Genomic DNA, 72,089 nt, shown 5'->3' on the forward strand with positions numbered 1-72,089 from the left:
GCTATGGTGTTGAGATGTAAAAGCGTACCTCCCTCCTGTACATCTTTGTTTTCATGTGACAAAGCGGCCTAGCAGAGATATTGAAGTAGGAGGGGACCCACAGCTTTTGGATTTCTCCTACCAGCTCCACTACCAGCCACCTGGGAAAATCACTCTCATACTGCTCGTGCATTAATTTCAGTTAGCTGTCTTCTAAAATGATCCAAGGTAAATAGAGCCCCACTTTTTTTTCCCCCATGGACAATATATGCATGAAGGATGTGTATCAAAACTGTGAATATTGCAATACAATCTGGATTTGGATTAATATGTTATACAACAAACAATTCATCAGTAATTCGAGCACTCTAACAAAGTGCTGTAAATTTCTTTTCCCAAGAGAAGTTGACAGTTGACAGAATCTGGGATGGAAGAGTGGAAGAGAGGGGATCTCCACCATCAACATTGCAAGAGGAGGACCAGCACATTTTTTTCTTGGTTGCACACATTTTCACAACAGCAAATTTTCATTGGTTACTGGACTTCAGCTTTTCCAATTCAATTCTCAAACCACAATTTATTCACTGTGTGCTTGCAGGAACTCTTTTGGATTTACATAAACTTGTGCTTATTGTTATCCGAGTTTTAGAGTTTCTCTGCTATTCTGTTACTTGAGGGTAATTTTACCTACAGTTTTGTACTAAAATAATCTAGCCAACTTGAAACAGAGATTTTTAAACTAACATCTACAACTGCTCTCTACTTAGGTTCTCAAATCCATTGCACTGCATGAATCTTCTGTACCAACAGCTGCACTTAGTTATGCTTTTCTCATCAGTGAGCTATGGACATACAAATTTGCCATTTCCCTGTTCTCCTTACAAGTCTAATTTATAAACATGAAATATTCCCATAATCTGTAACTGTTTCCAAAAGGTACCTGTTCACATACAGCTAATACCACAGATTGCAAGCAGCTATCAGAATACGAAAACAAAGCAAAAAACCATTTAGCATATACTTTGCATCTCTAGCCCATCACTCCCTCTCCACCTTCTTGCTACCCATCCAACTACTCAAATAGGGAAATTCAATATATGACTTCACAGATTTTAAATTGAAAATATTTTTCCTGAGGAAGGGAACATTCTGTATTTCATAGCATAAGCAAAGTGCAAAAATATTTGGACTGGAATATTTGATGAAATCTCTCTATAAACATTCCTGTAAAAGTTTTATTGCTTAAGGACAACAACTTTTAATGTCCTTTCTCTGAATATTTCTCTTTAGTTGTAGGTGTAATTTTTTTTTAAGGAGATATTCCACATAATTTCAAATTTGCTTCGTATATTTCCTTCAAAGTGATTTTACATAAAAACTGTATTATACAATCACAGAATCTCTGAATTGCAGAATGGTTGAGGTTGTAAGGTACCTCTGAAGATCATCTGGTCCAATCCCCCTGATCAAGCAGGATCACCCACAGTCAGTTTCCCAGGACTGGTCAGATGACTTTTGAGTATCTCCAAGGATGGAGACCCCACAACCTCCCTGGACAGGCAGGGTTTGGTCAGTGAAAAAGTGTTTCCTGCTGTGCAGACAGAGCCTCCTGTGTTTTAGTCTGTGTCCATTGCCTCTGGTCCTGCCTGAGGACACCACTGAAAAGAGCCTGGCTCCATCCTCTTTGTAGCCTCCCTCCAGGCACTTTACACATATTGATGAGATACCCCCTGAGCCTTCTGTGGGCTAAACTCAGCTCTCAGCCCTTTATTATAGGAGAAATGCACCAGTCCCTTCGTAATTTTGTGTCCCTTCACAAGATGTTCTCCAGTATGTCCATGTCTCTTTTGTACTGGGAAGCCCAGATCTGGACACAGCATTCCAGTGCTGAGCAGAGTGGAAGGATCACCTCCATCAACCTGCAGGGAACACTTTGCTTAACACAGCACAGATCATTGCTGTTGACCAGAATGCTACAAAGACATATTTAGTAGGTGGTGCTGACATCTCTTTGATACTTCATCAAATTTGATACCACAGTTTCCTAGTCATACGTTCTTTTCCCCTTGAGTGCTGTTGACTATAATTTTGCATACAGAAGTGAAGTGACACAGCAATCGCTTAGGAGTTTTGTGAGCAAAAATCACAAGTACATGTAAATGAGATGTAGAATTGAGCTGCCTTCATACAATACAGAATAAGGTGTGACAATCCATTCAAAGAAAAAAACTATACCAACTGCGGCTCAAATTTTAAGGAAACAGTCATTTTATAAAACTGTATTTGGCTTTAAGTCTCAAACATAGAGTAAGACTCTAACTGAAAAAAAAAATAAAGTCATATAAGATATTCTGCTGTACCCTTGGGATCCCAAATGGGAAATGACAGACAAGGTCCTGAATATACCAGGTGATCACCAATGATTATGATACACTGAGGTAACCCATCAACAAAGAGTGAGATTCGATCTCAGAGTCAAATACACATGGTATTTCCAGTAGAAACAGGAAAATAACAAGACTGTTCTAAAAGGTAGAGATCTCTCCTAAGAGGTCATACCGAATTCTGGCTAGCTGAGCCCAAGAAAAAGTTGCAGAGATCTAACACTGCAAGTATGTTCAGGAGTATGGAAAGTCAGGAGCATACAACAGAAAAACTTTATTTATGTCAGCAAAATGAAAGTGGAAAGGACATGTAACTGCTGTTTATAAATAAGTATGACAGAAGAGAGAGGGGGTCTGCAGGAATGAAAAAAAACCCACAAGCACACACAAAAAAAAATCAGGTTTGAGAGTAATTTTTGAGTATTGGCACAAGAACAAATTGCTGGAAATCAGAAATAGGATTCTAATGACAAAGGTATTGGAGCAATCTGCCAGCGATTGCAAAAGAACTGCTTCTGTTTCTGTATGTAACCTCTCGTGCATTAAAGGCTCTCCATAAGAGCAAATGATCCAGGAAGTCTCTTCCAGGTCTGTAACACCATGGCTACACCTCAATTCCAGAACTGCCCTGGATGAGTAACTGCACACAGGCTGAAATAGCTCATGAAGTGCTAGATGAGATATATCTGTAGCAATACAGTTTCTTCCTAAGTTGGTAGCAGTTCCATTCTTAGCATGAACAGATTTTTATTTCTAGGCTGCAAGTGTTTCAACTAGCTGGATAGCTGCTAACTATCTCTAAGTGCCAGCAGCAGCTCAGTTTAACCAGAGTGAGCAAATGGGCGTCAGTACTAGCAGCCAGTAATCCCAGCCAATTCCCACTGTCTTTCCTTGGAGACAAGCAGTTGCCAACAAAAAGGGGTGAACAGTCACGAGCCAAAAGCAGGTTACACTTCCAGAATGCTTGAGAAGTACCACTCTGGAAAGATGAATTGAAACAAGACGCTAATTAACTTATCCTCACCACTGGAATGCTCAGTGACATAAACCCCATACCTGACACCCCAAGCAAACTGCAGAGAGAAATCAGCTTTCCTCTCTCATCAGCTTGTACAGCAGAAGAATTACTTCAGAGGCTTTCAGCATATTTGTGTTTCAGCTTGCAGCACTGATAACAGCTTTGACCCTGACATTGCTTAAATCAAGATGAGCAAGAAATGAAGAACTTCTTCCTTTGCTCAGTTCCCTTATAAGTTATGGTTACATTTTCAAACACTCCACTCAAAGATACAGCAATAAATGGTGACCTATGTGACAGACATGCTATGCCAATACTTTTTCTCCTCTTATTTGGCAGCACTTTGTAAAGGCAGTCATTTTTTGACATTTTTTATGTTCTTCACATACTATACAATGGTTGATTTCACTGTCAAGCTACATCTAGACTGGCATATATCTGTGTATGGTTTAACCATAGGTTTATTGAAGCGATCATGGTCATTATCTCTTCTTTTCCTTGAATGTGTATCATCTCACACAGAGCTCTACTATTATCCCTGACATGAGCGTATCTGAGCAGGGTCATTTTAAAGACTAATTCAAAATATCACATAATATTTCATCTAATAGCACAAAACTGATTTGCAATTTTGTAGAAAAGTTATTTGCACTGTTATATAGCATGGTTAATAGCTGAGGTCCATAACGACTGCAATCAAGACATTCTATCATATTTTATATCTGGCTGCCTTTTAATGATAGGCTTCTTCTGTGCTACATATGCCCTTTTACATGAATTATCTCTTCATTTCTATTGAGTTAATTCACCCTATCTCTGTTGTTACAGCTACTAGTGGATCTTTCACGTGTTTCATATAGGGTGACATAATTTTTCCAAACACCAAATTTCCTTTATTTCCATAAATGTGAAATTCTTGATTATGTATTTTCTGTACATTAAACTAAAGTAAATAAATGAGATTTGACAAGATGGAGATGACAGTCTTAAGCCATGCCATCTGTGAACAGTGGGATTTGTTTACAGTTTCATTTCTCACTCCTAATCCTGCTGTGTCCCAGCATGTAAAGATCTGTTAAGGAACAGTGCCATCAGCTAAAACGTGTTGGATACCCTAGAGTGGCCAGCTGAACTGGACAGAGGGCTTTTGCAGTATTTAAAAAACTACAGTTAATTTACAAGCTCTCAGAGAGACCAGAATTGGAACTGCCACAGATTGCATTGATTCTGCATCCTTTAAATGTGACAGCAACATCAAATGAAGAGTGGCATAATTTTTGTTTCAAAATTCAAAACTTCAGAAGAACTCAAAACTGATGGCAGTCCTTTAATAAAAAGGGGCTCAGGTTTGACTTCAGCTTATATTCTTCCTCATAAAGGAAGAAGAGTTTGTGCATAAGAAGGAAGAGCACATGGTAGAAAAAAGAGACAATGACACATGAGGCAGAGGTGAAGCCTAGGCTCAAGAGTTGATTCCTGTTGCTGGACAAATGAGTTGATTTCTATGTGTATGACAGAGGTGATAATGTCTCCTAAAGTGGAGACAACTTTTTAAAGGAGGTGTTCTCCTTCTCTTCTTAAATACATGAAGCTTAGCAACAAAGGGTCATGGCTATCAGGCAACTATCAGCAAGACAAGAGGGTATGGTCTCCAAGTTGTGCCAGGGGAGGATTAGGTTAGATATTAGAAAGAATTTCTTTACAGAGAGGGTGGTCAGACATTGGAATGGGCTGCCCAGGGAAGCAGTGGATCCTCCGTCCCTGGAGATTTTTAAAAAGAGACTGGATGTGGCACTTAGTGCCATGGTCTGGTAACCGCAGTGGTAGTGGATCAAGGGTTGGACTTGATGATCTCTGAGGTCCCTTCCAACCCAACTGATTCTATGATTCTATTCTATGACTTTGGTGGAGGCACCTACACTCTCCTAGAAGGAGATAGCATTTGCATGGAATTTGCTTTGAAAAGAAGTCATATACTAATAGCTTTAATCCTGTCATTCTGCTCTTTTCTGAGCTATACTAACGCTCTGAATTTTCTTTGAGTCCTTGGAAAGCCTCTCATTTAGCTATTTAATTTATATAATGCATATGATCTTGGCAGTTGGATGCTTTGCAGGAAAGAAAAAATTTAACATTACATAAGCCACCCACAACAGGTAACAGAAGCTAAATTACTGCTGTTGATGCTGTTGAAAACCTTGACAGTCAAATTAACTAAACAAAAAACAAATCCATCAAAAGCTAAATACAGCACATCCAATTTGCTTTATACTCTCCAAGCCGCAAAACTTGGTTGGATCCAAGCGACAAACTGGAAAATCCTTCTGCTGGAAAAAGCCCTACCCTGGTTTTGCTTGCATATATGACCAGGCTGCCTGGTGGAGATGCCTCAGTGCCAGGCAGCAGGGATAAGAAATACAGACCTGCTTCACAGTTTTCTTGGCTATTTGTTTTTGAATAGTGTAAGCATTTTCCTTCTCTGGAATGTGAGAGTGATGTTAGTACCACTCATTTCAAGGAAGAAGTGGATAAGGTTCAATGCCCCCAGGAAAACGGACACAAGGGAGTCATGAGCCTGCACTATGTCAAGCTGCTGTTCCACTCATCCCAGGCAAGATGAGCACCCTCCCTTAATCTGTTTCACATGGACCACATGGCTCCACAGTTCCTGAATAATGGTTTTATGTGATTAGAAAAACCTCTGGGATGTAAGGGATATTCAGCTCTCGCCTATGTGCAGAGAACAGTATATTAACTGATTTAACCAGGCTTACGTTCAGAACTCTAGCAAAACAAAATCTTGCTTTGAGAGGCAATGTGATCCTATGAATTAGCGCTGAGACGAGAAGTAATTTGTTCAACAGACTGTTGCTGAAATGTCATATGTACTCGGACGACACTGGGAAAATCATGAGCTTCAGCAAGATGCAACTTGCCACCCCACCTCAAACACTTCCCCCTCCCAATTAGTCAGCCATGCAGCTGGCCTGATCCTCAGGGGTGTTGAGCACCTGCAATTCATTCTGACTTCCACATCTAAAAAACAAATTCCGTGGGAGGTGTGAATGACTATTATCTCTGAAAATCAAGCTATTTGGGTAAAAAGGTAGCAATTTCATGCTCTTTTTTTTTTTTTTTAAGGTTCTGGCTGCATTATGCTTTGGTTTTCTCATTTCAGAGATCATAACAGTTTTACCAGCTTCATAAAAGCATAGTGTTTGTTACTTAGGAAAACACTAAATAAATGTTGAAGGTTATTAAGTTCTCATTGCTTCTGAAAGGAACATGTTTCTGACAGCTGCTGGCTCCAGAAGGCACTGGACAAGTTTGGCTTCACAGGCTGTTCTGAGGACAAAGACTCCCAGCCTGCAACCAGTTACCAATTTCATCTGGCAGAACTGCACTGTGGCCCAAAGGCTGTACATCACTACCCCAGGCAAAGATCTGCCTCTGAAGCATTCAAGTTCCTATGTGCACTAAACCCAAATAACACAGGCAGTGATCACAGAATCTCACAAGTCCAGCAGTAATTCCATAAATAATTCAGTTTAGGAGTTAAGTCTCCATGACAGGCGTGCAGTTGAAATGTAAGAATATTATGAATACAGATATCTAACATTTTTTGTGTGTGTGAATATTGCAAAAGTAGTATAGTCATGATAGTCTAAGAGCAGAAGTAAATCAAAGTTTGTGGGGAAAAGCAAAATGTTTCATTAGACCAGTGTGCTAAAGCTGGAATCAACAAAGTTATTGGACACACAGCCCCTCTTGAGGTCTGAAATAGAAACAGCAGCTGTGAAAGCTGAAATTAACCCATCAGGCTGCCTGAAACAAACAAAAAAATAATAAGTACCCGTGGAGACAAAAAGCTTATTAAATATTCTGGACAAGAGTGAGAAATATATTTATCCCTCTTCAAGATTAGAGTGGTTAGCTTGGGGTGGAATGTGTCAAACAAGGACAGGTCTCAAAAGAGGCTTTAATCTCTTATTATTTGTAAGAGAGAGGATTTCTAGTACCTGTTAACCTGTTTCAGTGTTTCATTGTGTCACTGTGTGAATAACACCAAAAATTTCAGAGATCCTGTGTTTGCACTGAGAGAATTATCCCCCATTGGAAGATGGAAGTTTCTGTCCATCATAAAAGAGTTTTGAATAATCAAAGTGATCTCCATAAGTAATCTTTGCAGAGTAAATGAGGTGAGGTTTGAAAACCTGAACAGTGATTGATTTTCTTCAGGTAAGCATATTTATCTGTGAGTGTCTTACCACAACTGGTAAAACATAGTTTGATATTCATCACATTATCTAAGGTGATTTTCAAGAGAGTTTGATGGAGCGACAATTGTTATTGAATTTGATAAAAATTAGTGAGGAAATCCATGTTTTTCAGTGCAAATGATAAAGCTTTCACTTAAATATATAAAATAGAGTACAGCCTTAGTGAAAAAAAAAATTAATCTCTTTTATTTCCCTCTACATTTTCCCTATTCCTTTTTTGTTGGTTTTTTTTTTTGAGGTAGATCATAATAAATTCAAAATGTTATAGAATTATCTTCATGCTTATACTGTCCCAATTTTTGAAGACAATTGACTTAAATGAATCTGCATGGAGTAAGGATGAACTAGATGACTTTTGATTTGCATGGGTTGGAGCATAAAAGGTTGATATTCTTCTTGGAGTTATACTGAGGACAAAGCAGGATGCTTTTAGAGAGAGGAACATGGTAGACAGGCTAGGGACATTCCCAGTTGGTGTGACAGTACTGTAGTAGGGAGTTATGGTCATTAACTGCTTCATTGGGGAGAAAATATTTCATTTTCTGCACAGTCTTGCTTTACTTCATTAGCCGTAGTGGCATCTAGTTGCATGTTTGCACTAGTTGTGATTTAGGACAGACATTCTTTTTGAGAGAGGGAAAAATTGTGATGACTGGTTTGTTATTTCTCTTCTGGTTCTTTTCCTTAATAGAGCAGTCCAAGAGAGATTTTGTCTTGAGGCTTCAAACCCAACATGTTTCCTCATCTTCTTCCTGAAATTTGCTATAGGAGAAGGGGTACCAGACTCAACTTCTGGCTTGTTAGAGAAGTATGAAGGAAAGTCAGCAAAGTAACTCTAATTCCCCATACACAAGCATTTAATCTGGTTGTCCCTCTTAGGAAGACATTTTGGCTTTCAGAGCTAACAGCTCACCTTAGGTAAGCAGAGTCTTCATTGACTGAAAATGTTTGAATGGTTTTTTATCAGGTAGAGGCTGGGGCAGCTGCCGTTGTGTTAGTCATGGTTATTTTTATAGCATTTTGGAGTCTTGCAAAATGGTTAGGGAAACTTCAGAAGCATTTCATTTTAGCCTGCTTCATGTTCTAGTTCATCATTTTGGAGTGGTTAGATGAAGGAAATAATTTTCCAGGTTTTTCTAGCATTCTCATACATACTCCTACAGTGAATTTGGAAGGGTGAATCTTAGTCAAATTGTTACTGATGGTCATGTTCTCAAGGAGGCTACTATGCTCCTGGAATAACCTCATCAAGTAGAAGAAAATTTTTTGAACTAACAATTTATCACCCATCCCTCTGCTAAGACACTGTCTCTATTTCACAGATACCAGCTGCCTTTTCTGTTTGGTAATCTAACTTGTTAATATAAAGAAATTAAGCACAGAGTAGTTGCCCTATACATGCATTTATCTTTGAAGTTTGCAGCTTTCATTTCAGATGTGCACAAGGCTTTGCATTCCTGAAAGGTATCTATTTTCTCCATCCACAGTAATTGGGCCAATAAAAAAAAAATATTACCTCTGTCTACAAACCCTGCTTTGCCCTAAGCCACCACAGCTCCTGCTTGAAATGCAGTGGCACACTTCCAGGTTCACAGCTAAGGCAGAAGGTCAAAAGGATTATAAACAATTAAAAACATCATAATCCCCATTAAATAGTGGTGAATCACTGTGGAAGGTCCAGGGCAGATCAAAAGCTGTTGCAAGGAGACAAGCTGATAGAGGGAACCTCTGTGGGAACACCGAGAGGCTGCTGGTCTTTCCAAGGTCCCCATGTAAAGGGTAGACAGCACCTTAAAAACAGAGATGATAAATTTTGGGTTTAAAGAGGTATTTTCTTACCAGTAGTGATTTTTCTCTGAAAAAAAATACTTTAAAGGGACCACATACTCATTGCATTATTCACTACCCTTGCCCTTAGAGGGAATGGCACTTCAATATGAGGCCTGCTGTCAAGCAGAAGACCCACAGTTAACAGGTAAAACCCACAGGCCAGGAATGACAGCTTCCGGGTCATGCCTGCATGTGGGAAAGCACACAGCCAGAGTTTTAGTCAGAAAGTAGCTAAAACCTACAAGGAAGAGGAGTAGAAAACTATTTACAAGATTGGTCTGCTTAGGGATATTTTTCATATGTCAGCTATGATAACACCTATGAATTAGGCATCTAGAAGTGTCAAATAACTGATGTGTTTATGCATTATAGAAACATCCAGAACTCTCTTACTCAGGAGAAAACAAACGCTAGGGCTTTGGCAGTACTGTTGCCTTGATCTGCCATTCCACAAACTAGGCAAAAATCTTCTGAAACCCTCAAGGGTGGATTGTTTCTCCATTGCACAACCCCCTTTTTAAGTTTCCTTAGAGTACTTGATAACTAGCTACTGCCAGACAAAAGAAGTTAAGAGTATCTGACCTGTGGTTTCCTTAGGAAAACAAATTTTCCAGTCTCCAGAATCTATGATTGCCTGAGAGAAATGAGAATGTAATGCCTTTGAAATGGTTAGCAAATGAAGTGAGGAAAACCATTGTTTCAAATTGATCTTTAGCCTGTAATTCTGCCATGGGTAGGTATAAAAGAACATCTTTTATTCTGCCTATGGCTATCATAAAATCAAATTATTTTTGTGTTGTCCAAGCTTTGTTTCAAATAAAGTAATAAAGGAAGAATTGATGGAGCTGAGGAAAAATTTGTGCATCTTTTCTTTTCCAAACTCCTGGATGAATCATAATCACACATGTCTGAGTAATCAATTTCACTAGTACATTGCCCGAACTCCCCAGCTGTAACTACGACAACGCAGTTACAGATTGATGTCTTTAGAAAAAGAAAAGAACTTAATTCACCCATCTCCTTTACACCCTCTTAAGAGTAGTTAGGTGTCTTTCAAGCAAAGTACTAGTAGACAACTTTCTAGCACTGGAATGACCCCTAAAAAGTAAGCATGAGACCACAGGAGCAAGCTGCGTGTTCTCTCTCCACCTTATTGTTTTGTAATAATTCTATAATTAAGAAATTCCATCAAAAAGTATGTGTTACATTGTAATTAAAGACAGCACTGCAGCATAAATACAAACATACATATATTCACATATATGTGTGTAGATGAGTGAATAGTACATATACGTGCACATAAGATATTCAATTCTGCCGGCAAAGGATCCCTTAATTCTGGCATTACATCAGGTCTGGATGACCTGAGCAACAGGTGATGCGAGAGGACAGCATGGACATGACAGACAGAACATTTAACTCTGCTGCTGACTCCACTATCACTTTCTACTGTGATCTTGGGTCACGTCACCACTGTCCTGGCAGATGCACCTCTAAAATAGGGGTGACACATATTGGGTCTCTTTGAGCTCATATCAACCACCTGCGTCACTTTGACCATGGAGGGAGTCGCTCTTCTTCCAGAGTGTGCCCAGTGTCCATTGTTAATCTGGAGAGATGTTTAGGCATGACTGGTGAATAACGCAGACCAAAAACAGGAAACAGAAAATGAGGCAGTAAGATACTCAGTTTTGAATTAAAAAAGGGGAAAAACACTAGAGGACTTAGTTTGCTTCCGTATACAAATAAGTCTAGAAAATATGAGAAAGTTCTATAACAGACTGAACATTTGAAAGCATACTACTTGTGTTTATTGGTTTCTGTGATTTGCTGGAAGTGATCCGTAGCTGCTGAGGATAGTTAACGGCTGTTACTTAACATCTTCTGCCAGACAGAGAATTAGTCGTGGGACCCAAGCTAATACAGGCACTAAACAGACCTGATTCTTTGTGACTGGCATTTGTGCTCTCCTGAATTCATCATTAAGCAGTCACTTAACCATGTATCTCAAGTCAAACACTGAAATCACATTAAAGGTATCATGCAGAAAGCTGATTAATTGCTTACCAGTACCAAACTGACATTTTGCTACAGCAACAAATGATTTTACACATTGCTATCAGGAGAATTTCAAAGTGATACGATTAGTAACCAATTAATTTTTTCCTTTTCCTGTTTCTCTTGAGTATAAATTTATTACTGTGACAACTAACAGCCACCAATGTTTTCTATTACATGCTGAAAGAATTTTGGTATAACAATCGTTGCTTCCAACAAAGAAACCCTTCCCTAAAGAGTTTAGCTTCTTCCTTCTTCTGTAAATTACAGTTGAAATGAAAACTCTTCTGTAGGTCCAAACTTTTTTATTGTTATACTGACCAGTCACAATCTTTTCTGATGTCATATTTTGTCAGTCCAGAATGAATTTAATGGCTCCCAAGAATTCTTTTGGAGAACGTGAACTTGCCTTGGGGAAGGAAAAAACTTATTTTACTGGCAACCATTTAAGCCAAAAGACATAACTAGATAACCAATAGAATTTAACAATTTCTCTTTTAACTGCAGTTATATCTTCCTTTTAGTCCTGAAGAGGCATGGAGAGAGATCATCAACTTAGCATGGGAAGAGGAAGAGGAAGGAATGCAGTGCATGTTTGCATGTGAGAGTTTACAATCCCATCTTTGTATGTCTCCCTCTGTCAAAAGTGCCTGTACCAGAACAGAACAGGGCAAATTGAACTACATGATGGGCAGCAGAATTCATCTCTGGTATTGTCTTCTATGACTACATATGTCAGGTAATCATTTTCACAGTAAGAATACAGTTTTCAGAAATGAAAGAAAGTAACCTATTTTTTTCACTTAGGAAGTCCTCTTATTTACTGTACTTGCTTTTTCCTTCTTTTTTTTTTTTTTTAAATGGGGGGAAAACCTTTTTTTTAAAAAAAAACTCTATACAGCATGGTCCAAAGCCCACAAAAAACAGGTAACATTAGTAACTGCTTAGGATGATTTTGTGTCCAGATTATACTTTAAATGCTGAATTTTACTCTAAAATTTTGCCTTCCATACACCTTTTCTATAACAGATACACCACATAGATAAAGAGAAGATAAAAAAAATTAAAAAGCAGAATAACAACCTATTTCAGAAATAGAGATTTCATGTTAGATACACAATATATCATTCTCATTATCACCATTATTCATAAGATGACTCACACCAACAGCTGATGTCTGTTTATTTTAAATCTTTTTCCATTTATTGTTTTCTACAGAATCAGAGGTGATAAGGTGACAATATGTCTGCTTTTTTATATACATTGATTATAAAAGGAAAATAGAATTTCCCTCATTTCCATGAGCAAGTAAGCATAAAATGCTTGTCTATGTTTTTTTGTTTCTTGTGCACTAAAGCATCTGCATAGGGTCATGAGCATCACCATTTATTCAAGCACACTGATACATGGGTGTTTACAGAAGAACTCACATTAAGCTTATGGTAAATTATAGACATACATTTCTGGGTATGCTGACTAGAACATTAGGCACCTATTGTCAAAGAAGTATGAACAAAAATTTGACCAAACCATACCAGGCATAGCCTTTTATTGGTTGTACTTCAGAACTTACTTCTATACATTGGGAGGATTTGTGGTTGTTTGTTCCTCAGTTCATATTGCAACAGTTCAAGATTTATTCAGCTAATAGCATTGTGTCAGAAAGAGAAAAATTACTATGGTTTGTTCGTCTTTTATTCAGATGTGATCTGTGATTTTTTAAAATTAAATTATAAGCAGTCATTTTATGCATCTGACGCGTTGCCATAGATCAAAAATTTTCATATAGAACTGAAACCTTGCATGTGCACTCTCTCTGTTGAAGGAGGTCATAAGGGAGGTCATAAGGGAGGTCTGGCTCAGGTGGAAGAGATTATTTTCCTGTTACTTCCCACAGACAGAAACTCAAATGTTAAGTTCCAGCTTCTTACATACATTTTGAACATTTTGAACATTTTACCTAGAAGCCACATCTGTTCTCTGCATGTGATGGGTTTGATTACATTTCTGTGTTTGGTTTTTTATTTTGCTAATGCACTGTGAATCTGGCAATACAATCCATCTTGTAAGAAGCTGGTACTGTATTATGAGTTTTCCCTGAAAATGAGAAAGAAGTAAAGCATCCAGGATGCTTTTGTTTGGTAATTATCTGAATGACTAATTAATGTTACAAGGAAACAGAAGTCCTAGTCTAGCACAGACAGCTCCATCTTCAACGTGGCTGCTTTTCAGAAAGCCAGTTATTGATTTCCCTTGTGCACTGTAAAGCAAACAAAAACTTGAGGTTCTGGACACCACCCTGAGAGCTGGACACTAAAAAAACCCTCTGCTAGCATGCATTGGCTAAATACATTATGGGATCTACATCTTGGAATGTTCATTTACATTCAGATTTGAAAAGGAGCAGGTAGAAAGGAATGTGATGATGAAAGATGGTGAAATGAAGTTCGTAACATTTTTTTAATTCCTGTTGAAAGTGTATATATGGACACGTAACAGGGCTCTCGTGCTGCAGGGCAACCATACTAAACGATCTGAGCCCTAGCTAAGGATTAAAACAGACAGCTATCAAAGTCAGCAAGTTACTACCAAGTTAGTCATAGCTTAGTCCAGTCATCAGACAGACATGATAGAAGATGAATCTACACAAGTCCTAAAGTAAGATGGAAAACTGGTGGTTCACTATTTAATTAAAAGTATTTGGTGCTTATTTTCAGAACCAGTTTGAAAGCTCTATGTGGGACAGGGAAATTATCTATGTCATAAGAATATCTTACTTTTGAAATCAAATTGTTCCATACTTAAAAGCTACAGCCTGAAAGCTATTAACATCCCATTATTCAGACAGCTGTTTTCTGTGGTTGCCAGTCTCCCCTCTTCTTCTCCATCTCCCACCATGAGCACAGATGAGACCTCAGCACAAACATTCAAGTGAGGCACAACACTTGGGTGGTGGCTCAGCCTCTCAGGAGTCTTTCAGAAAACAGAGAACTAACTATTCAGTAGTTTTGCAGGACAGAGTTTAGGCTCAATCTAGCTTTTGGACTCTATTCTCGTACATTTTCATGCTTTTATATACTCATGCATACACACATTTTTTTCACACTGTACAATAATAAAAATATGTTACTTCTCTGTGGAAATGCAAAGGTAAAATGTGAAAGAGAAGATTGTTTGAAGGTTTTGAATTCCTTAATACATTTAGTTCTGGGTTTTGTAGGGGTTAAGAATGAACCTCTGCAATCAGATGAAAAATTCACAGCAAAACTCAGTGTTTCAAGACAGCAGGTATATATAAATGCAGGGAAACTGCAAATGCTGGTATGAACTGCATTTATATCGCAACTCTTGTTGTCAGAGGGATTCAATTGCTGTATCTTAGGTGCTTGCTCCTTATGAGATAGCTTGCTGAATTTAAAGGCAAGACCCATATCCTTCCTCTTTTCTCCAGTGCTGTAATTTGAGCCTACTCCACCTGTGAGCTCTCTCTTTCCAGTTTTTATTAACTACCCACTCGGTATATCAAGACTCCCTGCCAGTACCTTCAGGATAACATTAATTTAGGAAATCCATGCCTAAAGTTCTAGCATTTTCTAAAATACCAGCTATTATACGTCTTCTGAACACACAACACAACACTACAAGTCTGAAGTGATTGTGGACTTCTAGAGAATGGCATTCATGCATCCATCATCATCTTAAACCATGTTTCGCACCTCAGTGTAAAAAAAAAAAATTCACATGTTCATCTTTTCAAACTGAGTCGAACAGTTTGGTACAACCTAAGTAGAAGGTCAAAGGTTTATCCTTTCAGTAAAGCAAAGCACAAATGTACTTCCTAACTTTATTGTGAAATTGAAGTCTACCATAAGCCTCAAGTTTATGCTAGGCCTATATTTTCATGTAAACTTTTTCTTGCCGATAGTCAGCTTGAACTCACAAACTTTCACAGCATCAGTTTTACCAAAACCACTTCCCCCAATATGTGAAGATTTCGTTTATTCAGTGAGTGATTTCAGAAAGAACTGGAGCTAAACCACAAAGAGTTCATAACAATTTATAAGTAACTATGTAAGTGTTCATAATACGGCAGTTCAGAAAATTGGTGATGAAACAGCAAGAACTTAGTTCCATATAGGCATCTAGTTGTTATTTGATGACTGTAATGAGCTACAGCCACCTGGGACCACTACCTACAACAATATCATGACTAAATGTAGCTATTTTATGTATTTATCTGTCCTAGCTATAACATGAGAAATGGCTTCTCAGAAGTTTTCTGAGACAGATTTTCTGTAGTCTATAGTATTTTCTATAGTTGTGGTGTGGGTTTTGGGACAGGGAGAGTCCAGCATGAAAAAACAACAATAGAGTCAGAGGTTATATGTTTGAGAACTGATTTAGTTATATGTTCTCTCAAGTCAAAAGAGGATGGACGAGTAAGTCATTGCTAGATAGGATGGTAACTGTGGTTTATCAGCTACCTAGTTTACAGGCAATTTTGGCTGGGAAACACTGTTATTTTCTCTTCCATTGCTCCACTTCTATCCTCCTTGCTCTTGGCTAGATGCAACCTATAAAATGGATCTTCTTTCCCTATCTGGCACGGCATTACAAATATATGACTCCGTCGACAAATATGCAGATAAAAAGGAAAAGAATCTGTGCACTTTTGTGTAAAGCCTCTCCATGTAAACTGCTTCCTTTTCTTTGAGTTGCCACTGACTGCCTCCAGCACTGATTAATCTGATTACTCATAGCAGTTTGATGTTACATTTTCGATGGCACTCCTTTCTCATCATTGAGACCAAGACTTGCCCACGTTTAATGAGGAGACAATTTGAATTGCACAGCCTTGTGAGGATGTACTCAGCCCCAGTTTGATTCCCTGCTTGAATTCCCAGAGCTGGGAACTAGAACTTAAAAGAAAAAGAAGTAAATATAGGCGTCATTTATATATATATATATATATAAATCCTATTCTGTGTAAGTTCTTTTCCTGCTCTTATCAACATCAGAACAAAGCATATTCCAGTCTGATTAAAATTAAAAAATTATACCCATCACATGTGGTTCCATTTTCCTCCCAAGGTAGACAATATACTTTGAGTTCCACTCTATTAGTTTTTTAGTTACTTCCCAGGAAATTAACTTCAGCCATTTCTGAGAAAGAAATGAGGGGAGAATACACTGTGTTGCTGTGCCAGAATATTATGGTGATGGGGTTTTTCTGACTTTTGCCTGACATGCCTACATGCCTTTGGAAAAGGACTGCACCTGACAACAGCGGATCAGATGTTTCCGCAGCTGACATCCTCTCCTTCCTCCAAATCTCTGTTAGCAATTAGACCTCATCTCCTTAGATACTGGACTAGTTTGAATTTTACCTCTTAGCCACTTGCACATTCTATTGCTCACTGGCATCTGACATACAACTGCACTGTGAGCCATGCTCAAGCAGAACCCGGCTTACTGGCATGTTGAAACTGATGCCCATTTAGTATCAGCTGCACATATTTGAATTAAAACCATTATCTATAAAGTGCTGCTTTCCTGAGCAGCCTTTTCACGTTTGTTACAACTGTGTTAACACCAACTGCATTGTTGCAGAAACCTTCTGGGTCTCAGTCTTTCCTCAGGTAACATCTGTCACTGATAGAGAAGCTTTGCACCTACGGCACTGAGGGATGTGTAGAAAGAAAAAGCTCAGTAGAAGTGAAGCTTCACAGTCAAGAGACATATCTCAGTGAAACAATACCTGTAGCAGTTTTCCTTGATTACAAAATTGCTTTTGCAATACCCTTTTTATTTTTAGTGGCAGTCTATCTTTTGTAAGAATAGGATGTACTACCACTTGCTATGTTCATTGAACTTAATTCAAATACTGAAACACACAGCTCCTTATCTGGAAAACTACCAAGTATAATAGCTAATGCTTGCAAAACTTATTCAGATATTCAAGTTTTTAATAATATTATGTTAACAAGAATAACCTAAAATAGATCACTTCTTAATTTTAGATCTAGCATGAAAACTAAAGAAAAAATTCGCACCTATATGTCAGTGTCAGTAAACATTTGACTCAGCTAATACTTCAAGCTTTCTTGTGTTCAAGTTCAAATAGAGTTCTGATTGCCTTCAAAAATTCTGGACCCACCAGAAACAGCATATATATCCAGTCTACATCTCCTCATTTTCTAATGTGAATACATTAACTTGTCCAGCATGATTTCTGTCTGTATCTTTCTCTGTGTACTGTTAAATAAGGTCTGAATTATATTAAAACCTAAACATGTACTTAAAGAGTTGAAAGCTTGGCTTCTCATCTTCTTTTTAAATGTATCATAGCTACACAATATAAATAAAGAAAGTAAGAAAATAGAAGAAAAACACTTTTTTTTTTTAATTAAGTAATATGGGGAAGATTTACTAGTTATTTGCAAACCTGAAATTTCCCCTTTCACTCAGCTTCCCACTATAATATTCTGATGGACATAACAAAAGAACTTGTATTGAAAAAAAATAGGATTTTTAGGTGTGAAATGTTCTTTGCATAGAAATTCTGATTAATCTGCCTTTCACTACCTCAGACTTTCTCCTCCAAGTAATCGATATTTTTCTAAGAGTCTTTATTATCACGGCTGCAGGGAAATCACCATTATATTTGTTTGCTATATGCAAATAATTATTGCAAATAATAACTTCTGGTTTTCAGGCATAGTATTCCAAAACAAAATTGGAATTTCCTCCTTTTTTTCAGTCAGTGTCTTTCAGTAGCATGCAAGTGAAGTGATCTGCTCTGTTATGATGGAGTGCTGTCCTTACCTACCCTTGCTCCTCTCTCCTCCTCTCTCCTCATCTTCTGTAGCTGAGAGTCATTTCAGGCTCTGTAACTTCTAGAATCACCCAAATCACTGAATTTTTTCCTTCTGTTTCTAAGAAACATGCAGGTGTTCAGTTAATCTATTATTTAAACATTTAAAAACCCAAGACTTTTCAACAGTGGAACAGCTTCACCTAAGGGCAAAGTTTCAAGTTTAAGGCATTTTCCTTTCAGATAGTGACTTATCTTTTTACAGAAGGAAAAAAAAAAGGCAAGAAATAAAATAAAAAGAAAGAAAGATCTTCTTGTTTGGCTGGAGTCCCAGAAAAAAAGATTTTGAGATACATGACTCATACACATTGCAACAGAAGCTCTGAATGTTGCAAGTGCTAAAAGTACAAATACTTAAATTACGCGCAACCTGAAGCACCACTCAAATTGGAAATAGGGAGATCTGGTCTTCTTGGAAAAGCTGATGGAGACAAAAATTGGTGTTTCTTTGATTATGACAAATATAATCTTGAAAGGCTACATCAGCAAAAGAAGAGTTTTGCTAAGGTTTTAGAGTATGTAACTGATCCTGCAACTACAGATCAGACCATATTGACTGTAGCTTCACCTAGAATACAGGAATGTGATAAGTGCACCAGGTGCTACTAGAAACTTGTTGAGAGGCAGTGGATTTTTTAGGATACTTCTGAGATAGTTCAAAAATATTTAGTCAAAACAGATTGCCAAATGCTTACTCTAGAGATATGCTTCCTAGAGAGTCTTTAAACTCCTTTAAACCCAAAAGACCATTGGTTTCTTCTAGAGGAAAAAAGTTTTAAAACCCCCAATGTTCATCTTTTGTACAAGATTATATAACAGCTGGAAACAGTGAAGGTGAATCAGTTACTTCTGTTTTTCCCTACTTAATGTTTGCCTCTCTCTGGAAAGTGTAGGAGTAAGAGTGGGGGTGAAGCATTCAAAATGCTTCAGTCCTTTGCAGACCACTTTTTACATATTAATTTGAGAAATATTGCCCTAAAGGCCGAGACAGGTGGCAAGGCCTTGCACAGGCTGGCATGAAAACCTGGCCTGTGTATTTTCTAGCTCATTTTCTGCTCTTAGTTGTGGTGATGGTTGTGAGCAGGTATGGTTACCCTGCAGGAACCTCTCAGGGCCTGACTGACTCATCACTCTGCTCGGCATGACTGCTGGTGTACGCTACGTTGGAGCAACTCACCTCCAGCTGCTATCAAAAGCCCCCAGCAAACAAAGAAAGAAAGAAATGGTGACAACATTTCTGACAAAACTGCTGTCCATATTTGTGCTGCATTATTAGACAATTAATGCTTTTGTGTGCAGCAGAAATCAGTGGGAACTATTTGTACGTGATTTGCCATGTAACAGTGATGCTCAAGAAATCAAGAGAATGTTCTGTTCATAGACTGTTGTCGTTAAAGATCATAAACTGATCAGATGTTTGCCTTCAGTGAAAAAAAATGTAAAAACCAAACCCTGCTGCCAAAGAACCTACAAGTAAAGCCAAAAAGCTTACACTCTTTTGAGCTGAAGAAGAGTTTGGCAACTGTTCAAAATGGAAAATATTTTGTTTAAATGCCCACCCAAAATAAAGATCCCATGGTTATCTTTGCAATACATATTTAATTCCTTGACGAGAAGGTGGTGTGCATTTAACTCAATGCACAGTGGCTTAGCTATGTATTCTCCATTCAGCATTTTAATTACTTCCATAGTGCCAAACATGTATCCAGCTCCAGAGATTGCAGCAGATTACAAATGACTTCAGGTCAAGCTCCATGTCAATAAGGCCTAAATATATAGGACTTCTTCAGAGTAATCTAAAGGGACATACAAAAGGAGTTAAAGAGTGGCAAATCTGAGTCCTTCAGCAAAGATTAAGCCTCCCAACAGAGAAGCTGAGGAACAGGACAGTTTGGATAAGCAGTCCCAAATCCCTATGGCATATGTTGCTGAATGCTGTTTGAGCATGATTTAGTGTATTCTTATTAAAACACTTCAGACTGTTTGCATTTTTATTGACTAATTTGTTTTAATCTGTAGTAATTTCAACCATGTTCTAATCTGTCAACTTCATCATATATTTGTGAACACTCTCTGCTCAAGTGGCTCTGCTATGGAGCTGAAGTGTAGACAGTCTTGTTGATAGGCTCTTGAAATCAGTTTAATTATTAAATTCTCTTCAAACATTCCTTACTTCACAACAGTTAATGTAACCAACACCATGAACCTAATTTTCCTTCAATGCAATGTAGAAATTAAAATCTACTTGTGCAAAAGGTACAGGGATTTCTGCCTCAGAGCCACAAAAGGCAAAATAAAGTGTGATTGGGGTATGCAGTATGTTTTAGGCAGGTATGCTTTAGTAAAGGGCATCAGAGGCAAAATTGTCTTAAATATAAGAGCAAGAGTTCCTCCTATTTCCATGAGATTTAACGTGGCTCGAAGTCTAGCCTAAAAGGCAGCACCACATACCACTTGAGGAGTCAGCTTCCGAAACACCCCAGTTAAGAGAGAGCCCATTAACAAATCCATGTTTTTCCTCCACCAGAAGAAAGCTAAGTGAGCAGTGGCAGATGAGAGGAACAGGAGAGAAGAAACTGATGACTTCCCAGCTTGTCTTCCAGTCAGCGATGCTGGTTGTTTCAGCTACACCAGTACAGGCAATCAGCAAAGCTCCCAGAACAAGAGTGCTTGATCATTGCCTGTACTCTGAACCTCTGTGCCACCACTGACTTTTGTCCAAAATTCAGAGCAGCCTTAGCCTGGCACTGCATCCCTTCACCATCAACTAAGCAGCATGTGCAGCAACAGTGGTGAGATAAAGTGGCATGGGCTTGTGTCTGGGCTGGTATCCAGCAGAGGGATGCCACAGAGCCCCAGGATGCGTTCCCAGTAAAGGGTAAGCCTGGACACTGTCTGTGTCATTGCATCTGCATTGCTACTGTTGCTTATGTTACCTACATTCAGAGAAGCCAGTTAGCTTATGCTGCCATTCTATGCACAAATGTTGGATGCACCTTAGAAACAATCTCTGGATATTTTTGATGTGCCCATCACTACCATATCCGTACAGCCATAAAATTGTGCAGAAATTGAAGAACTGCTGATGCAGGAGTGAGAAATAGTTTGATTTTTTCCTGATTTGTTAAGGTAGACTTATCCTAGGGAACAACAATGTGGATAATAGGAATTCCATTGCAGTAATCTTTTACGGGGGAAAGGAGACCACAATTAGGCATTGGAAGATTTTACAAAGGACTGTATGGCATTTTTAACACTCAAAATCTGCAACCTATTAGAGGATGCCTTTCATGCTTTAGCTCGACTTTGTGTTACCTGACCCGACAAAGGACTGCATGGTTGTGTTCTGCAGCTGTGTTATTTGAGAGTTCATACAGCTGAATCCTGATTATTATAGTCTCTTTCCCAAAAATTATTAATCTGTTCTCAACACTTCAGTGCATAACACATAAATTGCTTGAGTTCAAGAATTCTATTATTTCACTGGCGTTTATGGTGATAAAGGTAAAAAACCTACAGTACAGAAAGTTGTTATTCAGCAGACTGTCCTGAATAAGAAGGTAATGCAACTCTCATTCTTTGAATATCAGCCAAAAATTGGAAATCTTGGTGATGCTTTCAATTTGAAAAATTGGATATGTCCAGAGAAGGTGACACTTTTTCTGAGAAGAGTTTCTGGGAAGTAAAAGGGATTTAAATGGAAAAAACTTGGAGGACTTGCAAACAGCCACACCATGTGGCTCTGTCTCTCAAGCTCTTACACCCCCACACACTTTCGATGCACATAATTGCATTTTCCAAAAGACTAGTAATTTTCAGCACTCAGTTTCAAATGTATGCCAATGTTTTTTTGTCTTTAGGTGTAAGTAGATTTTTTTGTTTTGAGGCAGAGAAGACATGGAGTGTTATGTTTCTGCATGTAACACCCATACAGCTTTAGATTTTGTCAAAAGGCCAAACGTTTAGTAAATGTGGGTGTTTAACCATCTGGAAGAGAAGTCTGTCTGTCTTTAACTATGTAGTTACAATCTAGTGGGGCTCCAGTTTGACCACTCTCACTGTAATATCTCAGTGCACCTAGTTAGAAATAACTAAATATTTATCATGGCCTAACTCTTCCTTTCCTGTTGCTGAGAAGAATATATATTTTGTTATAGGTAGTTGAGCTTTTTTATTTCTGATGTGTGTGTAAAAGGGGAGGATATCACAGAAATGTCCTTTGTATTAATCATTTCTATGTTTAAAAACATTTTTTATGAGAATCTGTATGTTAGATCTATATACTCAATAAGAATATATAGACTAGACAAATCATGTTCCATACACATGCTTCCTTCCTGCTGATCCACAAAATGTTTGCCAAAAGCTTTAAAGTCGGAGAAATCAAATAGCAAGAAAATTATTGTAGAACATTTGTAGTTTAAAAACTCTTCCTTTTAAAAATGGCATTTATGTATTTATGAGTCTCCTCAAAGTTTCTACTAAATTTTGCGCCCTTCACAGGATATAGGACCCACTGATTTTACCACTTTTAGCAGAAGTTCTAAAAAGACATTTCTGCTAGACCTTTGGTGCAGACGCAGCTTTTGCCATTCAATTGGGAAAAAATCTAGAATAGATATGATCCATCAAGCCACAAAGAAGCCCAAAGAATAATCTGGATGGTCTGCAGTACACTCACTATATTCTCACCAAGTATCCAAGAACACCCAATGAGAAATTTGGCTTTTTAGAAGGTCCCCAACCAATATGTACAGCACAGTTGCAACATGCATCTTTTTATAAGTCATTTATGGTATACTATTCTCAATTCCCTGCCAGACTAAATTTTAGAAAGAGGAAGGTTTTACTTCATCTTTTCCCCCTCCAAAAAATTATAGCCACTCATTAGGAAATATATTAGGAAGTGTATTTATGGAAGTTGTGAGTTTGCCAGACAATTCCACATTATTTTCAATAATATTCTGATAGGTAAGTTCAGGTTCCATACTTCCCTTCACATGAAGTACAGTTACTTTCACTGAGATAAATAGCTGTTAATATGAAATATATGCTGTTCATTATACCTCATATACATAAATACACAGACTAGAGTTAAATTTGATTCTGAATTATTTAATTCCAAAGCCTAAATACGTACAAACAATATTTGAAATATATGTAACAGATATTTAGCTACTGAAAATCAGCACAAATGCCAAATTATCAAATTTGGAGTAAGAGTATACCCCAGCAACAGGACACTTTACCTGAGTTAATGCTGCCTGTATCTCAGCAGAACTCATTAGCCTTGATGGAGTTCTCAGCTAACACAGTTACACAGCAGCTGGTACCCCAGCTAATTTGTTTAGAGCTGGGGTCGGTAACCCTGCACCACACATACTCTTTCAATATAGACTTACCATACAAGGAACATTTCAATTCAATTTATGAGGAAAACTCCACGGCTTGTGCATCCAAAATGCCAGATTATCTCATTAGAAGAGTCTTTCATAAAGAAAGGTTTAAAGTTCTGCAAAGACAAGGAGAATACTTTAAAATCACTTTGTACTATAAGTTTGGGAGAGGTTTTGGGTGATGCCATCATTGGACTCTTTATTTTTGGGCTCTCCAGTACAAGAGAGACAAGGACATACTGCAGAGAATCCAGTGAAGGGCCACAAAGATGATTAAGGGATTGGAGCACCTCTCATATGGGAGCAGCTAAGAGGGTTGGAGCAGTTCAACCTGTAGACGAGAAGGCTCACGAGGATCTCATACATGCAAAGAGGATGGGGAAAGTCTCTTCTCAGTAGTGTCCAGTGGCAGAACAACAGGTAATGGGTACAAACTGAAACACAGGAGATTCCCTCTAAACATCAGGAAACCCTTTTATTACTGCAAGGGTTGCTGCCTAAACATGGTCTTGGACAACCTAGGTAGTGCTGCTCGAACGGGATCTTGGATCAGATGACCTCCAGAGATCCCTTTAAATCTCCACTGTTCTGTGACTCTGTAATACCAGATGAGATGAGAATACACAGCCCAGGAGGGATATACCATATCACTGATACATCACTGATATATCCCAGTTGAAGTTGTTTCCCATGTCACAAAGGAATGTGGGAAGAATACAGACAGATTCACACATCTCAATCTCCAAAATTCTTCAGTAGTTCTCCTTCTACTCCAATGTTTAGGTGAAGAATCTAGAAAAAAGAGAACAGAAAGTCTTGAAAGGAGAGAAGCCAAATATTCGCAGAGTTTGGTTCAGTAGGATTACCTTTCAATCTTCCCACTCATTAAGCTCTGTCTCAAAACTCTCCCTTTCTGCACTAGGTATTGAAGATTAAAAAAATGCATTTGTTCTCTCTTAGAACCCATAAACAAAGCACTGAAGTAGGCATTATCTTCTTTTCCAAATACTTTCCACTCTATTGCATGATTTTGAAAGATTAGATTGCTTCTTCCCTTTGCTTTCTTGTTCATCTAAATTATAGGGGTAACACTCCTGACTGTACTGCAGTTGGGATTTACTGATAAAAAATACTACGTGGACTCCGTCCTTATATATATTTCAAACACAAGGCACTTTACTGGCGCCATGTACATACATCACGTATAATAGTCTTACTGCTTGTACTAATCACGTTTTTTAATTATCCTCTGGATGCAGAAACACCTGAAGCACATGTGGACGCAGTCTTTGTGCTCTTTCCTGTCCCTCTACAGTAGAGACAGACAGTGAAAAGTAGTGATGAAAATTGCCTTGAAGACTTATTTTCTAGAAATTTGGGTAAGAGAATGAATTTGACTGCTGTGGTCTGTGTGAGATGCCTTTTAGACCTCTGAAACAGAATTCTGCCCTGTCTCATTACTGTAATAAGTACCTGTAGTTTCCTGCAATTGTTGCTGATGTTCTGTATCACAGTTACATGGCTGCAAACAGGTCTCTACTAAGTCATAATCGGGCACTAATTTGTCTGCTGTGGCTGCAGGAGACACATTTCTGGTCATGTAATAGGGAAGTTGCTATGACATTGCTAGATCTCCTTCTCTCTTATTCCCTGGCAACACCATGGCATGTCTCCATCTTCTTCAAGGAGCCTTGTTCAAATTTCAAAGCAAAGCAGATTTTAAAAATAAGTCTCATGTATCTGGCTTTGCAACTGCTTCATTGTGCCTTTTTAACCTATGAGAAAATCATTCTTTTCCATAAGTGGAGCATGTTCAATTTTGCCTCTTACAGCACCTTCTGGTTTCACTCTCTCATACATGCTAACTTTCACAGCCTGAAAATAGCAAAGTAAAGAAAAATCATTATTCAGCAATTCAAAATCTCTACAAGTAAGAACACTCCTGTGAACTTGGTACGCTGTATGGTTGAATCTGACCCATGCTTCTTAAACCATAAGCCATCTGTTCTTGAGCCATCTGGATTTGCTTTGATTCCTGATGGGCAGATAGCATTGCTGAAGGGAACCATGTGTTAAAACATAGAAAAATAAATGTCACCAGTGTGGAACTTTAAACAGACAGATTAAATTCAAGACACTGGAGGCTTCAAAGTTTCTGCTTTTTCTGTATAATGAGGGTTTTCTATTATTTTTCAAAGACATATCTTTTTACAATAAAAAAACCCACCTTACATGAAGTGTTCCTTTAAACAATTTACTATAACAGTCAGACATTTTCCAGCACAACACTATGACCATCTATCTTTATTATGGCAAAAACTGTCAAGGGAAACACATCAGTAGCCCTTTGATCTTTTATCATGTCACTAGTAAGGAAGAAGTTTATAGTGAATTGATGTTGGTCTTTCTGTGAATTGAATGTTCTTCCCTACCATTCATTCAGTAAAAACGGGTTTGATTTTTACTCTAGAGGAATGTACACATTAGTTAATCAAGCCCAAAATGGCACCCAAACCTCAAAACCACTGAGATCTGTGACCTTTTAAATGTGAACACAGCATCTGTAAGACAAGCACATCTTTAAACACAGTTTCCATGTGTGGCTATTTTAGAGGCTACACGAGCCACACACTTCACCACCAGGGCTTTGCAGCAAAGTCCAAAAGATGCTCAGGGTCATTTCACAGTAGTCTTTGATTCAACAACAAAAACGTACTCAGCCATCATTGTCTGTGAAAAAAAATAATGTTATATTTTCATTTGGATATGCCCAGCATATTATACTATACATATAGCATCCCAAACAATGGCAAGGAGAAGGGCTACAAAGCTTCACACCTGTAGCCAGATATTTGTAGCCACACATAGCCAGGTATTTGACCGTCACATCCAGCCATTGCAGGTGAATGCTTCCTTGAAATACCTGAGTGTCCCTTTGACAAAGGAGTGCCTCGTGAGCCATGCACCATGAACAACTAACTGAATGCAAAGAGACACTGATACGACTTTAAAGTGAGAACAGCCACTTCTGTTTCATAAATCACACATTTGAAATGACAGAAATAGTTAAAAGGCAGGGTTTGGGTGGTAAACAGAGAACGTACTAAGTTGCAGTGTCCTGGTTTGGCTTCCCCAGAATTTGTCTCTGTCCTCATGCCATGCAATGTTTTTATTGATGACTCAGTATGAAAGTGTTACTGATAAAGCTTGTGGGTGTACAGATACCAGAGGAATTTCAGATGAAGCAGGGAATAGATCATGTACAAGAAGCTGGTAAAAAAAAGGTGAAGGCAAAATCTGTGCAACTTAAAATGGTTTAAAGTAGAAACAGGGCAAGAAACCAGATGTCATCCTTATAGGATAGAAAACTAAGTCTTAGAAAATGATAATTCTGAAATCAATTTGCAAGCCATAGTGCATAATCTGTTGCATATAAGATACAGTTAAATATTGTAGCCAAGAGGGATAACATACTGGGGAAGTTCTATCATCTGCATAATTGGCCCTAGGATACAGTCCAGTGACAATATTCATATTTTGACAAGGAATTGGACTAGAACCATGATAAATATAAAAGGATTGGAAAACAAATCCTAAAATGAATGATTCGAAGACCTGAATTGATTAAGCTTATCAAAAAAGGACTATGAGCTGAGCTGAATGCAGTCAAAGCATCCATAAGGGAAACCAAGCTGATGATAGAGGGCCATCTGAACCAACAGACAAAGATTTGGAAAGATAGTACAGCTGGAAGCTGAGACTCAAACCATTCAGGTAAAAAATATCAGATGCATATTATTAACATTATTATTAACTCAAGTTGGGTAGTTGTTTTTTTTTCAAAAGATGTGAACAAATTCGTCTGACAAAGTCCCGCATCCTTCCTGTGTAAAGGACGCCATGGCTGATCGCATTGTTCCATTCTGGCTATAGATTACTAGTGGTAAAGGAGGAATAAAGCATCTTATGAAAAATATTCAGTCAAAATTCTTCCCTGCTCCACTGGAAGAGTAAAACGCCAATGAGTAGATGGAATATGATTTGTACATTAAAGCGGGGTTTGTCTTTCCTAACTGAATTGGCAGAAGATAGCCTAAATTAGCTGGTTCCTCCACTTTTCTCTATTGTCATTTGAAAAAAGATGACTGTCCCCAGAAGACTATTCATCCCATCTATCTCTTTCCTTGATTATAGAATAAGCATAGAAAACCAGATAACCAAGGTCGTCCCACCATAAAGGCAAAGGAACAATAGGTCACATGTGAATGATTGTTATTTCTTGATAAATTTAATTATACAAAACTGTATTGCATGAAATCATTCATAAGGGCTAAATCATTCATAAATCACAAATTCACAAATCATTCATAAAGGCCAAAGTATTGAAATAAGCTAAAAAATATTTTTCATAGACTGAGAATTTGGGGGTTGGACTATATGACCTCTGGAGGTCCCTTCCAAACCTAATGGTTCTGCGATTCTGTGACCATTAGTCATTATTCTGTCATTTTATAATCTCTTCTTTATTTTATCTTCATGTCATCAAACCCTGCTGAAGCAGTGTCCACAGGACTTTGATACCACTCAAAATTTCATTAGGAAAAAAAGTGTTTAAAAGATGTCATTAGTCTAGTTCAATCACAAGAACAATAGCAATGTTCATTGTTATGGCAATAACAATCGTTGCTCACATCCCGTAACTTCACCTACATAAGTGGTTTTATACCCTTTCAGCCTGTGTGTCAAAGCCTTCGAGTGAGATCAACTGGCAAAATTTTGCTGAGATCACTGCTATTTCATGCAAGATCATAGGATGATGAATACAATAATAAACTAGCTAATAAATAAAGTTTCAAGTTTGCATATTTAATTTATAATTGTTTATATAATCATATTTTTAACAAAAATGCTTTCTCCAATCAAAATTCCATCAAATATGTACGATGTTCATTCAGTATGAAATGTCAGTAGGATATTTCCATCTATTTTCATTTTTAGTAGTGTTGAGCAAAGGCCAAAGCCCCAAATCTGAAGGAATTTTGACTCAGCCCTGAATATACTGTGTAACATTTGTAGAACATGAATTAAATGGTCATGGGCTAGGAGCCAGACTTGCAGAAGTTTTCAGCTTCAAAGTGGAGGCTAATGGGACTTATCAGCTGTAATACATGTATCGTTAATAGTGCGCAAGCTATTTTGAGCAATACACAAGCTGACACAGAACCAGATCTGCCCTTATTATTACTCTTACTGCTGTTCCCAATTCCTACCATCCCCACTACCATGTTATCCTATAAAAATAGTTTGTAAATCTCTGCTTTAAATTATTTAGGCCGTATTTGATACAAACAGTCTGGGTGTGGGAAGTAAATGCTCTCCTCCTTCATGGACAAGCACAGTCTTGTCCAGAAGTGGTCATCAATCAGGGATACCCCAACTGCACTGGAATGCACACTGATGCTCACAGCCCCAAAAGACCACTAAAACTAATGAGGATAGCTGAAATTCCCCAAACTACAAGACATTTCCAGGCTCCACAGGTTTCCTTCTGCAGAAGAGATCATCAGGGAGCTGCATCTGATGATTTTCCTTCTGACTTGCATCAACAGAGCAGTTCAAGTCAGCCACAAAGTAGCATTTGGCACCAGATCCAATCACTCAGCCCTCTAACGAAGTTCAGATCTAAATCCCAGTTACATTGCCCAGGCTCATTTTTACCTTTAAAATCATGTTCTAGTTAAATGAGCCCTTTCTACAAACTTAAGAAGGGAAATGTAATATAGAAGAGTGGAAAGTATTATTTTAAGGTTGATTAATTGTGTATGCACCATGCTGAACGCCACTTCCAGAAGCAAGGGATGCACAGTGTTACCAAATGATTATTTAATGACTCATAATCCCTGTGCATGAGATGTCACTCCTGAGGAATTAGTTTTCAATGGGGTAGTGATGTCTACTCAAGATGTGGAGCCTGATGTCAAAACACCATAATAGCTACATTTTTGCATCAGCCAGCATCGAATTTCAGCCATTTGTGGCTGAAATCACTAATGCATGGACTGATCCATGACTGCAGAGTAAGAAAAATGATTTACAAAAAGCTTTTGGTGCCAAATGGTATACTTCAATAAATTAAACTTTGAACCAAAATATTTATATTCCTGCTTTTGGATATCCCATTCAATTTAGCGCTTGCCAATTGAGTTGGCCAGTTGCCCTCCTGTAATTGTTATCCAGCCGCTATCTACATGTAAAACACATGCAGTATCTCACGGCAGGGCATTGTTCACAGATTTAGCAGAAGCATGAACAAATGGAAGGGATCCAGAGGCAGCAAATTTTGTATGCCTGATTTGCAGGATTCAGCATTTCATCTGCCTTCAAGAACTCAGTCTGTAAAAGACTACTTAATGCAAACTTCTAGAGAAAAAAAGAAAATTACAAAACAATGAATAGAATTGTTTCTTCTAAGAGAAGCAGCCATTGTACTCCTTTGTTGGTATTTACTAAATAAGAATTTTGAGGCATTAATAATGGGTCCATATATGGTCTTTATAAACTGCATTTCATTGCCCTGATTTAGGAAAGTACTCAAGAATACATGAATGGATGTACTGGGTTGGATAAAAAGTCCAGCTAGACCCAGCAACATCTTTCTGACAGATACTGAGTTCCCAACAAATGTATTCCAGTGAACTTAAGCATGGGTTTATAATAAACACTGCTAAACAGAGAGGGCGTGAGATACTGAATTAGAGCCTACTTCTGAGATTATAAATATGTGGCCTATCATTATACTGCCGTGGAAAACCAAAATAATCATAGATTAATGTATAGAAGTTTCAATATCTGCCTTGCATAGATTTAGCAATCTTGATCTAAAGTGGCAGTCAATGGACAAAGGAAAAAGCCTCAGAAATACAATCATTGGTCTCCTAATTTCATCCCACAGTTTCTTTAAGTAACATATTGCACATACCTCTTTCATGTGGATCATTGCTATGGCATGGGCTTTTCACTATCTCTTTTGTAATTGGACTTACCATTAGTACAATAAATGTTAGTGATTGTGTTATTGCATTATCATTCATAAAGGCAGGTGGAGGACTGCCCAAAGCCATAAGCAATCAAAATGAATCAATTCATGAACACTGACAAACTCTGCCTTATTTCTAATGGTATACGGTGGGGTTGGGAGCAGTGGTTATCACGGCTTTAATTCTAGAATTTGGGTCAAACATGGACACATGCCACATCTGAGCACCTAGAGAAGCAGCACGATCTTTCAAAATGCTGAGCTGCCCTCAGTCCTGCTGACTTTACTGATCACTGAAGAAATTGTTTGGAACTAATAAGACTTGAGACCACAGGCACATGCTGTCATAGGTTCAGATAGATGGAGATCAGACAGCTCTTTCCGTTTGTTATCTTTTACAGCTGCTAATTAGACAGGCCATTTTGGATAAATGTGTGATGTGTTCATCACTCAGCATCTAATGGACTACGTGGGATGTAGATTTTAAGCGGTTTGTAACAAACTGCTTTAAAGACGTATCCTCAGTTGTTCAGATTAAAGAACCAAATATAAAAGAGGTATTTAGGCAAAATGACGTGCAGTATCTTCACTCATTCTTTCAGGATATCAAATCCAGGAGGAGTGCATCATGAAAAACAAAATAGAGACCTAAGCATGTTACAGTGAGCGGGGAAAAATACCTAAAAAATTAAAGGGAAACCAGGATTCAGACAAAAATCCAATCAGGAGTTCTATGAAAATCTGTCCATCTCCTGATAGAGGATACATGTTTGTATGTTGATATGATGTGCTTTTGTGAGACTTTGATGCTAGCTGAAAATAATAGTGTGAGCTGAGGTGCTTTAGAGGCCCATTTCAGGAGACTTCCAAAAGTGTTGGGGACTCCCTTCCTATTAGATAGTGACCTACTGGTTGAACCATTCAGCTGGTATACATGAAACAGAGGTCCGATTAGTCTTCAGCTTAAGGGCATTCAAATACACAGTTCCTGTAGAGTAAATCCAGACAGAAATCAACTTTGAGCGTTTCTCTAAAGATGTGCATTCAAGAATGCAAGATTCATTAAACCAGGAGACCAAGAGTGAGTCTAACCCCGTAGCTGAATGTACCATGAGCAGCAGGGACCATAATCTGCACCTCCCACTCACTGGGTGTTCATGCTCTGAAACTAGTAGGCAGCTAGACTTTACCCCTGGGACATGAGTTTTGCATGGTGTATGACATGGTGACAACCTTGAATTATTTTTAGGGGAGTCACAAGATTAGGTCGCTCAAAGGTCACTCAAAGGACTCAGATTGGAGGTCCCATCTGGAACTGACATGTAAGTCAGTGGATAAGGTGCATTGTCTGGAGCAGAACTGCAGGTTCTTCTGAGGCTAAAAGCTCTCTGAAGCTTAAAGTGATTTAGTCCATTTGTTTTTGAATTATGTCCTTGACTTAGGCACCTAAATTCCACCTTAATTGTTCAGAAATGGTTTTTTTTTTTGGACCTCACCCTATGTTCCCATATATCCAGCCAGGAATCAAGAGTAAAAATGGTGCTGTTTGAGAGAGCAGGGTTTAATCAAAATGAAAGAAAAGCAGAAGGATCCCATTAAGCAATATTTAACCTGCTTTTAGTGGTTTTGCCATACAAATTTGTTATAAGAAAATACCCAATCCTCAGTACATTGAAACCATTGCTTAGTGCATCAACTCTTTGCTGTACAAGTTATAGTCTCAGTTCTTCAGTGCAGTTCAATGTCTGACAGCGACAAGAAACAGGATCACCTTTTTCTTAATGTTAGTCAGTTGGAGTATCTAGGTCATTCACATCTATCTCATTGGATTAGAAGCTTACCACTCACTATATGAGAAAGAATTCAGTTGGCATCATTATTCCAAATATCCTGCATGTGTTTCATTGTTTCCTCACTGCTCACAAAAAGGATTCTCAGAATAAAAGCTTGGCTGACCAGTGAACAGGTTTCACAGTTGACATCTGAATATTAACTCTGTGCCTTAAAAGCAAAGTATCAGAAAGGTAGTCCTTCCTTTAACCCTTTAGATTTGTATTGTGAAAGATGGGCCTCGTAATAACAAGTTGCTCTTGGTTGATAATCTTGCATGTGCTTTTAGGATGTTGAAATACACATCAGTTTAACTAGAAGGAGCCAAAGGGCAAAATTCAACTTCAGAAACAATAATAATAGTAATAATAACAACAACAATAATAATAATTACAACCAGATTGTGCATAGAGTTTTCCATCCATAAATCACAAACACATTACATATTATTAAAGCCATTTTAGAGATGAAACAACAAAGAGAGATGACTTGCCTGAGGTGACCAAACAAGTTATAGAATTCAGTCACTTTTGCTGACATCTAACACCAGCATTTGCAATCTGGCTTTCAACGTGAGGTCACTAGGTGCTCTGTATTCTGGACCTGAACACTAAGCTGGTTCTATGGGCATGGTATCCTGGAAAGAAGCATAGGTATCTAGGGAAATGTGCCTGTGTGAGAGAAAAGGGAGACTGAAAATAAACAGTGATTTTTTTTATTCAGAAACATACACTATGACATGGAGGAAGAAAAGAATAAATAACTGAGAATCTAAGTATATATTTTCCAGAATGAAAAAATGTGGAAAAGAAGAAAAAAAAAATCTAGAAAAGAATATAAACCCATACAGATTTCAGAAGGAAGAAGTGGAAAGAGAAAATGAAAGACAAAGAGCAACAAGAGGAGAAATGACAGAACTTTCTTTGCGAAAAAAAGCAGGACCATTCGCATTGGCAGGAGCTGAGCCATCCAGGGGCACAAAAGTGAGAGGAACCTGATAGAGAGTCTTGGTCAGCTGCAACTTCAGATAGTCACCTGGGAGCCTCCCATCTATCAGTTGCTCTAACATACTAACCAGCCATGTGTTACTCCACAGCATGGGCCCTAGGGTGTTCAGCAGCACCTCAGTTTGCTCAGATGGATGATGATGAGGGTAGTCACTGGGGAGCAAAGGCACTCATTGGGATTCCCAGTCCAGAGATAGCTGGCAAGACTTCTCAGAAGGTAACTGGTGCTGGAAACAGATTCCTTCATTATAATCTAAGGAAGCAGTAAATTGGCTAGAAGGGAGCCAATTTGAGTTTTCCTTCAAATATTTACACACTATTCTGAAAAGACAAAACCCAAGGGTCAAGCATTATTTCAGCTGTTTAAGGCCCTGGGGAAATGGAGTCAGCTTGGATTTTACTTGCCAGTTATAGGGCTGAGAAAGTAAATGGCATGTGGCACATAGGCCTGGGAATATACTTACTAAACTTATAAAGGTTTCAAAAAATACAGACCAGGTTAAAATCTATCCCAAGCAGAAGGAAACAGTCATTTCCAAGGAGGATGCCTGTGGATGAGTAGAATGAAATAAATTTCCTTGACTGACTTGTCTTTTGAGTGACAAACAGATAAAAAGTTTCACCTGTGAATGGCTGGCAGAGGTCAGCAACTGCTGCAACACAGATTACACTAATTAAGATACCAGTGCACTGTATAAATTTCAATAATCACAAAATTATTGAATTTTAAAATACCCAAATTTTCCCATATTCATTGATTCCCAATAAGAAGTTTTCCCAGGCTTCTTCAGAAAAAAGAAATAAACCAACTTGAGCTGCAGATGACATTAAAATAGTATTTGGTGAATACCAGGCACAAAATTTCTGCCAAGTGACAGTGCTCTTTGTGTGGCTCCAAGAGGTTGGAAGAGAGAAACCGTGGTTTTGTCAAATGCTTTCATCACAAAATTCTGGGCACATACATGCATTTTACACAGCACAACACATCTAATACTCCTTTCAGTTTCTAGTTAGTTTTCCCTCTTTAAATTTTTTTCTTAAATAACATGAAAATTAAATGTCAACATTTTCCGTAATTCAAGAGTAAGACTGTTCTAAATATTCAAAAGTTAGAGCATTTGCACAAAAGCATATGTGCACATGAGCCCAAAACACTGAAAAGCTTCTGAGAAGGTTTGATTTTACATCTAATGAGTCACTGGAAGTTTAAGATTCTAATCTACATGAATATGATTCTGAAGCTGAGATTTCCTCAAAACACAGAATTTCAATGCTCCCATAGAAGTCAATGAACATTTTACTAGTCTAATATATACATAGATGTTAGAACATGGAATAAGAATTAACGTTTGGAAGTATCTGTCAGATACTTTCATGAAACTGTCAATCACAGAAAAATGATAATCCAAGTATTTCCTGGAACAGACCAAAAGAAAGGCCATAAATAATTCATCCTTAGCATCCTACATACTATTTTTGAGTACTTGAGACAGTATTTCACCATAAATATATACTAGGGCATGAACTGAAGGCTTTGCAAGTCTCATATTAAAAATGAAAATAGAATTGTCCTTATTACAATTTGGGCCATTCTTCTATTTATAATAATTCTGGTCTATAAAGAAGCTCCAAATTACAGTCTGGTCTGATTTTGGATCAGCCTGGAAAAATCCTTTCTCCATGGTAATCACCTTCTTTTCAGGTTGGATCTGCTTCAGAAAGCTCTCAATGGACAAACCAGGGAGCCTGTGTTCATCCCATAAGTGAGGATCCAGACTCCTTCCTTAGGCATTGCTAGCATTCTGAAGGCAACTTCTGCTGCTTCATTGTCAGTCCATTCATTCAGTAGATTACTTAGTGCAGAGGTCCCTATTTCTCATATATATGTTGGCCTCCTCTTGTTTCCAGGACTGAATACAAGAATCACACCACCCTTTAAGACAAAAATTACTTATTTATGTACTCTCTTTGGTGGTAGGTAAGCAATCTTAGAATTACACAAGAAAGTTAAGAACAGGGTTTTTTTCTTCTTTTCAGTCTTCCAGGGAGGTCTGATCCACCCTCTGATCTGAATTTGGCTCAAAATGGGGTTTGAAATTTCCTTACGTCACTTTTGCAGAGGCAGCACACAACTGAAAGCACAAATTCTTATCTCAACAGATGGATTAGTGTAGAAGTGATCTGTAGTCTTGTGATGTTGACTGTCAAATAAATGGATCAAGAACACCTGTTATTGCCTGCACTGTGAATTCCTCAGCTTGAAAGAATAGAAGTTACTGGAGGAGGATTTGTCTATAATTTGCTTAACTAAGAAAAGATTTTTCCATAGTGGTCAGTGCTCCCCAACTACCTTACCATGAGCAGTAACTGTTTTCTTAGGGGTGTCTCTTGCCAGGTCACATGGAAGATCCGAATACTTGACACAGAAATCTGCTATGGCCTGCTTACATCCTGTGTGTGCTTAGTCTGAGCATTCATTGCTACCTGTTATTTTTTTCCAACCACTAGCTTATTTAGCAAAATCATTTTTCAAGGAAACATTAGCATAACAAAATGTTCCTTTGCACATTGTGGATAATTGTCCTCTATCTATTAGTAATTCTTTCTTCAATTTGTTCCAGGATTGTTTCTTCAGGTTGTTTTGCTGTAATGCTTACTAGCATCAATCAAGGTGCAGTACAATGCAAAACTTTCCACAGCTCCTGAAATGATTTAAAACTATTCAGATGCTTGCCACTGAATACTTTACATGTTATCCTTTCCTTGTCATCCTTACGACTCACAACTTCTGCTAATTAGAATGTAAGACTTTATTTTTTTAATATGTCTGTACCTCATCCAACATCACCAGATGTCAAACTTCATGGTACTTTGCAACACAAGTGGGTTGTTGACAAGGTAAGCCAGTGCTGTTGTCTCAGTGCCCTTGTTTGTGGTAGATTTGTATGGAGAAAGGCTGATGTACAACAAAGGTTCAAGGCCACAGCCCTGGAAAGAGTAAACATACAAATTATTTCTTTTCATGAAAGTATTCAGTATTAATGTGATAGAACTGCCTCTTGTATGTGTGTGTGTGTGTCTATACATAACTTATTGTCTCCCTAATGCAATAGTTAATGAATGTATATGTTTTGCCACTGAAATCATTCTCTATATGTGCCTTGCACTCTTCTCAAAGTCCAAATCAGAAAGTCTTCATATCCTTCAGCTGAAATGGTCTTCTCAGGAGAGTGTACAGATGGACTTGTACAAGCGTAAAATTGCATGAACTGGTTTCTTGAATAGGTACAGTGGGTGGCACCCAAACTGTAGTTCTAGAACAAACTCAGAGAAACTACTTTTCCCTGCTCAAATGTCTCTGCAAAAGAATATTTTAATGTTTAGCAAGAAACGCTGACAGGAAATACACAAGATACTTACACCAGCTCCAAAAGAGGACAAAATGCTTTTCATTTGCTTGTTTAATAAAAGAAACTCAAGTAAAACTAAAATTTCCAAATAACTTCACATTCATGCGAATCACTGGAAATCAGTTCCATGCCAAAAAGTGGGAGAAATGGCATTTAAATCTTAGATGATATGTCAGACTTAGACACAGAAGTAGAACAGCTCATCTCTTTTTCTACAAAGGGTGCTCTTCAACTGTTTTAGCAGCAATATGACTAAGACCAGGAATCTCACAGCCAACCAATTCATCACTATTTTGCTTGTGAATAATTTTTCATCAAATAAAATTAAATATTTCTACACATAATCAATTTACTTAACTTCATTAGTGTTGCTTGTCTAATTATTTTTAATGAAGTAAGTAACAAGGCACTGAGGAATATGTAAGTAATAAATTAAAGATGCAAACCATTGTAGATCATCTGTTAAATGAACGTGTTTTCATCACTGGAACATATATAAAGTAGACACAATTAAAGGGCGTTCTAGTTTTATCTCTTACCCATGGACTGTATATCAATCCTTTGACTGTTTTCTTTCTATCATTCTAATAACTTTGCAAATTCCTGAACATCTGACATTATACTATCTGTTACTACTATTGTGAAATATCCTGTTGTAGATGATCTATTTGAATAAGCTTCTTTTGTAAAGACAAATTTCCCATGGTGGAATTTCAGTTGACAAGTGTCAACATCCATTAAAGGAACTAAAGCAAAAGTGCTCCTTTCATTGATATTCCAATCCAACCACTCATTGACTAAATCCTTAAATTTCATTACAACTTAAAATATGGTGTACTTTAATCCTGTTTTTTCCACTTTAGCTTGGGATGAGTGATAAGTGAAATCTTGGATCTCCTCAACTAACTGGGCATTTCGCTAAGGATCTTAGTGGATCCAACCCAGTATCTTTCCATGAATGTGGATAGCATCAAAAGTGTTGTAAACAAAATAAACAAATGTAATTTTACACTGGTTTGCTTTAAGACAATTTTTCCTTTATTTTATATTTGTAGTGTTTGATAGATACGAATGTCTAGTTATTGTCATTATAGCTAAAAATAATCTGCATTTGCTGTGGTGATATAGCATGTCTTTGTTAGACCCTGTAGACAAAAATAGAACAAAGTCAGTTTGTACAACAGAGAATTGAAAATCAACACTCTTTCAAGACAGAAAGAGAGATAACGAGAAAAGGGATGGCATCGTGGCAGGAAGATGGGAGGCGGGCTTCATTCACGTAAGCTGTCATATGAACAGAACAGAATAAAACTGTGGAGGCAAGTTCTCCTAAAATGGAAGCTGAGTAGAATGTAACTATCTTAAAAAATTACGATATACCATGGTAGCTTTTGTACAGATACAGGAAAGCATCTGGCTTCTTCCTAGAACTGCAGGCAGCCTTCAGAAACTCCTTCAGACATATGGGTTCTTCATATGCTGTCCCACTGTAATGTTTCCCAAAGAACCTTGGTGACTAACCTCTTTATTTCTCCTGCTGTCTGGCCTCAAAAATCATGCAAAGGGAACCACAAGTAAGTCCAAGAGAAGCAGAAGGAACTTCAGAATCATCATGGATTTTCTTGGTCCTCTAGTAACCCTTCTACTCTGCACCTGAGTTTGTTGCTCTTCCGTCATGTTCCACAAGTACAGATGGCAGGTCACAGTTGTACTTCCACTTTGAACTGCTAAGTAGCACAGCATGTCTCTTGAAAAACCTCATGCAGGAATGTAGCCATTTCATTAACAGAATCATAGAGTGTTAAGGGTTGGAAGGGACCTTAAAGATCATACAATCCCAATCTCACGTGCCATGGACAGGGACACTTCCCACTAGACCAGGTTGCTCAAAGCCTTATCCAACCTGGCTTTGAACACTGCCAGGATTGGGACAACCACAACCTACCTGGGCAACCTGTTCCAGTGTCTCACCACCCTCACAGTAAAGAATTTCTTCCTAATATCTAACCTGAATTTCCCCTCTTTCAATTTGTACCCCTTATTCATTGTCCTATTACTACAGTTCCTGACAAAGAGCCCCTCTCTGGCTTCTCTGTAGGCACCCTTCAGATACTGGAGGGTTGCTATGAGGTGTCCACATAACCTTCACTTCTCCAAGCTGAATAACCCCAATTTTCTCAACCTGTCTTCGTAGGAGAGGTGCTCCAGCCCCCTGATCAACTTTGTTGCCCTCCTCTGGACTTGCTCCAACAGTTCCAGAAACTTCTTATTTGGGGGCACATGAACTGTACACAGTACTCCAGGTGGGGTCTCACAAGAGCAGAGTAGAGGGGGAGAATCACCTCCTTCAACCTGCTGGCCATGCTCCTTTGGATGCAGCCTAGGACACAGTTGACTTTCGGGGGTGTGAGCACACACTGCTGGCTCATGTTGAGTTTTCATCGTCCCCAAGTCCTTCTCCTCAGGGCTGCTCTCAGTCACTCCTCTGCCCAACGTGTAGGTGTGCCTGGGATTGCTGCAACCCAGGTGTAGGACCTTGCACTTCATGAGGTTTGCATCAGGCCACCTCTCAATAGTGTCAATGTCCCTCTGGATGGCATCCCTTCCCTCTACTGTGTCAACTGCAACACACAGCTTGGTGTCATCAGTGAACTTGCCACAGTGCACTGGATTCCACTGTCCATGTTGCCAACAAAAATTTTGAACAGTATCAGCCCCAATACCAACCCCGGAGGGACACCACTCATCACTGGCTCCATCACACATTCATCAAAGCTGATCCTGTTATCAGAGGACAACATGAAGTCAGGCACCATCCCCATACACAGATCCATGAAAGTCCTATTACAGAATCATAACTTTGGAAATGTCAACCCTAACAGCTATATCTGAGCAAAGATGAGCAGAGGACCAACAGAAGGACCTTGAGAGTCAAGTCAAGGACAGAAAAACTAACAAATATTTGCAGCAGGAACAAATACCTCAGATACAGAGAAACACACTTGATAGATACTTAATGTGAAGGGTTATTGATGCAGAACATCACTGTGCCTCCCTAGAGTCACCTAAAGATTAAGAGGCTAAAAGTGATGCCTCACGCAAATGAGAAATGTTTTTGTCAAGGAAGCAGACATCCTTTCTTTGCTAGATAAAACTTAGTGGATTTTGTGATCAATGGGAAGCAGTTCAATACTTGCTGCCACACTTTTAGGAGATCCAGTTTACATAATACACAATTACACCTGAGATACTGTACAGGTGTAACCTCTGGGTGTACTGAAATAGCAGAGAGATCCTACACCTTCTCTTCAGTTGTGTTTGTCTTAGTATAATTACGGAGCATTCAAAATCTTCTCCTGCAGCTGGAAACAGTCAATAAAATTGCATGTCTTTTATCTAATTTTAAGATTATTTCTAACCAGCCAAAATTCTCCAAGACAGAAGTAGCCGTAAATTTCAGGTTTGCAACAACCTCTGACTCAGTCTCTTAACACAACTACAATATGGGTAAGAAAGCATTACAGCTTTCTGGTGCTGACAATTTCAGTTTTATATCCTAACTTAAAGACATACAGAAGTATGAACTTGTCCTGAAAGTTCTTCTAACAAACATTTCCTTTGCAATACAGCTCTTCCAGGCAGATTTTCTCTCCTTTCTGATTTCTGAATAGCTCTTCTTTGATGGCGACCTTAGCCTTACTCAATACAGGGGGATTGCTTGTTAGTTGGTTTGTTTGTTTTTCATTATTTTCTATTCCAGAATAGTGGTAGCAAAAAACCTCATGCTGTTTCAGACCTCTTTCCTTTGCCTCCCAGCTTGAACACAAACATTCGAAAACAAATAATTTGTCTCTCAAAAGGACAACGGAGCTGGTGAAGGGTCTGAAGCACAAGTCTTATGAGCGGCTGAAGGAACTGGAGTTGTTTAGTCGGGAGAAAAGGAGTGGGACCTCATTGCTCTCTACAATTACCTGAAAGGAGGTTGTAGTGAGGTGGTGGTCAGTCTATTCCACCATGTCTCATTAAGGAAATGTCCTTAAGGTGTACCAGGGAAGCTTCAGATTAGATATCAGAAAAAATTTCCACTGAAAGAGTGGTCTGACATTGGAATAAGTTCCCCAGGGAGATGGTGCAGTAACCATCTCTGGAAGTGTTCAAGAGGCATTTGGCCTCTTGAAGAGGCACTTGGATGTGGCACTTGAGGATATGGTATAGGGGTGACTATACTGGTGCTGGGCTGATGGTTGGACTAGATCATCTTGAAGGTCTCTTTCAAAAATTATGATTCTTTGATTCTGTGTGTGATTTGTCACAGGATAACATTCTCATAAAGTTCAGTTGGGGGGTCTTTTTGGTGCACTCTTAGACTGTTGCAACAGTAACACAGAATCAATTGCGCTTGTCAGAGTTCATACTGAAACTAAAATGAAAATATTGAAAGGTCAAGACAAAGCTTTACAGCTGTTCACAAACAGAGCTTCCAGAGAAGTTAGACAAGCCTAGTCTTACCATCAGTAAGCTTGCTCATAATCTTTGTACTGGGAATTTTTTTAAAGATACACCAAATGACATCTAGAGAAATCCACTTTGCAAATATTTTACCACCTGTAAAGGAAAAAAATAGACAGCCTGAGCCAAACAGGGATGGAAACTCCAACCAGCCCTCCTAGGCAGTGGCTGCGAGTCTGTAGATCAAGGATCCTTGAGGGTTTAGAAATTTCATCTAAAAGAGTAGTAAGGAGTTACTTAAAGTAAGTTTCCGTCTGTAATGCAACAATCTACAAATGCTCCTGTTCCCATGAATTTATAATTCCCTGTTATTGTCTAGAAACTACTCAGATCCTATGATGACTGGTGGTAACATAAAACCATGGGCAAATTTAGTAGAGTTAAAACACCAAGCTGCAAATAGTAAATCCCATCATTACAGAAGCAGTTGGTTCTTTGAGAATGTACCTTATCCACAGGTATATTTGATACATATTTTGGAAGGAAGTTGATCAGTCTGTATTTGTCATCAGCTGTTGGAGAAATCAGCTATCTTTCATATATTGTTTCTAAAGTAATCCATAACCCAGCAAACAACCCAGCACCACATATGGTTGGTGTTTGGACCACTAATTTAGCTGTGAATTATTACAAATACTGTCTCTGTGGATAATGAAGAACAAATTTAGTCTTTGGATTCCTCAGCTGCATATGAACAACAGGATAACTGTACTAATATTTACATCTGCCTGGGTATGTGTTAGGGACATAAAATCTGCACTGCCACAACTGCAAGGAAAACATCTGCTATTACAGTAATTCAAATAATAAATGACTATATGCTTTATTGTTAAAGCTATAAAAAATCTGCATCTTCTAATGATAACTTAAAATACAAAAATGCATTTTAGAAAGCAATGTAAATTGTAAGATGTTGCTATAAAACACTGAGTGCCATTTCCTGGGAACCTTAAATCTTCATGCCTCAATGAAAATGCCTCATGATCATGTCACAAAAGTACCTAGGATTCTCACCTCACCAAGGTTTAGATAACAGTTGAGGATCTGCCTTCCTTATGCCCCTTTAAAATGTTATACCGTGGAGTTAGTTCTTTTTTAACTGCCTGTGATCATGATTAGAGAGGAGAAACACTGGCCTCAGATAAGCAGCCAGTTTGACTTTAGCTTCAGACATCCTTGAAGCTCTCCAGCTTTCCTGAAGCTCTCCAGCATTGAAACTGCCTTGTACTCCAACTCCATTAACACCTCCATGAAATGCTCCCACTTAAACTGAGGTTCCTAGAAGAGGAGGCTCTGCACCCTCATTGCATTTCATTAATGAAGCCCATGAGTTCATGGACAGCAAAAAAACCACTGCTAGCTTGTTCCTAGCCTCACTTTACCTTCAGCTGGTGCAAACTCACCCTGTTCAAATTCACTACCTTGAACAGTAGTTACTGAGGAGACACAGTGCTGGGACAGTGCCACACATCTCCAGACATTTCTACATACCTATGGAGGAGAGGAATGCATTCTACACAGAGATTTTGAGGAAGTCCACAGACCACAGAACATCCGAACGTTTATCATCTTAAGCTTATAGAAATTGCAATCTCTGTCTAACACAGAGAACTAGTTATAAAAAAAGTCTGATGATTACTTTGATTTAGATTCTACTTGACACTTAACCACAACTCCCTGTACATAACATCATACAAGCAGATTCTTCACTCAAGCAAAGTCCAGCAGGGGAGTATGTAATTAGATCTCAGCTGAAATTAAGATGAGTAAGCCAGTCTAATACTGCTAATACACCATTGCCTCATGATTTAACTAATCCCAATTAGAAAAAGGAAACAAAACACAAAACAAACAAACAAATAAACAAACAAAAAAATCCCATGTAATTTTGCAGTAAAATACACTTGAAAATAAACCCACAGAAAATATCATCCTGTACTACACACACAGGCATAATATTTTCTAGCTTATCTTTGACATAGACTTCATTTTCTGCACACAGGTCTTTTTATGTTTTAAATTATATCTCCTGCTGGTGGAATTCTGGATAGTCTGTATCCAGAGATATTTTCCAATAGGAAAAGAGATATTTTCCAATAGGAGATATCAAAATATTATAGTCATATTTTTAGAATCTTCACCATTTCCATTCAGCGTTCCCTGTGCCATGTACCTGGACCAAGCATTCTCTATTTTCAGTCATTTCTGCTGCAAGACAGCAGACATCTTGATATCCTTCACAACTAGAGTTGATATCCTTTACAGCAGAGTCCATGTGTCATCAGATACCCTATGGCGTTGTATTCGGCCGTAGATATTTGATCATGACTGGGCTTGCAGGTCTATCATGTAACAAGCAGACCGTGTACTGCCGTCAGGAGATGCAGGGTCAATCCTGCCTCACCCCAGCATCACAGACCATTACATCACTCTCTTCATTTTGGCTTTGCTTGCTATCCTCAGAAGGCTGCATGGGTTTGTGTGTAGGAAAAAATGAGAGAATGTGCAGAAAACCTTGACGAATTTCCCTGCTATTTCTAGAAGGCATCACAGTGAAACTGCAATCTTCCCCACGCAGAAATAGGTTCTGGTTCCCTACTGGCAGGATGAACATGTTCCAGCTGAATCCCCATGAAGAACAGTTGCTAAGAAGCAGCACTAAATAATACCTAGCTTGTCTTTTATCATTATATTTATCAGAAATGTAACAAAAAGTGTGTTTCATAACACTGTATCTAACAAGATGGCTTGTGCAATATCAACATGCAAGGGCCAGGCTCCCTGTCAAAGCTTTATTCAGATGTTAGACTGTCTTGATTAATCCTTCCTAATCTTATCATCAGCTGCCATTGTGTCAAGATATGTCAGCCTTACAGATGAAGAGATATCTTAAGGAAATGATGCCTTGCAAGGAGTAATGCTGAATTTGGATTTAGTAGGAAGATAAGGACTTATTTTTTGTTGAAGAACCATCTTACACAACTGGTACTAGTTCCCCAATACACTCTTTGTTTTTCACAGCTGCTCAGGAACCCTTTTTTCTCTTTAAGGTGTTTTACCTGAGATGTGTCACCTAAATTGTGCTTCAAGATAAAACAACAGAAAGCCTGACAGAGAGATGCAGCAGAGGAAAATGACTTGCTGCTGAATCTCCTGAGGTCAGGGAACTGACTGTGAATGAAGTACAAGCTTGGATTTGAAAGTGTACCCTCTTAGACTTACAATATACTGTCCGGGACAAACCTTAGCTAAACTTGATCTACAACTGACTTACACTGCAAGGATTGGTATGCTAGTGTTATTGCTTGCTGTTGATGCTGATTGTCATGGTACTCACAGTTTTAATCATACCAGTTCTGAAAATAGGGAAAATTTCAAATAATTGGTGCAAGCTGATTGCTAGTTGTTAAAACAGTTCTCCCAGAGAACTGTGGGAAGATTGTTTTCATTCTGCTTTGGAGAGCTATTGCTGAGCAATCATTAATTTGAAAGTATAGCTAAATAAATATTAACAATAGAATTAGTAGGGTAAAATCATGGAACCAACCCCACCAACTTTGCCAGAACCTGCATTAAAAATCACACCAAAGAGGAAGGACTTTGTTTTTCTGTAAATGAATTTTATATCACCAGGAAGATGAAGGATCTTGAGGATCTTTGGTGTATAGATGCTCAGAATTATCAAATGTCCATGTCAACTATACTGTCACATTCCTATTATCATAGAAAACTAGGAAAACCCAGGTTAAAGATTAGTCCTATAATACTTTCTCTACTTATTTAATGAAACATTTCAAACCATCATTTATTCCATTTCCTCATGTTTCATTTACCAAAACAGCTAAAAATCAGTACAATCCTTCTATGAACTCTACACCTCTTTACAGAAAAGTAGTACATGGCATTTTGCTTCTCCTAAATTGCCTTTTTCTCCATTAAGTGTTTTAGCTATTAGATGTTTAGTTCCATAAGACTAAAAAACTTTGTTCAAGAAATCCTCTAAACTTTTTTGTATCTCTGTGCAAAAAGAAGCAGATGGTTATTCCCTGTCAGCTCTCCAGGTGCAATAGGTGAATCACTGTCAATCTCAGAGTTGTTTAGGCACATCAATATGTGATCATCACTGCTACTAAGTCTTGTCTCTTATGTTACCATAATGGTCTGACATATCCAAGCTGCGTGATTCCACCAGGGATCTCAGAAGAAAATAATCTCTCATCAGATGCTTCATAATTCACAGGGTCATGTATGAATATCAAAGGAAATACAGAAACATTTAGCCAGTTTGGGCTTGTTGTTATTTTCTTACTCAAAACATTAAAAGGATGACAAAATGCAAAAGTCAAACCTTTCAATTTCAACCCACTGTTTTTAATTTTGGAGACAAACTTGGGTGCAGTCCTACTTTTCACTGAACTAGTTCACATAAATTTGGAACTGAATAAAGAGGTAAATTTCATTAGGTAGGTATACAGTATTTTGATAAAGAAGTAGACAATGGCATAAAGAACAAATCTCAGCGAGTTAGAAAACACCAGAGTAGTAATTTAGAAATACATATAATGAAAAGGGGGACCAAGTGAAGGAAGGTATTTATACCGTATAAATATATGAAAAACAAAACAAAGAAAAACCTCAAAAAATGTTTCTTTTCTCTCATAGTAGACCATCATTACCTAAATTTCCTTAATATGACTTTCCTGACAAATTTAAAATGTTCTCTGATTTGAAAGCTACTAGTTCATATGACTGTCTGAAAACAGAGAGTTTTCTTGCAACAAGAAAATAGCAATATTGTCTACTGTATGCCTCTATATATACTCTTTCAGCTGCTTTCTGTCTAACAATTAATCATAAGCTTTAATTGTTATCAAGCTCAGAACCACTACAGGTAGTCTTCAGCACACAAGACTGACGGAAGCCATGATAGGAAATTCAATTAGATATCAGATAATTTGTTCCAAGATAATTTGCTTACTGTTACTTGCTCAGACTCCTGAAGTATTTTGGTAAAGATCTTAAATGTTACAGACTTTTTCTGCATGTATCACAAATCTGATTATCTCCTTCTCTCCCCTTTGTACAGACAGAGTCTCTCTTGCAAGTCCCAAGCATATGGAAATCATGAGTCAGACCTTAGCCATTAAATTATGAGTTTGGATGGAGGAAAGAAACTGCAGCATTTTAAAAGAGTAAGAAGAGATTTTTATCTTGTTTCTGATAAGATCTCTTTTATAATGTTTTATCTAGTTAACAACTAGATAAAACAAATGTTTTCTTTCCCGTTTAGTGTCAGAATTATTTGGGAAAAAAATAAAGAAGTTATATAATGCAGTCAAAGCTGCAAAGAACTAAAGGATACCAAGACCTGCAAGGCCCATAGGCTCACACCAACAGCTGTCAAATAGGGGAAGGACAAAAGGAGAGATTTATACTGCAGTCCTGTCATTATATTGTTGAGCCTAAACATTATCAAAAGGAACCTCCCTAATTACCCTGAAATGGGTTGCAGCGCAGCTAAACGCAGACAGAAATAAATAACAATAATAACAGCAACAACAAAGCTAAACAGGCTGTAAACCTCCATAATTGGATTCATAAATCTGAATGTTTTAGAAGGCTAGAGCTGGGGCTAATGCAGCTTGACCCAGAGTGATTGTTGATGCTGCACCAGTTATAAGACTCCTGCCGGAAAGCAGTGAGGGGGAAAATAAATAAATAAATCAATTAGGCTCTCAGGAGCACTTTAGGAATCACCCTTTCAGTTTGCCATAGTTATCATTCAGCCTGCAACATCTCAGTGCTAGCTGGCTGGAGATAGCAATCTAATCTTTAAACTGCAGCAAGCTGGGAAAGCAGCACCCCAGCTTCTGGAATAGGGGAAATACTTCACAGACAGCGGAGAGCTGATAACTGCTGATATCAAACAAGCTTATTTCATCCCCTCCACTCTACCCTCCCAGCAGCCACACCCCGTACAGCAACATGACAGCAGTCCTCAGCAATGATCTGAGACAACTGCAGTTTACAACACCATGACCAGCCTGAGGCTCGATCCTGTGAAGCACCAGCAAGACTCCCACCCTCACCAGCCTCTGCTGCCATCCTGCTCCCTGAGAGATGTCTCCAGCAGTAATAAAGTTTGCCTTGGGAAGGGCTGGCATTGTGTGCAGAGCACTTTCTACACAGCAATCACATCCTGCTCTATTTACATTCATGTTGTTCTTACTTGAATTATTTTTAGGGGATGTAATACACCCCACTGCTGTTAAATGTACCATCAGGGCATAACCTTTCTGCAAGTTATACTGCTCTCTAATAGCAGCTACTGACACAAATTAGCACATTATGTGGTCTCTACAAATAACAACAACAATAATAATGATAGCATCTTGATGGCTTATTAACATACAGTTATGTAGCAGCTTGTACAATATTCATGTAGCACCTTTGAATAATCACCCAAACTCATAGGCTATTGGCCAAACAAAAGGAGACCTTACACTGTCGAGCTACAGAAATTTAAAAAAGGCACTGAAAAACATCATCTCTGTCAAATTACAACAAGGAGGTGAAAATTAGTCCGGCTCTCAACATTTCTCAGCTTTAGACCTGTTTCTTCATGACGGCTCAACTATCTTTCAAAGGCCTAAGCTGGAACCACCCCTGACAATACCTGTGTACAGGTCTCTGAGCATCTCTGGATGGTTTTGCTCTGCTTCTTACAGCCATAACACTGGAAAACAAACACTAGTTTCCAGTTGGTGACAACATGATCTGAACAGTGCCTGTGTCATACCTCCACATAATTCCTTAAATTTCCAATAAAACTTTTGTGATATGTAGATTATAGTTTATGGTATAGAGAAAAGTTGGCTTTGTAAACACTGTGGTACAATCCCACTAATGCCCTTAGCCTGTGAAGAGTTTTCAACCTGAATACAAGACCAGAAAGAGGTAAAACGCCATTTTCCTCCTCATCCCTCAATATTTAACGTTTCTATTTAATCTGATCAGAGTATATTTTATAGATCAAAATAAACTTTCTAAGCCCTAGGACAAATTTATTTTACTCATACTTCCATAGCAAAGCTCCCCGAAATGCTAGGAATTGTTCAATAGTTCATCGCAGAAGCTTCTCCAGAGAAGATGAAGGACACTTTTTTACCCATTTCCTGTCTCAACCTCTAATGCAAAGTTAATTTCTAGTATTTACTAAGAGCATTAAATAGCATTTCCAAATACTGATAGCATTCATAGTGAGTTCCACAATACTTTGGTATTTGTTGGTTGGAGATGCTTTTTTCCTATGCTCTGAATGTGATCTATCACCCTCATACTTTCTATATTCATTTCCTACACAATGCCCCAAAAAAATGATTTCCAGGGTTACCATTTTTGTTTCCTTAATGCAACTATCACCTCATTAAAGTACTGTATTAATTTACATTAATTTGTATACCAAAGCTGGGTTTAGGGGTTTTTAAACTCTCACTTGGAAAGATCTCAAATTTTAATGCATTGAAGTTCTGAGTTACCTCCAGGATAGTGATTTTTTTTATCAGTCACTGTTACGTCAGTTTTGCTTTTGCCTTTGTTTATACCTGGAAATTCTTCATACATCAAACTTTAGCACAAGTACTCTAAACTCCAGAGACGGAGACAATACAAAATGCAAATCAGTCATGACTTTGGGAATCATGCAAAACATGCATCTGATGAATAAAATGCCTCATACTCAGACTCAAAATTTTCTCCAACTTATGTGTTACGCACTAATCAACTCCTGCAGAACTAGTATCTATTACTGAATCAATCAGTACTGCAGAAAACAGGATGACAAACACCACCCTAGGTCACCAGTGTCAGCTTTTAGAAAGTTCTTTGGAAATATTTTAACAATAAGCTACAGTTTCTACCTTTGGTTGCATCTGTCTCAGGTTCACAAATATGTTAGATAGCTCTCATCAAATAAGAGGTACCTGTAGATGTTTCTTCACAGATATGTCAGATGCAAATGCTGCCAGTAGAAACAAAAGAATCTCTACACTACATTTTACTAGAAATATGGTGTGCCTTTGTTATATGAGCAATATGCCAGTATGCCAAAGATGGTGTCACACAAACAGTTGTGGGTAACAGTAGAGCTCATTCTGACACATGGGGAGAAGACCCATTCTTAGTCTCCATGGAAATGTTTACGTCTACAAATAATTTATAAAGGAGAGGATTTTGTACAATGAAAGTTGGTTTATTTGCTTTCATAAGTGAAGTCTCAGAGGGCCTGGGTTTAGAAATGCTAGGCAGTACTGAGAGTTTCACCAAAAATTAAAAGCAGATGATGTGCAGTCAGTTTTGCTCTACAAAACATTTCTGTGTGTACATAAAATTTGGTTACTTTATTTTCTAAACATCTTTTTTAATTTCACAGGCAGAGACTTCTGACCCCTTCATCTACAACAAGCATGGCAATATCTCATCATTATCCTTACTCTATCGCAAAACTGTCTGGTATATGAAGAGGCAAAGAAGAAAAGTTCCCTGCGTTAAGGAGATGATCAGAGCAAATATTTTAAAAAAGAAAGAAGACTCCTAGGATCATGGTTTCCTACTAAAATTCCTGCCTCTCTAACAGGATTTGAAACAGTTCCTCTGCTTTGTACAGGCAGTCCTAGATCCTGCAATGCTATATCACTCAAAATGGTGGATCGTAACTAGATCATAAGCTTGCATGTCTCCTTTATGGTATTTCACTAGCCAGGTGAAACTATCAGACCTCTGTGTTGAGTGTGAGATGTATTTAGCAAGGCCAACAAGGGCATGCAAAGATGAGTATGTGAAAGACTCCCAAGTCAGGCAGAGATCTGAGCAGGACCTATGTAGATCATCTCCTAAAAGTGAGCTTCCCAAACAGTTTTTTATCCATAAACAACCTCAAAGCCACTATCTCAGAGTACAAATGAAGGTTTATAATTCAGTCTTTCTCTGCTTATAGGACTAGTTTCAGCAAATGCAGTGACTCTCTGAGGTGGCCCAAGCACTGCACAGTCCCTTGGTCACTAGCAAGCTTCCTTTCTGTTATTACTGAGGTCTGACTGCTCGTTATATCTCTCCACTGTTCTGGCCTCCCTGCAGGAGCCCAGACCTGGGCTCTGGTCCTCTTGGTCCCACAGCCCTTCTCACTACTTTCTAGGTAGTTCTATAGAAAGCTAATAATCTAATTTAATCATTAAAAATTAGAATGAAAAACTATGAAGAAATAAATTAAGTGCACTGGCTACCACAAATCCATATTCCACACAGAATCACACAAAGAGAATATTTCTCTTCAAAGGACTCCTGGAAAGATAAGGAAAACACATCTGGTTTCACTCAGACACTCACTCTCAATGTGGAGTCAACACCTCCACCTGAAAACAGTTGGGGGTAGCAAATCAAAAAGAGAAAACTACTGCCCAGTGATTACTAATGCATGATGACAAGATAGTGTTATCATGGTTTCTGCTTTATCCTTCATCATAGTCTGCCTTTTAACTTGCCTCTGTTCTTCTGTGAGCAGTGGTCAAGCTTAGTGTCTTTATCTTACCACACTCAAGTCAGAAAAAATGCATTCCTGTAGTAAAGTCATCACTTGGGGTTAGTATAAGATACAGTGAGCAACAGAAATCAGTTAGATTTTCTACCAAATAATAGAGATCAGTTAAATATTTCCATCAAATAACCCTGTCTTACTTAGGGAACCTTCTGTTAAACATATATAGCTACTGTAATTGCTCAGGAGGGATGAACAGACTCACTTTTTTTCTTTTTCTTTTTTCCCCCACCTTTTTTGTCATAGTACTCTCAAGATCATTTAAAGTACCAGGAAAATTAAATTATGAGTTTTATTTAGAACAATAAATACCTTACACTGAACCATTAATCATGCAAAAAAAAATAAAATTGAATGTTTGAATTTATCTGTCTGACTTTTACATGTACCATGTATCCTCTGGAAGCCATGAAGCTGTCAATCTATTATTTATGGAAACAAGAGCCCAGAAATAGGTGCACATGGTTTCAGACAAACCTAGTGGCCTCTGCAAACACTCATTTCCTCCCTCATTCTGTTTAAAGCCTATCTATTCTTGAAAAATAGATGACTATTGCACTGAATACCCCACAATGATTCAAAACTATGATTTTCCAAAGGTCAGGAAAGTAATACGTTGGCTATAACTCAGAGAAAGTACTAATGTTGATCTTAAACCACTGTATTTCATGCAAAGCACCAGTATTTCCTCTAAGAATTGTCAGCCTTTCCAAAAAGATCATAATACTCAAGTTATACCAATTTTCATTTAACCCTTTTATTTATTTAATTTTGTAAACTAGGAATTGCAGAGGGTTTCTGAATTTCCTTGGCTCTCAGAAGAGATGAGAGAATAGTTTGCACAGGTAGCTCTTCCATGCATTCCCACTTCTTTTTTTGATTGCAGAGATACCTGTATGTGAAGTGTGTGGTTTCTTCCAAAATGCATTTATCATAAGCTACCTATCAGCCAACAGTGCTTCTACAAGCCATATCTATCTGCTGGATGTTGCCTGTAAGATTACTCCATTTTTGGTCACAAATTATTAAGTTTGGGTCCAATATTGCCCATGTGTGGCACATGCACTGCCCATGTGTGGTAGTGCATGACTTCATAGCCTGGAGCTCAGTTCAGGTAAGATACATCCTGCTCCTGGGCAGGCTCCTGCAGATCCATTGTGTCCCACTCAGGCATGAAGAAAGGAGGAATAGCTCTTTCAGGGGAGAGACAATTCAAGATATGAACTAATAGTTTTGAGACATGATTCCTGAGATCAGCCAATTCTGACCCAAAATGTGTTATCTCATGCTTAGCAGAGCCAGGGCCATGAAACAAAACACGGTAGTGTATAGCCTTATATTTAGACAAGAGTGTGACAGCACCTTGCAAGTTCCTGTCTCTTCTGGCCACAGAAGGAACAACCTAGACGAGGAAAAAGTATTGTATGAAAAATTTTCTAGACCTTGTATTTGCACTGGTCTGAAATTAATTTACAAACCTTGCAGGTATCTCTCAAAAAAAGAAAGAAAATCTGACTTGCCTCGTTGGCAGCAAGGAAGCTGAACCTAACAGAGGTGAGCCCACAAACCAACACAAGCCGTAAGACCACAAACAAGCAGAACCAGACCCCACCCACCCGACTCCTGATAACAGCCTGTGCAAAGTGCTTCAGCAAGAAGTATGAGAATAGAGTGACTTCCTCGACATCCTTCTACTAGCTCAGGGTGCAGTTATAAGGCAGATTTAGACAATATAAATCAGAACATCACCCTCCTCCCCAACAACAGTCCTGCACACCCCTTCATCCAGGCACCGGCACATACCAACAAAAGAGATGACAGAAAAGTATCCCTACTATCCATTACTAAGATAGTAATGGTCCTATATTTCAGAGACCTCAAACAGCTCATGACAGCATCAAGTGTGTGCTGATGCCAATAGAAGAGGGTTGTGGGGCAGGGGCAAGTGGACATCTGGCTTTGGATGGGGCAAGAGGACAACAGTGTTAGTCAATGAAGTTATACTGTTGTGGGACTGTGGCCACAACTTCCAACTGACATATTTCCATACACTTGTTTTGCATTCAGTTTGGACCCATCTGTATTTTTAGCCCCTACAAATACCAGGGAGTTCCAAAACTAATCCTGCCCTGGAAAAAGTACATGTCTGAAACCTGCTGCCCAATGACGTCTGTTCTCTCAGCCCACTCACTTGCTACCTGAAGCATATCAGGTTGTTTAATGTCTCTTTGTATAGGATCTGCTCTATACCTGAACAATCCTTACCACGTTATGTATGTAACACATTGTATATATATATATGTCAAAAGAGAGATCTCTAATGTTTTTATGATTATATTATACTTTTTTATAAATGCAAAGAATGATACTCAGACCTCCACAAATGTACTCACGATGTAGCTGAACCATGCTTATTCACACTTTCATAAAAGGCAAAACAGTAAACATCACCTTATTTTTCCCCTCAATAGTCTTAATGTTCTGCCTGCCTTTTTTAGAGCCATGCTAAGCACTGAGCCAACATTTTTAGAGAACTATCTCTCTGTCTTGCATGGTAATGTGGTGCTGCTTTCGATCTCCTCACTGTGAGGGTATAGACACTATAGGGTTTCCTGTGTGCTTTACTTTGCATTTGTAGATCCAGAATATGAATTTCATGTTATATTGTCATCTGTATGTTCAAATATAGGTGAGTATACATATATGCATATTATACATGCACATACACATACTTTAATTACATCAAGTATAACTATTTATTAGTATATTTAACAGTGAATACCTCAGCACAGATGCCTTCTCCCTTGTGAAATATGAGTGTTTATTCCTACTCTATATTCTTATCTTTTGAAAAGTTATTAATATGCAGAGGACCTTCTCTCCAACATACCACAACTTGATTTCTTTAACAGCCTTCAGCAATGAACCTTGTAGTAAAGTTTTTTTGCAGAGTATCAGCTGGATCACTTCTTCTGTATATTCAGTGATGATCAAACAATTCTAATAGATTTGAAAGATAGTAATTCCCTTTCAAAAGCTGTGTCAGTTATCCCTCCTTATATTGTTCTTATCATTTTGCCTATTAGACCTAGGATGCCTTCTAACAGTTCACACACCAAATTTACAGATTGTCTCAATTCCCTAGTCCACTTTAATCCTTTTTAAAAGTTAAACTTATATTTGCCATTTCACTCTCATCTAGTACCATAACTGATTTAATCAATAGACTACACAGCGTAGCTGAAAGCTTCCATTTTCATATTTATGTTCCCTTAGGGCTCCCAAATAAATAGCACCCAGTTCTGGTAATTTGTTTGCATTCACTCCATCTATGTCTTCTAAATTTTATTCTTTTGACACCTTCATTTGAGAAAGTTCTGTTTCAAACTCCAATCTATGTAATACAAAGCCCTCTGGTTTCAATGTCTTCTTGGTGGTGACGTTCACTGAAAAGAATTGGTTTAATTTTTCTGCATTTTTGCCCTGTGAGAACTGCTATTAAACCAGGATCGTCTATTGGCCCCACAGTCTTTCTGTCAGGCTTTCTAATATGTTTGACAAATAAATATATATTTAATTTTTATGTCTTTAGAAAATTGTTCCCCAAAGTCTTTTTTCCCCCTGCCTTATTAATTTTACATTTAACTTGTTTATGTTCTTTTTCCATTTGAATGTGGTGTTCATTTTAGGCCTCTTAAGTCCTAGTAATCCCCCTTACTTTAACTTTGAAGACTTACTTGGAGTTCTTTTCCAAGTTTTCTTTTTCCATAAATAGAACACATTTATTCTGACATTCCAGTATATTATATTTAAGCAATCTCCATGTTATGCCACAAATATTTTCTTTTCTTTTGGCAATTCTTTTTAATTTCTTGGAAGCAGCTGCTTGATTTTTATGTAGTTCTGCAGGGAAAGGGCTAAATCTGAGCCTGTTGTGATAATTATTGTATCCCAGGTATTTAGCAGTAATATTCCGTCTCAGTCACGGATCAGAATAATTCAAGACTTGTTTCTCCTGATGTTGTTCCAATGACTGCTTTAAGAAGTAGGCATTTTCAGGGCCAAAAAACTTTTCTCTGCACCGTACAACTCATCATGACATTCATCCTTCCCTCCTGGGGCTACATGAGAAGAATCATTCCTGTCAGTGTGATCTCTGCCATCTCCGTGATGATGTCTTTGTCACTGTCACAAAATCCTGTAAAATTCAGAGGATAATTTCAATCCGTAGAGACTTTGTGTAACTTCTCAATGGACATAACTTGTTTACCTTATTTGATTATAAGTAGTCTATGGCCAGGACTAAAACCACATCTTTCAACATTTTTTCTTTAATCGGCATGTTTCTGTTCATATTCATTTCTGTCCCTACCAATTTGCATGTCAAACAACAGCACACAGATGAATAATCAGCAGTGCGAATTCCATGTTCAGCTGAAGGGGTTCTCTGCCAGAAAGTGGGATTTCAGAAGGAGAGATCTTTACCAATCTTGTGTTTACTCCCTCAGAAATGCCCCTGAATGATTCTGTGTCGATAGAACACTTGCAAAACAATGAAGCAGAACTTTCACAGTGTGATCTTCAGCCATCATCTTAGTGCTGGTTTGAGGTCCTAGTCCTGCAGGCTGAAGGACCGTGGGGGTCAGACATCTGACGATGCTTTCTAGTGTAAAGCTTAGTCCTTTCTTTAGTCCACAGTACAGCCAGAAGTGCCTGACCTTACTCTGTGCTGCTTTTATGCCTCACCCTCTCCAAGGCAGCTCTGCTGTGTCAGCCACTGGGCTCCTCTAAAATACAGAGACCTCAGTACTTAGGAAGGAAGGGAGGAAGTTTGGTTGCTTTTTCAGATTTTAAAAGAAGCTCAAAGTTGGGAGTCTTTTCACTGCAAGAGTTAGCTTGTAATTTCCTGCAGGATAGCACACAGAGAGCTAATCCCAAGAAAGGCACTACCACTAGCTGCATCAGGCACAAAGATTTCTGAAGGGATTGCACACAACTTTCTCTGCTGCAATAAACCGAGACACAACCTTTTCTTTTCCAAGAGAGAACTGGGGGGGAAATTGACTGTCTGTTTTATTGTATGGGGAAGGGGGAATAACAGCAAACCAACATTTCACTTGCAGCACTACCACAGTCCACAGCCACACAGTCTAATAGGCTGCACTAACTTGAGGCAAGATCAGTCTGGGTGACCCAGGTTAACAGCTCAATGCAGAAGTGCTAACACATTAAAGTTAAGGCATTTTCCCTTCATATGGAATTTGAGTTAAAAATGGAGCTAACATCACAGAGAAAATAAGCCCTGGGCCATTTTCCTACGAAACAATGAAAAATATGAAAAACAACTTCAAATGGTTATTTTATTCTAGCACCTGCATAGCCATGCTATGCACTCAATGTTGCTGATTAATTAATGAAGTCTATCTGATGATGTCTCCCTGTGAAGGATGTACAATCTATATTTCAAATTACTTTTGAAAATTTAATCATCAGAAAGTAGAATTTGCTCATTAGTTAGTAATAATATATTAAGTTCCTCTGTCTGTCCCCAGATCAGATGGATAAAGCCTAATTAATTAAAGCCATGCCACAGAATATGTGTAGTCCCACTGGTGGCACAAAAAGTAGCAAAGGAAGCTATAAATACTGGATGTTAAATGTGCAGCAATGTGTTAATGGAGTACTGGAACAGATTGCCCAGGGAGGTTGTGGATTACCCCTCACTGGAGATATTCAAGAATGGTCTGGACACAATCCTGTTCCATGTGCTCTAGGCTGATCCTGAACCCATTTTGTGATTCTGTGACAGCCGATCACTAAAACAGATACTTTATACAAAATTATAAGAAATTACTTCAAAATATGCAGTCTAAATACACATGTTCCTTCCTCATCCTAGCTCCAACATGAAATTTCTCAGTGATAGGTTTTTTCTAGAGCAATATGGTGCTCAAGCCTTTAAAAGCTTTGAAAGAGATATTTCTGATCTCACCCTACAACTGATGAAGGCAATTTTTACTGACTAATAGAAAAATCTCATGAAAAGTACAACATATTCTTCATTGCCCACAAACATCTGTGGATTATCCTAACTGGAATCATCCCTCTGACTGTAGCAGTCACCATCTGCCTGGCAAATGTGCAAAGCACTTTCTCAGGAATAGGCTGTGGTATTTAGCCACAAACAGCAACAAGCATCATAGTTACAGCGTCCTGCAGGAGGGAATAGAAGTGCCCTTCTCACCTGGAGTTGATGTCTGTGTCCTTGACTTTTACAGGAGGAGGAAATCAAGCCTGCCTTATGGAAGTGGCAAGCTTGTTGAAAACAGGGCACTGCCATCTCAGTGACTTGCTCCTAGGAAGCACAGGCTTTGCAACCCAGAATGTAGTCTCTGCTCTGCTTCTAGAAGAGTGAAAGCTAACCATGATTCAAGTTAATGAAGGTGAATTAAAACCTGTGCAGAATATAGATGCTTTACATAATTCAATCACCATGTCATAAAACACATTTACATATATTTACTTAAAATTCCTCAACATAATTTCTGTTAGTAGCACAGAAAGAACATAATTTCTGATATTTCTACTTTTTTAGATACTTGAAAGCAACCAAATTTAATTTCACTTTACAGCAATTCATATTTGGCAACCTTACAGGGCAGCATAATAAATTCAGATCATCATAGAAAATATATCTAAATTCTAACAGGAACCAATAGCATTTATGTGAATAGTTACAGTACATAAACCAGAAAATTAAAAGACATTTTTTTCCAATGTGTTTTATTCTGTTACTTGAATACTAATTTCTATAGAATGTAAGGAGGCTACTGATACTAAACTTACTTACTTCACAGCCCAATATAATGTATGCTAGTCAAAAGATAACAATTCTTACATTTTTTTTCTTGTATTCACTCCATGCCTTGTTCCTCTTCGAAAAACACAGCATACGTGTTTCTTCTTCATTTATGCTCTTCACACATTTCTGTGAGCCATACCTGTCACTGAGGGCAGAATACCTTTCCTTCCCAACCACAGTATGGGATTTTTAATCATTGCTGATTTTCATTTTCATTCTTCTCCCCGACACTAAACATGTGTCCCTTAATTTGCATATTAAAATCAATGTCACAGTTAATCACTAGGTGTTTAATGAACTCATATTTGTTGATATGGGTATTTTTCTGTCTCCTGATTGCTGTGCAACATAAATGATCTTGTAAACCCCCCATTTGCTCCTCATAGCATATCCCCTTCCTGCAGAGCAATTTAACTGCATTTTAAGAAAACAGGTTCCAGAAGATTGATTTCCAGAGGAAGACAGAATGTGCGTCTAAAACACATCTATAGGAGTAGGTGGATGTGAGTCAAGTCGTGACAGAGTTCTCCCTGATTCCCATACAGTTCTGTGTCTTCACATTTCAAGGTCAAAGCCAGCTGCATGCTGACTAATCTTCTCCCAGAGTTCAGTAATGATTATTCATTTTTGATTCTTCATAATAATAATTTTTAACAAAGAGGTTGCTCTCCTACCCCTTGGCTCTGAATGCCAAAATAAATTTACTGAACACAGCAAGAATACAATCAAGTCCAGAAGAAACTTCAAATTCAGAGGTCTCAAAAAATCTTCAGTCACATGTTCACTAGTGCTCCTTCATTAAAATTTCTTCTTTTGGAAATGCATAGTGATTTTGAAACACCTCTCTTAACCAGTTCAGTTATCACCTTTTCTTATTTTTCTGTGAAAATTCATGTCTAGCATTTTTGTTCTTCATCATAAAATATTTGCCAGTTTTTCATTTGTGTGAAGTTATATACTTACATAAAAATTTCTTTCTAAAATACTTCTAAAACCTTTTATAATAAAAATTATAATATCCAAAATTATGAGAGAGACATCAATTTTGACCTCTTTTACTGATTAGCCTTATATACTGTCAGGTAAGGGGCATACAGCTCACTCTCAGAACTACCCACACACATTTTCTGCTAAGGTGAATTGATTTCAAATGTAGGATAGAGATGGTATCTGCAGGTATTTTGGCCAACACTTCCACCTCTTTGGAAATGCTACATACAATTCCTACATTTTCTAATAGACTACTGCTTACTAACCAAGTACTTGTTTTTCTCACCATGCCCAGTATTCAAAATAATTACTTCTCTATTTTGTGATTTTGCTGTTTAGATCTTAAATGGTGTCTCTTTTTCACTTTCTAGTTGATTAAAAGAGCTGGTTCTAAGTAATGCTACATACATAGAACCACAGAATTGTTAGAAGGGACCTCTGGAGACCATCTAGTCCAACATCCTATCAGATCTTTTACTGTCCCTTCTTTTGCTGATTCTCTGGGCTGGAATCCTGGTATTTTAAGCTGCCCTTGTAACAAGACTTGCACACACCTCTCCTGACTGCTTTCTGAACTCATCAGTGTACTGTTAGAGGGCCAAATACAGAAAGCATCAACTTGCTCTCTAACAGCATGCATGCAATACTCCAAATGCAAAGACTTTTTACTCACAGAACTGGGTTGCGTGAGAACAAGTTCTGCTTGCCAGGATGAGTTCTGTAGCTTCACTTGATCTCCCTGTAACTACCTTTTCCAGCAAGTGAGCTTTCCTCTGCTCACTCCTGCCATAGCACAATCTACTCCCACTCTCTTGCCTGCCCATTAAAAACAGAAAGGTAAAAAATAATTGCTTTTACAAAAGACCTACCTGAATATGCCATATAACATAAAAAATTATTAAAATATCCATTTCTTTTAATAAAATATCTTTCAAAAGTGCTTACCACAATCACCCCATCTTATCTGGCATGGCCTATTGTCAGTATTCATACTGTTACTGGTCTAATTTATATATTAAATTTCGTAAAGCAGAAATTTTTCTTCTTATTATATTTGTCTGCTATGCCATGGGCTACCTTGTGCTTGGCTTATACCAGCACCCAAAGACATGGGGATAAAAGGTTGGTCTGCTGTCGTGCATCTCCAAATTCTGCATGAAACTATTTTCTTTGGTGTTTTCTTTAGCAGCTCCTAACTAAAAGGAGAGACCTGGCCAGTTACCATATGGCTGAGGGGAATACTTGATGCCTTTTAATAAGATATCAGCATTTTCAGTCTTTCTTCATGTAATCAGATAATTTTGTGAGGTATCAGCAAAAGTGATGCCACCAGAAGAGCTGACAGTAAGTCCTTTCAGTCCCGCAAAGATTGAACTATTTTTCAGCATTTTCAAAGTGCCAAGGATTGCAAAGCTATTATATTTACATAATGCTTTCATAAAAATGAGAACTAAGTAAAAAATACAGCCACGATTTAAAATAACGAAGCAAAATAGCAGATAAACTGTTTTATCTCACATGCAACATGGGCCACATGCTCACCAGTGTGGGTTTCCTTATTGCTTCCACTGTAACTGTGCTGACTGTTGTGCAGGGATGTGGTGTGAGCAGGCAAGCTCATAAGAGTTTTATCAAGCAGCTGTGGAATCCTGCTTGATTGCACAGAGGACACAGGTGTTGAAGATTCCAGAAGGTTCTTAAATCACGTTTTCCCAAAACTGACTGGAAGAATTCCCTCACCTACCTCAGGGGTCACAGTCCCATCATCCCGTGGCAGGCTGTAGAGCTTGGCTGACCAAGCAGGCTTGACATCATTCCTGCTGGCCTCAGCATTTTGATGGGTACCTGACTGTCCATTGCCCTGAGAGGCAGGAAATACAGGAATTTCTACAATTACTCTTTCAATTCTCCCTATGTGGAGGTTCGCCTTGCAATGAAATCTTATGGGGGAGAGGAGTGGGTTTTCTTTCTTTTTTTTCTTTTTTTTTTTTTTTTTTAATATTCCTGATTATTTCCAAAGTAAATAATAAATCAATACTTCTCTTGGAACTGAAAATCCTTTCTCAGTCAGTTCTATTTTTAAATTCTTATATGACTTTCAAAAATGTCATTTATATTCCCAGGCCAGTAATTTGCTTATGAAAACTACCTGAAGTCGAGAGAATCCACCCAGCTAGCCACTTCTCTGACACTGGCAAATTAATGTACCAGAACACATGAAAGAAGAAAACGTGGCAGAGCAATACTTTTTCCCTCCTATTTCTGTGCTTGCTAAAGCACTTGAAGTAAAACACCTATTAATCTTTAAAAACATTGAATTTAATTACCCTGACTAATGTTATCTTGTACCAAATGTTACAGATATGTTTTCCTGCATACAGTACAAAATGTTCTTCTAATTTTAAATTTGTGTAACTAAATTCTAGTCCTCTGAGCAATTTCTTAGCTAATTTCCACTGTCAATTGGCACAAAAGCAGCTTCTCTGCAGTGATCCAATCACTTAATTCACTTTTCTTCACCCAAACAAATGTACGAAATGCAGGAGTTTAATGTTTCTCTTTGAAAGTCCAACAGAATAAACTGTATTTGCTCCCATGAGATCATTACAAGTTTTATTAGAAACTTCACAAAATGTGCTCTTCCTCACTAACAATCCTGGATCTGACTTGCCTTATATTGTCAGGTGATCTAGATTGGCTGGGAAAGGACTGCAGAATACAACACTTGTGTTCTGACAAGGTGTTGCAAGGTTGAGCTGTAGGCAACTTCAGCTCTTGCATAGGGTAATAGGTTGTAAAAGGTGAAAATAGATCATCATTGGTCCTACATTGCCTCTAGAGCAGACCTCCAGAAAGCCAGGCTGGCTGCTGGTTTGAGTGGTAAATACTGGGTGACGACTAATCCTGAAGAGGTGCTTTTTGCAAAGACATCGTCCTTCAGAAAGAGCAGCGTCCACCTTGACCCTTCCTATTCCTCTTTCAACAGTGGCAAAGTGAACCCAGTCTCACAGGCACTCTCCTCTTCCCTCACCCTATTGCACAAAAGTGCAAATTAAGCTGGACTGCAAAGCAGAAACAGCAACCCTTTCCTGACAGAAAAAGGTGAAAAAAATGTTTTCTACTATTTAAGCTCTTGAGCAAAAAGAAGAACCAAAAATACAGACATGCGCACACACACACCCCCATAACATTTTAATTTGAAGCCCATTCAAACCCTGTGGTTACAGAATGGGGGGGGGAGGGGAAAGGATAAAAACATAAATCAGTTTGCAGAGCTAAGCTGAATATGTGAAACTTTTATGAAGCAGAGATATAGGCAAAGTGGAAGGGATAAAAATTGTTGTTACTGTGCATAATCTTGGCCCTATGATACCATGTCCAGCTGGGATTCTGAGGCTGTCCTATAGAGGGCCGACACATTTTCTCCTCAAAGAACATGAAAGTCCTTTTCATCCAGTAGTGAGATATGTAATGCAAAATGTTAATGAAGTCCCTGGTTCATTAAACTTATCTTTGATCCAGTCTGAGTTATGATTATTCTGTAACAATTATTCCAAACCCGAAAACAGAAACAAAGTTAAATATTGTTGTTAGATCCCTCTCCCTGCTAAGAAGTGATTATTCAATATCTGCCGGGCACTTACCCGGTTGCTAACACACATCCATTAGGGGTTTTTTCAGGAATAAGCTTCTTTGCCCGCACAGTGAAGTTATGTAATTTTATAGTATTTCTATCTTCCATTTAACATTTGTTTCTTTCTAAGGTATTCAATGGACCATTTTTAACTCCAGGTCAAAATTGTTGATTATGGCTTACACACACACTAAAAGTAATACTAAACCTTGGCTCAGCATTGGTGGATTCAGACATAAAAACAGCTTGAAAAAAGAGTCACAGAAAAGGGAGAAGATTCTTTTTCTCAAAAATGCCACAGTAATCTGCCAAGAACTATTATAGGAACAAATAAACCAAACAGAAAATAAAAACAGTTATAAATGGTAGAAAATATTAAAATTCAAACTTACTCATGTAAAATGCATGACAGCCACAAAGGGAGAGGGAAAGCACTCGTCAGACTGGAGACGAATCACTTCATGTATGAATGAGAAATATTTGTTCAAGCAGCAAATCTCTCATCACAACAATATGCTGTTTCCAGGAACGTACAATAGAACAAAGTACAGACAAGGATGCAGAGAAGAGCAACACCACTCGAGGCAGAAACAGCATCTGGACAAGAAAACAGTATATAGACCAGAAGTCTCCAGTGTGGAAGAACAAAATCAAAGGAGGATGAAGTAAAAGTCTACAAAATCATAACTTGGAAACTAGGAGCATTGAATAAAATTTTCAGAGATCCGAGAAAAAGGAGGTAGTTTTTTGAATGATTGTATTTTAACTTCAGAACTCATTGTGCTTGGGTATTGTGTACAGGAAAGTTTACATAACTTCAATAAACTTTTAGACTTGTTTGTGGATGGAAAAAAAATGCACAAAAGGCTGCTAGGCATGAAAAGACTGTCTCAAGAAGTGCCTCAGCCATGGGTCAGCAGACACACCTGGGGGAAACATGCCTGAGTTGTGTTCTTTCTCTGTTTTCTATTGGTTGCTCCTAGATACAGAGTACTTGGCTAGGTGGGCCTCTGGTCTGAATCCTTCAATGATTTCATGCACTTCACAGTTCAAAGAACTAAATGCTTACCTTCCTGCCTGTTGTTCAGACCTAAATACTCAGCTCTTATTTTCTACAGGTTTTATCATTGTTTAACTGTCAAAATACTGGATTAACACCATTTCCACATTATCTTGATAAAAAATGCATATTCAGTATTGTGTTTTATCAAGGGAAAGACCTAGTTGCAGAACTCAATAGCTGGCTTTTAAAAATTTAAATCCACTGGTGGAATGAGTAAGATCCCAGGATTTCTAAAAATACATTTAGCTTCTTTAGTGGATTAGCATCTGAAGGATTTTCACATGAGGAGACAGATTTCAGAGATTAATTAACTGGTGTGCAGGAAAGAGAGAAGATGGTAAGCACCAACCATAGTTAGGATAAGAGAGAGGCAGACAAGAGTGAGAAATGCTGCCCCATTACCACAGCCATGGCAAGGATTTTGGAGGCCATAAGCACACTCCCCAACCACACAGCAAGAAACTGTGTCCAAAAAGAGGCTTCACATCCCTTGCTCAGTGAGCGAGGCCAGTCAGACACATAGCAATGTCACAGAAAAACACTGCACAACAACAAACCAACTGCATGGGTATGGTAACTTAATGTGGAATTAGTGGATTTTTGCAGCATCCAGGCACCCTGAGCATCTCAGCATCCAAGCAGTAGATGACCAAAGTTGGGCTTGGGGGAAAAAATGTGACGTTCCATACGCTTTTCACGTAGGAAAATGTCATATGTTAGTCCTACTTCATAAGACACTTGGTAATAAGACACTGGCTGCTGCTGGGGGTCCTCTACTGAAGCCCCTGCCTTACCTGTACTGTTGTCAGACACATACACACACACAGGGTACCATCATTACAATGTCTCTGTCAAGCAATTGTGGTGGAGAGTCTGATTGCAGCCTGAACAAATAACCAAGGAGAAAAATAACGTAAAAAACCTTCTGACCCTGCACAGAGACCTGTTAGGTTATGACAGTCCAGTTCTCTTCTGAAAGTATTAGAAGGGGAGCCAAAAGAAGATAAAAACTGAAAATAACTAGAAGAATCTGAAACCTGAAAAGGGCAGAATTAGAGAAAATCTGAAATCTGGCACTTACTGAAGTTAGAAGATTGAATAATAACAACATAAATATGGAAAAATAAAATTAATAATGGAGAGCAAAGTCGGCATTAAAAGTATTGAGCAGAAGAGAAGGATGAAAGTGATCTATCACTCTTTCCTGACCCAAAAGACAGCACAAAATTATTATACCAGACATCTTAAAATAATTTGCTTCTCACTGTTACATCCTTGCTTCTTTTCACATTTACACGAAAATATAAATATATTTCGGTATAAAGCCATGGTTTAAATGACACTAACTTCCTTCCTATTAGCATTTTGGTATCAATCACTTGCAGATGATCCATTACCAGCTTCTGAGATGAAATGTAGTGTCTCAGTACTGCCAGGCACGCACCGTGCTATGGGATAGTAACCGATTAGACCTTAAAATATACATTAGAAAAGCCCAGCATAATTTTCAGAAGCAACTATCAGTCTCTAATGTATGAAAGGATCCAGTTAGCAACTTCAAAGTTACATTTTGATGTAAGCATTTTCTGCCTCTACGGGAAGTTCACTTTTATTTTGATAATTTTGCTAAGAGCCTTTTGCAAACTGCATAAAACTTGCTGAGATTTCAGTTCCCATTAGCTGCCACAGGCTAGCCAAAATGTTTTTCCCCCTCTGGTGAAAATGAGGTTGTACATGGCTACATTCACATTTTTCATCAAGATCCTGATGGTAAGCAAATGTGCCATAGGGGTCATTGGGTTTTATCTCATGGCTTTGTCCCACACCTCAGGCGTTCTTAGTCTTCTGCCACACCGTGGGACCAGAGCAAGCCACGCTTGAGCCCACTCCTGCCATCATGTGTCAGATGGATGCTCCTCCTTCGGTGCTCAGGGACCCTAACATGTGTGTGTGTGCACAGTCACACACAGAGTCACAGAACTATAGAATATGCTGAGTTGGAAGGGACCCACAAGGATCAACAAGTCCAGCTCCTGGCCCTGCACAGGACCATCCCCAAGGGTCTCACCATGTGCCTGAGAGTATTGTCCAAAAGCTCCTTGAACTCCATCAGGCTTGTTGCTGTGACCACTTCCCTGGGGAGCCTGTTCCAGTGCCCAACCACCCTATGGGTGAAGAACCTTTTTCTAATATCCAACCCAAACCTCCCCTGATGCAACTTCAGGCCATTCCCTCAGGTTCTGTCACTGGTCTCTCACACACACAGGCAGGGTCACCTTTGTAAGAGCCAACAGCAACACACACTCAGTTTGTAATAAATATGTGGACAGCATGCGGAGCGGCCTTTTCAGACAGAGGCATAAGCTGAAAACAACTGCCAACTGGTTTATTCAATTATTAAATTAACTAAATAAAAACTAGCCTTAAATTTTGATAAGAATAATCCCAGAAACAGTGAGCCAAAACATTAATGACTTGTTGCTAACCAACCCACCTGACCTCTCTCACACTTTCTGTAAAAATTTCCTTTGTCCTCTAGTTTAGGCTTCATACTATGTATGGGCTTCATCACAACAACATATTTCTTATTTTTTAAACAAAACATTGGAAACTGAAAGAAAAACCTGAGGAAGCTTTTCAAGAATTCAGAAGCATTCTGTAGTGCTGTCTTTATTCTTAAAGTGCCTACACAGAACAAAAATAATGTGCTTTAAATTACTGCATGAATGAAAGGAGTGTCTCCACTTACAAAAATAAATAGCAGTTGCAGTACTTTTGGCCTTTAAGTTTGGAGAAATCAGAGACTTTGTATTTCTAAAGAAATCAATCTTTCTCTTCATTGTTGGGCACAATCATACAAAATTATACCCTCAGCACAGGGCCAACTTACAGTAAGACTTCACTGTAATTTATTAATACAATCTGCCAAGCTGTTGAGGTGGGGTAGGCTGTCCTAAACAAACAAACAGAAGTTGGTTATAGTATGACCACATTCCTTTTCTCATAGGAACATCCCATGATATGTAAGCTGACAGCAGGAGCTTGTAAAACTACTCAGTTTTGTCATGAAGAGACAGCTCTTAGGAAGCGGAATTGCTGGTGGTCAGTTGAAAGGGTCATGAAGGTGATTTTCATCATTGGGCTGGTCATTACAGAGAGATTATTAAGAGAACCCAGCCCCCAAAAACTACCAAGGTTTTTGATTGCTGCAGGACATCAACCTGCCCCAGTGACTCTACCCTGTCCTGATGCAATTTTACTAGATGAGCTTGAGGGGCTCTAACTCTCCCCCTATCAGCACTCTTTAGAGAGCAGGATACAAAAGCTGTCATTGCCCACAGCTGCCCCACCTCCTCCCAACCACAGCTGGCCACATCCATGCTTGTCCCACATACCCAGCTGCTACCATTAATGCAATTTCAATTCCTATTGCTATTTAAGTCTAAGATCGAAGAGTAAAGTCTAATGCAGGCAAGAATTAACAATCTTACAACCTACTGTAAGCAAATAATGAGCCTCTGAACTAATTTTTCTACTTGGTGGGGTGAGGGGGGTGTTGTTTAACATACCCAAGTATCTATGTTCCCATTTCTTCTGTAGGAAAGAATTTGAGTAGCGTGCCATGGAACAGGCAGGGAACTTGAGGTATGTCATGCAAATTTATGCAGAGCTGACTTAAAAGAATAGAAGCAGAATTTCTATATATATATGGATGCCAATTACACCACATGATTCCATTTTTATTTCCTCTTGTGTGTCACTTTCTCTTCAGTTGCCTGCTTATCATTTCACACAAGCACATATGGGGGACCACACCTTCCAGTTGCACAAATAAAACAAAACAAAATAGCTATTTTTAAGAATCCATCGACAAGTATTCATTCAAAAACTGTTCAGAGCGCTCATCTGAGGTTGCTAAGTGACAAACTATGTAGTCACCTATCTCCTTATTAGCAAAAGAATTTAGCAAAAAGTTAAGAGTAAAGGATGTAACTGATTTAAGTACTGTCCACATGAAGGGCTGTTAACTTGCTCATACTTCTGTGAAACTTTATCCTCCTCAGCTGTAGGGAAGTACAAGTGTCAATTAGACAGAAGCTCCATCACACTTCTGAAAATGTTTTTTCATTATTCTGATTTGGAGTCTAAATATTTGGTTGTAAGTGACACCGCTTAAATGAGACGTCAGTTAATAAGTTGTAGTTGCAAATGCTTTTTTCTTTTTTTTCTTTTTTTCTTTTTTTTTTCTTTTTGCTTTTGACAAATTCATTCTTGTTGCCAATACTCTGATCATGAAAACATGAATGAATGCAAATGCTTATAAGACTGGTAACTTGCAGGAAGGCAGCAGTGCTGTGTGTCACAGATCTATACATAAGGCAGTCACATCACTGCTAGAGACACCCCTTAAAAGAGTGCACTGCTATACAGTAGATTTTACTGGACATTCAACCACCTTAAACTTTGTGATAAATGCCCTAGGCATTTCACAACCTTGTAGTATCCACACAACTTGGTGTTAATTGTCCTAAATTATCTTGATAGCTAGAAAACAGTCACAGGTGTTTTACTAGGCTTTTATAAGGTTTACTTCCAAGGCTGCAAGGTGCTACTACAAAAACACAGATGGTCTGAGGATGGCTCACTTAATAAGTAAAAAGGACAGGCAAGATAATGAGCACATGGTAATGGAATTGTACAGCAGAACAATCATCATTCATCCAAAACTCCCATTGCACCCAGTGCAGAGTGAAATTACACAGTTAACTCCTCAATACTGAGCCTGTCACCTCAACTGCTTTCCTTTTTCACAGTGCGCCGAGGCGTTGTACAAGGTGCAGTGCAGCATTTATTTACCTTTCTTCTGGGTCTGTGTGGTGCTAAATCCTTACTAAAATACCAAGAAACACAGTGTGCAGTGCATGATACTGTATACAGGCAAACTGGGTACACTCACACTACAGACATTTGTTTCTGGAGTAAAAACAGCTTGAAAAAGAACAAGTCACATACTGCCCAAGCCATTGCTTTGCGTGTAAGGACCCCCTTGTACAAATTCAAGGACAGATTTGGTGTGTTTGTTTCCAAATGAGTGCAGCTCAGATGCTGTTAGGTGCACCAGGCAGGAGAGGGGAAAGGGACAACAGCTTTTCTTGCTCTCTCTGGACTGCAAGTAATGGTTGCCTCAACTTTTGGGGGTAACTGGCACCTTAAGGACAGTGGGAGGGAAAGGGATGTTGGCCTCCATTCCATTCACCAAGAAGGCACCACTGTATCAACATCAGTCTGTAATTAAGTGTGTGCTTCTATGTACCCTAGGGCTACATTTAGAGGCACTCTTCAAGTGTCGTTATTGGAAAGTGACTCATGAGAAACAACATAAAAAATTAAAATCTAAATATTGGTCACCCTTTTCTCTCACCTCACCCACTTCCTAAAAGTAGGATTTTAAAGTCTTGTATGTAGTTACTCTGTGGATCATGCTTCCAATCCTTCCACCTACTCCACATAGTTTGACTTGAGCTCTTTTACAAGCTCTATCTTAATAAATGTATTCATAAAATTATTCATCTTCTTCCCTGCTCTGCTCCTCCTCTTTACCTGAAGATTTTTGTGACAGCATTCCTTCATTTCTCTGTTAAAGTCATGTCATTCAGAACTGCAAATAATTGATTGTTTGAGTCTTCTAAAATTAAACTGTGTTAGGTTAGGTTTGGCTCAGATGGATTTGGTTTGGTTTTGTTTCCAGAAACCTCCCAGATTCCATGTCTCCTAATAGAGAATATTATTGGTCCCAGTGCATAGCCTGGCTGAATCAGAAAACTCAGCACAGAAAACCAAGCAAGCAAGATGTCAAAATTCTCAGCCTGAAAGAAAAACAGCAGCACCAACCATTGATTTTCATGTGTCACATCTTCCTGCTTACTGACATATTCTGATTAAAGGCTTACAAGTATAAACCCAGAATGACTTCATTGACTCTGGCAGAATAACTTCAAATTTACACAGCTGAAATCAAGATCTCAGTCCAACTCTCATTTTGTAGAAAACAGTTCAATATATAGCTTTCCCTAGATAGAAGTAGAATTTATGAGCGCAAAACCAGAAAACAAACAAAAATAATTCCAGGAAGTAAAACACTTTGAGGCCTGTATCCACTCCTGTAGAGTTCTTTTTCATAGCATCAGGGATGAATTTGTCCCTTCTTGTTGGCTGCAGCAACTCGTGGTGTTATTTTACATCGCTACATTTCTTTTTTTGTTTTCTTTCATGCCAACAAGACCATGAGTAGGCGTCATATAAGATAAATCTCACTAATTTTAAAAAAGAAAAGCTAGTGAACAGGAGGTGATAAATGCTGTGCTGCCTACTCAGGTTCTGTCACATAAGATGTCACTTCTTTATTTTAATTATATTTTCTGCCAACTCACAAAAGCTAGCAATTTGTACTGCATGTGATCCTACCTTTTGCTATGGAATGTTTCTGCATAGCCAATTGCAAAAAGCATCTACTTGTTTCTGTCCAAGTTTTTTCCCATATTCACTTTTATGGCTGCTTCCTGATGTTCTATAGAAACTGTCTCTTCAGGAAATGTTAAAACATAAATAACAGCTTGTTCATTGCAAAATGACTCAGACTGCATAGAGAATTAATTTTTCCAAGCATTAATAAAATACATAGGAAGCCTAAAAAATCATCTGCATTTTATATACAGTTTTGCTACTGCACACTCACAGCTAGCTAGTTCTGATAAAAAATTCTACTGGATTAAAAAATTGAAAGCTAAGGAACTCTGAGATCTAGAATGTACTAACAGTAAATCCTTATCTGTTTGCATGGCAGGTAAGAATTCTTGTCATCCTAGAGGGTGAATTAAAATGAGCTTCTAGCAACACCAGGTGTTTGATCGACTGCTGACATTGGCAGATGCTTTGAGCAGAAGAGCTACCTGGGCTGATCAATGCATGTAGCTGGACCAGCATCACGTGTAGATGGGCCACAGACAGTGGAATAAAATCCCAAATTTCACCAAAATAACATTCACTTTGCAAATAGGAATTTAAAAAAAAAAAAAATCACTTGCTAAACTAAATGAATCCAAAGCCTGAGGAGCATAAACCAGGACTCAAGTGCAAGAGCTGTGTCCTAGAGGAGTTGTGAACACAGGGTTCACACCAGGTTTAGTGCTCCCATGAGTGAAGGAGATGGAACAGTGGCTTTGATCAACTTTATTTGAAGTAACACTTCTCAAGGATTATTTTCAGAAATAGAAGGAGAAGCAATGAAAGAAATTTTTTGTTATAACCATACTAAACTGGAAATCATAACCAGGAATGAGAGAATGGATTGTGGGATGGAACCTACTCTAACTAAGAGTAGAAAAAATAAGAACAGCACAGGAAGATCAGATAGCTTAATCACAACATGGGAGGCAATCATGTAGCTGAATTGTGCTGCAGACAACTTCAGATCAAAGCTTCAACTAAACCCAAATCCGTCAGATGACAGCCTGAATGCAAAATTTCATTTCTGAAGTAATCAATATTGTGATTTTTGTACTACAATTTTCCCGTTAGGTCAGTAGTAATTCTGATCATGTTCAACCTTGAACAAAGGAAGAATATATTTGCCTTTTCATTTGGCCATTTATATTTCATTAATCACAATATCCTTATTATGCAGAAAATTAGATTCAATTAGAGATTGAACATAAAATTGAATTACATCTCAAGTAAAAATATAGATTCCCTAATAGTTTATCCTTGCCAAATGAAACAATCAGCAATTCAATGGTCTCTTCTCTGTGATGGGCTTTCTATGGACCCTTTGTTCAAGGATAAGTGAAGTTCTCCACCTCTTAAGTGCCAGGAGCGCCTCTCCAGAGAAATACTGATCAATTCTAAACCCAGCTCTGCCTAGCAGGGAAGCTTAGGGTGTTCCAAACCACAACTTTACTTGGCTTCCTGGTTTCATCTCTATTGCTAGATCCAACATAGCACTACTTGCACACCTGCAGAGACAAGTATAACTTAGGCAAAAATTACTGAGAAACCTCAGCATTTTCTTGGTTGACACATCAAACCTCTGCATGGGGAGGGAGCATCTGCTTTACCTGACTATAGAGCCAGTCCTTTCTTCTTCCTTTAGGAAAAAAAGTTTATTGGAACATCACTTACCTCACAGGACTCTTTAATAAATGTTTGCTTAAATTTAGAACAGACATTCTTATGTTCTTCTTTACACTTGCATATTTTAAAATTATAAATATATCACCCATATTATCTATGTGAAATCTATATTTATTGACAGTATAGCATGTAGGCACTAAATCATTA

Source organism: Manacus vitellinus, unplaced genomic scaffold (genome assembly GCF_001715985.3).
Source record: "Manacus vitellinus isolate BGI_N305 unplaced genomic scaffold, ASM171598v3 scaffold_7_pilon, whole genome shotgun sequence".
NCBI lineage: Eukaryota > Metazoa > Chordata > Aves > Passeriformes > Pipridae > Manacus > Manacus vitellinus.